Source organism: Ptychodera flava, chromosome 16, assembly GCF_041260155.1.
Source record: "Ptychodera flava strain L36383 chromosome 16, AS_Pfla_20210202, whole genome shotgun sequence".
Classification (NCBI taxonomy): Eukaryota; Metazoa; Hemichordata; class Enteropneusta; family Ptychoderidae; genus Ptychodera; species Ptychodera flava.
The window spans coordinates 36,209,492-36,281,580 of NC_091943.1; the positions used below are offsets into that span (position 1 = coordinate 36,209,492).

General features: G+C 38.0%; 1 protein-coding gene and 2 long non-coding RNA genes across 6 annotated transcripts in view; 1 reads left to right on the forward strand and 2 right to left on the reverse strand.

Annotated features, from left to right (window-relative positions):
* Positions 1–3,541, reverse strand: part of LOC139114716 (myogenesis-regulating glycosidase-like) — a 6,836-nt gene extending 3,295 nt beyond the window's left edge. Inside the window, exon 1 of the mRNA XM_070676591.1 lies at positions 1–3,541. This exon is cut by the window's left edge and continues 587 nt beyond it. Coding sequence (XP_070532692.1) covers positions 1–1,205 — 1,205 coding nt within the window. The 5' untranslated portion in view covers positions 1,206–3,541.
* Positions 3,542–8,622: 5,081 nt separating this feature from the next.
* On the reverse strand, positions 8,623–48,847 carry LOC139114717 (uncharacterized). Of its 4 annotated transcripts, none has more exons than XR_011547934.1 (3): positions 48,352–48,847; positions 23,288–23,511; positions 8,623–13,081 (listed from the first exon to the last, which is right to left on the reverse strand). It is a non-coding gene; the product is annotated as an uncharacterized lncRNA (long non-coding RNA). The 4 variants fall into 4 exon arrangements; XR_011547936.1 differs by having other exon boundaries at positions 23,037–23,511; XR_011547935.1 differs by having other exon boundaries at positions 23,030–23,511.
* Positions 48,848–70,977: 22,130 nt separating this feature from the next.
* Positions 70,978–72,089, forward strand: part of LOC139114718 (uncharacterized) — a 5,763-nt gene continuing 4,651 nt past the window's right edge. Inside the window, exon 1 of the long non-coding RNA XR_011547937.1 lies at positions 70,978–71,461. This is a non-coding gene — a long non-coding RNA (uncharacterized lncRNA). The remainder of the gene's footprint in view (positions 71,462–72,089) is intronic.

Consider the following 72,089-nt stretch of genomic DNA (forward strand, 5'->3'; position numbering starts at 1 on the left):
ACATCTAAAACTGTACACATGTTTGAATGGTACCAACTGACCACGGCTGGTGCAGTACCTTTCCCATCTTTTATCCAATATTCGTTTTCTAGGCCTTCAGGAAAGGCTTTGGAGTTCAGACTAGCAAAGGGAGTAACCCATACACTGACTGAGAATCCCATGCTATGCAGACGATCGATCATACTTCTAGCGTTAGGAAATTTCAAAGAGTCGAATTCGAAATCTCCGTAAATGCTTGACCACGAATTATCAATGTGTAGCTGACCTTTTGGAAACCAATTACTGCTGACTTCGTCTGCAAGTTGAAGCACCCGGCTTTGATTGATGTCAGTCCGGTACCTAGCTAAGGTGGACCAGATAGGATACCTGAACAGGTTTTCATCGGGGACGTCGTCAGGGCGATCGAAGTGTTTTTGTGCCATGAACTGGTGCGTCGTTTTGATGTTGTTTCCCAGGCAAACTTGGTACTTGAGTTTCAGGTAAGTGTCGTCTGGAATGTTATAGAGTTTTGAGTCATACGCGGATTTAAGACACAGCATTTGGTCATCGTTGTTAGCACTGGTGTGAAGTGGAATAAAGTCGTTGACCTTAACCCCTACCCCACGACAGTTCACCCAGTACCGTTCCATGATGGACCCAAAACGTGTGGTCACAGACGGATGCATCGGCATCTGAACTGTCTCTATGGGCCAGTGTTGGAAGAAATTTTCCGACCCACCGAACCAGTGCGCATCCGCCATATGTAAACAGTCCATCGGGATGACGTCACAGGCCAGAGAAGTCCACTCAATGTCATAGCAGTCGATGGAATCGTAGACAGAATGAGAAATTACTAGTTTGATTTTATTTTCGACTTTCATGCAGGCAGTGTCGACAACATCATCATTGTCTAGATGAACATAGTCGCACTCCGTAAATCCTTCTTCAAAGCTCATACCAATCCCGTACGTGACTCGCAGCCTCTCAGTGTGCGACCGGTTCTTAACAACGAACTGGCCACTAATGGCATCTAAAATCAAGTTACCAACGATCAGAGTGTGAATTCCAGCGGTGTTTTGGTCCTGTCTGTTCTCCTGAGGTCCAAGGCTTCCAGAGGAGCACGGTATTTGGTACCAGGTCAACAAGGAGAGGGTAAAGACAACAATAATCCCCAATATAACCTTAATATAGAGATTACTGCTGTTTGTGACTTTTGGTGCAGCCATTTTCACCCATCCGTTGAGTACGTACTCTCAAATGAAATCAGTGACGGCGTGGGTCAGGCAGGCCATCTGCTGCGGTTATATAGACTTCATTGACAACAAGACTGCCACTGTTCCAGGCGTCGTCGAGGAATGCACACTTTTTATCCTGCTTTTCAAGGCCGTTTTCTCGTTCACCTAGAATCTAGACAGTATCCGTAACTCTACCATGAGATCAGTATGCCGGTCGGTTCAGTCCCCAAGACATATCCTATGTTCATTCTTTTAGCCCGGAAGCGCCATGTTAAATGATATCACAGTCACTGACGTGCTCGCGCTCACTGTGAACTCATATGACCTCGTTCGGAATTGCACATTTTACACAGGTTTAAGTCTCGTTTCCAGGTCTCGCGTTGCTACGCGAGATCTCACAACAAAGGGGCTTCGATCTAGGTTTCAGCCGACTCAATATTATAATTATTAATAGGCTTTGATGCAACGGCACGAACTCTTTGTTTGTATCAACATGGCGAGCTGCAGTTGCAGACATTTCATTCAATTGAGCTGAACACAATAATCAACGCAGAGTGCAAGCTGATGTGTGGAGAATCACGGTCCCTTTGTGGAGGGACCGTGATAAAATGAATGATAAAGGTCGTCACGTCAGCTGTACACTGCGAATTCACCATTTTTGCTTCAATCAATAAATTAGTAGTTTTTACGTCGTGTTAAGAGATAAATACTTTCATCAGATTTTCTCCGAGGTCAAATCTGAATTTAGACTGAAAGATTGCCTTTGCTAACCCCGACTCCGAGATCATACATTTTTGAAGGCGCTCCCGAACGCTCGCAAATATCGGATCAGTAAAAAATGCATATTAAATAAACTATTAAACGCAAAAAATGCATTTCATGCAAGCCCCATAAAGACCTATCGCCGAATAAATGTGTTTGTGGAATCCGCTCCAGACTTAGGATCCTTAAATGTATTTCGTGCAATCTAAATCGTAAATAATGTATTGAAAAAAAATGTATGCAGTTTAAATGTATAAACTCAGATGTAATCGATGTCAGTGTCAGTGTCGGTGAGCCGCAAGGTTCCACACTGGGGCCATTGCTCTTTATTATTTATGTTAACGATTTGCCCCTTCACCTTGAAAATTCATCCTGTACTTCCTTTGCAGACGACACCACACTTCATGTTTCAAACAATTCCTTAAACACCATATCTACTTACCTGAACGCTGATATATCTAAAACTAGTTGACAATTGGTGTCTTACTGACAAAACTTTGTTTCAATCCCAGTAAGAGAAAATCAATGATCATCGCAACTTCTCAGAAGAGACGGCACATTGACAGTGAAAACTTCAACCTCACTCTGGCTGGTAAAACTATTGACCGCGTCTCATCAGAGAGGTTACTAGGGGTCACCATCTCTAATTACCTAGACTGGTGTGAACACATTTCAACCATTGAAAGCAAAATCAACTCAAAATTGTTTTTTTTGGCACACATCATAAAATTTCTTCCTCTCCCCTCACGCAAGTTATTCTATTACCGTCATCTCACCACACATCAATTACTGTTCTAATGTTTGGAGCTTTACTTCTAATGGCAATATCTATGCATTGAAGCGTCTACAGAGACGTGCAATGAGACTTATTCTTGACATTGTTCTGCCTCTTTCCACTTTTCAAATGTATACTCAGCTTCATTGGCTGCCTATTAACTTGAAACTCCGTTTTAACCGTATATCCCAAATTTACAGAGCAACTCACAATCTAACTCTTGACTACATAACCAGTATGTTCAATAATTATAAACCTTCCAGATCACTGCGTTCTTCCGATCAGAACCTCCTTAAAGTTCCCAAAGCACGTACAATTCTTTATCAAAATACATTGTCTGTTGCGGGTGTGGATGAATATAACAATCTCCCCAAAGCCACCAGGGACTCAGAGTCACTGATGAGTTTTAAGAAATCTTGTAATAACTTTCTGTATTCTATTTACTTGTCTGATGCCTCTTCGTAGTTTTTTTCTGCTATTTGTATTTCTGTGTTGTATTTCTGCCCCAGAGCGTTTCTGCTGTGAACTTGCAGTGCGCCCTCTATTATTGTCGTTGTTGTCAAGTTACGACTTTAAATACTTTCAATTTACTCTGTTCTGGCGATCATAAAGCTCAACTAGTGAGGCTACCTATCGTTCTTTGGTTGTATAAATGCACTGATGATTTTAATAGAGTATATATACACGTTTGTATGCATGTGTACGTTTGTACGCTGTAGGCTAGGCATTCTCGTTTTAGTATGTACTTTCTACAGTTTAACCGGATGTTACAAGGTCAAGTAAAGTTCGTGAAGTGAAGCGAAAGTTGTCCTTGTATCATTCTGAGCAAATATAAAAGGGTAGAACCTGCAACATGCAAACTCTCTATACCCCATCGTGTAGACCTTCAATGTTCAAAATGTAAAAAAATCTATTGGCCAAAGCTCATACATCTTATGACGTCATTTCCTTGTCCGCACTAATCCAAGGCACGTCTGCTCGTCTGCACATGACCGCGCAAAGTGCTGAACAACAAAATGTGCTTGGAGATATAGTTGCCAATGTAGTAGATGCAGTAAGAACCTTTCGTTTGCCTAGCTCTACACTGAACTCTCTATATAGGCACATGTAGACGTAGGTGTGCTTTCAAGCCTAACAGTAACATCTGCTTTTCCAGGAGAGACGATGGTATGGTACTAGCATTAAGAAGTCTAGCCCTGCTGCATCTTGTCTGATACCCCTGCTCTTTCGTAACCGTTTCGCCAAGGGAAGGATAGAGAGGCAACGCTGAAGAAAACGGTTTCAGAATCATTATCGCTGCGGTTCCGGATTTAAGTGACGAGTTTAGTTCTCCGAGTCGCTCCCCAGTATACTCTGTCAAATCCACAGGCGTGATGTTTTCTGGGTAGTTTCTAAAAGTGTAGTTTATGCTACGTTCCGACGTTCTCTTCCGTGGGGATTAGGCTACGGAAGAGAACGTCGGAACGTAGCATAAACTACACTTTTAGAAACTACCCAGTAAACATCACGCCTGTGGTCAAATCGGAGTAACCGTGGACAACCCGTTGTGTGACACGATAAATGAACGCAATTATGGACGTTCTTCATCAGTCAAACACACAAGAAATGTTATAATCAAAGGCATACCGCCTACACACCATTACTTTACTCTATGGGGAGAGCAGCCTCCATGTTCACTATCAGTAAACAACGATTTAAGTAAATGTACTGTTGTTGTTACAAAATGATTAACGAAGTATATGCCTCGAAATGGAAAAAAAACTTTGAACTTTCGCTCAGACCTTCAGCAGGGAAACAATAAACCACTTCCTTTCGAAAATAAAGAGTACATATCGGAGGTCACCGTGTAAAATTTGGTACGAAACTAATTACGAAACTATATTTACCGACCTTTGGAATTCAAAATTTTCGTAAAACGTTATAAAACAAACAACAATTTTGCCCCATAAGCTTTAAAATGAACCCAAAAAGTGGTTGACCAAAATAATATTTTAAAAGTTTCAAGTCCGTATATTTGTCCCGAGGCTCATTTTAGAATACTCTGCGAATTGGACTGTAGGATTAATTTTACTCGACAATATTCTGACAACAACGTTCTGTAGATTTTCATACACTGAAATCATGAATGATGTAATTTCTGAATTGTGAAGTTATAGCATCGTCGGAGTGATCCAATCGGCGCTAACCTGGCGGCCGACAAGTTCCCCTGATGCCATGTATGAGCTCGTCCACAAAGTACAAATTGCAAATGTAATTTTCTTCCTTTAAACCATGACTGGCATTGGAGAGTGATAACGCGTACTTGTATAGCACTATAGGGAAAAAGTGCGTGACCAGAGCGAGAAACTGACACATTCTCGCAATCAGTGAGAATCTGTTCTTATTCTCACCGCTGTTGGTGAAAAAATTTTAATCTCCACTGGAGATTGTGAGAAATGCACTCCTTGGCGAGAATCAAGTGTGAGAAACAAATTCTCACCGGTGAGAATGGAAATTCTCACTAAGTACAGCGAGAATTGAAATTCACTGGCGAGAATCATCAAGACTCGCCGTTCATTGGCGAGAATCATAAAGACTCTGAACGGCAAATCTTGATGATTCTCGCCAGTGAATTTCAATTCTCGCTGTATTTAATGAGAATTTCCATTCTCACCGTGAGAATTTGTTCTCACACTTGATTCTCGCCAAGGAGTGCATTTCTCACCAATCTCCAGTGGAGATTAAAATTTCTCACCGACAGCGTTGAGAATAAGAACAGATTCTCACCATTGCGAGAAAGCGTCAGTTTCTCGCTCTAGTCACGCACTTTTTCCCTATAGTGTAGATGCCAGCGATCACGTTCATTGTCATAACATTCAGTCAATGTTCTTCAAAGAGGGATCTGTAGCGTAGTGGGGACGTTGACCTTTGACTTTTGCTGATATCTGTCACTTCAACCTATGCGATATCCTGTTAATTTAGGGCTACACGCAGGCACCATTTTCCTCTAGTTTACGATTGAGGTTTTTCGATCAGGCTTTCACCCAAGAGACGATATGGGCGGGATATGAACTATATATCTATTTGTGCGAAAGCATAAACATTAACCTTCAAAATGACAATATGCAATTTGAAAATCCACAAAAGCACAATTGTTTTGAAATTTAATACATATCTGCGTCTGTTATTTTAGTACTATTTTCCATAAAGCAAAATACTTTTTCGAATTATCCTTAAAAAGTTTCTAAAGTGTGTGCGAACACCTTGCCAACAAAATGCGCCGCGTAAAATGTCATGTGCTGCAGATTAGTTGTCATGCAAATTACACATGATATGGCATTTAGCACTTACACTACAAGCTAAGTTGACGAGTTGAACACTACGCATTTCCGACATAATTTTGGAAATTGAACAAGACACTGTTTTAAACAGAACAAAAACCCTTAAAAATAATCCAAGTTACAGTTACTTTAATTTAACAACGGCACCTGATACCTCTTGTCGATTTTGTTATATACAGACGTTTCCCGGATTTCTTTGGTGACACATGACGCGCATTGCAATTTTTTTTTTCTTCATCGTAGTTGCCATGAAAGATGTAGTTTGTTTAGATTACACGTTTTGAATTTATGCATGCAAGAATAACAACAATACGACCAAGTGACTGCTAATATTACAACGAATTAAGCATTAACAGCTCAGACAGCGAGCTGCAACAACATATATCTGTGCAGCACAGACAAAATTTGTCTAAATTTCAAGCAGCAGTGTCCAATGTCACGAGCGTGACCTGTACGAACAACCCTATCACAAACCACGGTCCCTCCACAAAAGGACCGTGCACAAACAGATGCTCACACATCCACCAGATATCTGAATAGACTGACACAGAAAGAATGGAGAATGAAGAATTGTGGGCTGAGACAGTGCTTTGCATTAATCAGCAGTAACCTAGGGAGTTGAAGCAGGGTAGGATTTTGAATACTATATTGAATTTATCACAGACGCGAGTCTCGCTAACTGCATTGACACCATATTTTATCCCACAATCCTCTTATTAAAGGTAATATGCACCTCGAAAGTGAAAGACTCAAACTTTTGCTCAAACTTTCCTCAGTGAAATTTTCAACAATTGTCTTACCACAGCAAGAATAAAAATGAGGGGTCACCATGCAAACTTTGGTACTAGAGAGACAAATAACTTTCGATTTCTCGATATTTGAAATCCAAATGGCCGCCATCCCTGTGTTAACTCTATTGGGAAAAAACAATTTCCAATTTTCGAAAACCTAAGACCATGAAAACTTTTCTTTCGCCGAGAGCTTCAAAATGAGCCCCCACAAGAGGTAGGTCCTAATGTGCTGTGCTACATTTGTGCAGAGGAGTCGAGGCAAAAATTGCAGCATTTTAGCTCATTTACCTAGCCAAGTGATTTTGACCATAGGCTATGTGTACAAGTACCACAAGTTGAGAGTTTATGTCTGATGGTAAAATTCCTCGGTGCACTAGACAAAGGCAGCTAGGGATTCTGTCTCCTGCTAAAGTACTCACTGAGCCAAAGTCAATGCTTCTTGCCTAAGTTCTGAACCAAATGCATCTGTTGCAATGTCGTCTTTGTCTTCCATCACAAAAATATATGTGCAAAGTTTATGGGGTACACGCATCACAATCAGTGAAATACTGAAATATTCAAAAATACAATAAAAAATTATTGAATCTCTTTGATGGAATCTTCATGAAAAATTTTGAAGAATTACAACAAATGATTATGGAACACAAGATCCTTTTTAATACGAGCTATAATAAAAATTACAGTATCAGCTAATTTCGATATGATTTGAAGAAAGCTGAATAAGAAGATCAGTACAGACCTGAAAAGAGAATTTTAACTGGATCATGACACAATAATTTTCACTGAGATGGAAAATTTGAAAATATTCTCTAAAAATCCAAAATTGAAGATTGCTGTGAAATATTAACAATATCTAATACAAATAAAATACAAATCAGCTATCAACTAATGAAATACAACTGCTCTCTGACCAGTGGTATTTCCATTCTTGATATTTTACCATCTTTATATAACATTTTTTGGCTCATTTGCATATTTTTGAGATTTTCATTTTCATTTGAATTGTGCGAGTCTTTCAACACATCATGCACGATTTTAAACTAAATACATAAGTAGTGTACGCAACAGATGGACATAAAAACACATTGATACATTCATACGCACAAACACAAGCTTTTCATGCATGCATGCATACATATATGAATGTATGTATGTACATATGTATGTATGTACGTACGTATGTATGTACATATGTATGTATATACGTATATATGTATGTATGTATGTATGTATGTATGTATGTATGTACGTATGTATGTACGTATATACGTACGTATGTACATATGTATGTATATACGTATGTATGTATGTATGTTTGTATTCATGTATGTATGTATGTATGTATGTATGTATGTATGTATGTATGTATGTATGTATGTATGTATGTATGTATGTATGTATGTACGTACGGTCGTACATATGTATGTATGTATGTATGGATGGATGTATGGATGTGTGCATTCATTTGTGCATACATACACACATACCTTGACTGAAATCTTCATGCACATCAACATACTCAACAAATATATGTTCTTTTGTGGGTACATGCACGCGTACATTTATACACAGGTACACATCTGTATCTGAACATAGTTTTTCAACAGGTGACCTGCTGTGAGTTGTTACTGTATACAGCGTATCATTAGAGTTCTTGGTTGTCTTTATCCACATAATATGTATCCGTTATCTCATGACATAAAATTCCACAATATCATATTACAGCAGATTCTAACTTTGTTAGAATAAACAAGATAATGAACCTTTGCAGAGAGGAAATGCACAATTTTATTATTTCTAATGCAAAATACTAAAGCAGTAATTATGAATATTAATTAGGGATTCCTAACAGGCTACATATTTTACAGGTGCAACACAAGTGGTATCAGGGTTGGCAATGTCTTGACAAAAATGACAAAATTAATCAAAAAATTTGCATATTCAAATTTAGCCATCATTTGAACCAAACTGAATAAAGTGATTTAATCGAAGTTACAAACCAAAAGTTATAGCTTTTGGACGCACTGTTTCAGAGAAATTTTGAAGAATATTGAGCAAAAAATGAGAAAAATTTGTAAAAATTCGAATAATGCAAACTTGATGTATGTTTTGATTACACTAAATATGAGCAAGTAAATCCAAGCTAAACATTTCATTACAAGTGTAAGACCAGTGGTATTAGTAGTAACAATTTTTTCCACCACAACTGAGAAAATTAGCCCAAAACATTGCATATAAAAATTTTGAAATCACTAGCGCAAAACTAATTGAGGTCATCCCTTGGAATTTACAAACCAAATTAGAACACTAATGAGAAAAGTTGCCAAAAAATGTTAAAAATAAAAAAAAAAAAAATATGCAAATATACTGCTCATTTTTATGGACCTTGAAGAGAGCACTCTTCGAAAGCTAACAAATTTTTAAGTAACCTGACTAGCAAAATCTCATCAAATTATGTTTGACCCAAAATGACAAAATTAACCAAAAACCTCATCTTGGGCAAATTTAACCTCTATGCAAATGTGATTGCTGTTAGGCAAGCAGATTAACAGAAAAGGATTTTTGAGAAAAGTAGGCCAAATTGACTTTAGTATTATCAAAAATGTGAAAAGTTTTCTCAAATTGTTATAGTACTTCATATGGCACAAGAACACTAATTAATTTCCCATAGGCCACCACAGTAGCGTTGAGCTCGATTTTCCTATTTTAAAACATTCAGCGGCACGAATCCTCTTAACAGGTGTTAGGTCAATGTCAGCTTGACTACTGATTAATTTTTCATGCGGGCAAGTCCACGGAAATATTGAGATAGCGATCAAAATAGCGCCCTCAGTGGTGTTTTGACAAATTTCAGGCTTATTGTTATGATTTCTGTTAGCCCTAGAACTCCTTATATTACCACCAAATGCTTCAGTCATGATCATTATTCACAACAGTCTGCATTTTGATTCAGGCAGAAAAATATCTTTACGTAAAAGTTCATACTAAACAAGCATCCATGCAGATATCAAAATTTCAAGGTCTGCACTATTTTTCTTCCCAACTATCTTCGTGGTCTTGTGCCATATCACCACTTCACAGGATATTACGATGACCATATTGTTATTGTTATTTTCTATTTGTTTCTTGGGTCTGGTAACTTATTGTTTTACCATGAATAATACTGATTATTGGACCTGATTATTGACCTCTCCATAATAAGGCCAGAATAAGGCCTTCCCAAGAATACCAAGGAGCAAAATTTTTAAGCGATTTGACCAATGGCATCTTAAAACACTGTGTCCACTGAAGTCCTTTGAGTTCTTATGTCAAAATCTACGACAAATGTGTTTTACTATGACACACACAAAAGTCATGTAGTTCAGACATGAACCATGCTCTCATATGTGAGCTAAAAAGTGGTCAAAGGTCACCCCTGAATTTTGGATCAAATGATAAATCTGCAGTACATTTCTAGCAATAGTAACCCAATCACTAGTCGCTGCAATACCTAGAATTATGTGCATAATAAATACAGGTACACAAAGCTAAAGAAATCTCTTTGGCACAATAATATTATCCCTGGCCTTCCACTTGGTAATCCCCTACATACATATGTTTACTAGTATTTTGTCTGTTACACTGAAAATCATATTTGGTCCATCTGTTAAAGAAACATAAAAGGTTTTCACAGGCACAATGTACATAAACTTTCCCATATACCCTCTAAGATTTTTGCCAAACTGTATACACTGTTCTTCCAAACTGTGCAATACATGCATGCACATATCAGTTGTTGTTTTGCTTTTCTATGCTAGAAAGTGAGTAAAAATGAACACAAAAATTATTTAATCAAAATAAGACTAAGATGGACATCCTGTTCCAAAAAAATTGTATAAGAAACATGGTATGGTACACTTAAATCTGTAAACTCAATATTGATATATAACCGCATCACAGCAACTAATTAAATATGCAAATGAAGTAATAATTAGAATATCCTGCTAATGAACAAAGGTAGACCCACATAAAATTATGATTAATATATACCGGGTATCTGGTCAAAATGGGTGCACTCAATATTTACATAATGTCAAATTACAGCGCTTCATTAAATATGCAAATCATAAAAATGTGACTTTGAAATGGTTCACAGTGAAAAAGGAAATAACTTTTGTAAAATACGACCATCCTCTAAAATATAAAGAGCTTACCAAGCAATTTGTGTGATATCTGTGTGTACACCATACAGCGTACACCACATTAGCATACATAAATATACTCATCATGTTGACGAAACAAAAGTACACTCATTCTTGGCAAATTGCACATACAAATATAAAAGCTTTCTGAAATGTTTTCAAAGAAGAACAGCAAAGTTGACAGAAGATGACAGATGAAAACAGAGGCAACCTACCATCATATAAGATACATTATTCCAGCAGTAGAATTAAATACATATGTACATGTACTCATCTTTTGTGGGTCTATAGCATCCTCATGTCTCTTGAAGAACCTATTTTGTGTGAGTTAATGACCAAGTAATTTGCAGTAAATGGTTTTTCATCTGAATCCAATCTATTTCTAATGAGTTGTTATGTCTTACAACACTCCTTCCAAAAAAAAACGTTTCTTTTTGGTGAGTCCTTATGTGATATGAGAGACTTAAAATACATGAGCAACTTTTGTAACATACTTTGCAGACAATTAGCTTCTAATATGTATGTGTCCTGATGTGAACTTTAAGACTTCTACTCTGACTAAAACCCCTACCACATACTTTGCAGACACATGGTTTTTCATTTGTATGTGTCCTCATGTGAACTCTTGAAGTTCGACTTTGTGCAAAACCCTTTTCCACAAACTTTGCAGACATATGGCTTTTCATTTGTATGTGTCCTCATGTGAACATTCATATACCATATACTGTGCAGAAAATGTTTTTCATTTGTATGTGTCCAGATGTGAATTTTCATATTTCCACTTTGTGCAAATCCCTTACCACACACTTTGCAGACAAATGGCTTTTCATTTGTATGTGTCCTCATGTGAACTTTCATATTTCCACTCCATGCAAACCCCTTACCACACACTTTGCAGACAAATGGCTTTTCATTTGTATGTGTCCTCATGTGAATTTTCATATTTCCACTTTGTGCAAACCCCTTACCACACACTCTGCAGACAAATGGCTTTTCATTTGTATGTGTCCTCATGTGAACTTTCATATTTTCACTCCTTGCAAACCCCTTACCACACACTTCGCAGACATATGGCTTTTCATTTGTATGTGTCCTCATGTGAACTTTCATATTTCTACTCCTTGCAAACCCCTTACCACACACTTTGCAGACAAATGGCTTTTCATTTGTATGTGTCCTCATGTGAACTTTCATATTTCCACTTTGTGCAAATCCCTTACCACACACTTTGCAGAAAAATGGCTTTTCATTTGTATGTGTCCTCATGTGAACTTTCATAACTCCACTTTGTGCAAATCCCTTGCCACACACTTTGCAGACAAATGGCTTTTCATTTGTATGTGTCCTCATGTGAACTTTCATAATTCCACTCCTTGCAAACCCCTTACCACACACTTTGCAGACAAATGGCTTTTCATTTGTATGTGTCTTCATGTGAACTTTCATATTTCCACTTTGTGCAAATCCCTTACCACACACTTTGCAGACAAATGGCTTTTCATTTGCATGTGTCATCGTGTGAACTTTTATATATCCACTTTTTGTAAAACCCTTACCACATACTTTGCAGATAAATGGCTTCTTATACATTTGGATGTGTCCTGATGTGAACTTTCAGACCTCCACTCTTTGTAATTAACACTTTCCACATACTTTGCAGACAAATGGCTCTTAACTTGTATGTGTCCATACATTGATTTTGAGGGAGTTACTATTTTTGAAGCCTTTACCGCATACTTTGCATACAAACTGCTGTTCACCAATATGAATCAGTGTGTGGTGTTTCATGTCTTCATTCTGTGTAAAACTCCTACCACATTATTCACAAATTAGTGGTCCTTCTCTCTTTTCAATTAGTCCCCATTTGACTTTGATCATGTTCTTTCTGTGTAAAAGTCTTGTCACAATCTTATAAAAGAGATGTTCCTTTTTCAAGAAAAGTTGATGTCTCGCTCACGTTTTCTGTACATTGCTCCCCTTGATCTTGATGTTTGATCTAGCTGAAAAGACTTCTTAGCATCAGGCATCTTTGAATATTCTGAAATATAAGCATAAGTGGAATAAGTGTATATATCAATGAAACAGGAAAATTTTGTGAATTGTATGTCATTGCAAAATCATGAAATTTCCAGGTTTATAGTTGTTACGTATTACCAAGTATCTTTGAACATACATCACATTATTTGAGAAACATTTTATAAGTCGCATGCAGTAATATATCTTCAGTACCAATCTAAGATCGTCATATGAGGTCCGCAAAAGACACCTGTTTGTTTTAATCAAACCCTTCAACATGAACAAAACTTCAAAAATATAAAATCAGATGTCAGACAGGGAGTACAATGTAAAAGTTTGAATAGACTACTGACTAATTCTTTCACATAAACATTATACAATGCATGTTGTAGATTATGATTATGGATCAAATTTTGTGGTAAACAAGCGACCTACTAGTGGATAGAGTTCCATTGTCTTATGTAGAGAATAATTATTGTCATGTGTTGATGAAGAAGGTGGAAATCTCACTTCACACGGCCTGACCAAAATGGCAAAGTTAGCTGCAAAAATTGAAGATTTTCAACATAATTTGAACATATCATAATTATCATCTCAGGAAGATGTCCACCAAATATCAAAGCTATCAGATCAGTAGTTTTTGAGAAACAAACTTTTTTTAACCAAAAATGGCAAAAATTGCTCCAAAAATACAAAATTGCAGATTTCATCATAATTTTAATATATCGTTTGTGATAATCTCTATGAACCTTTACACCAAATAGGACAAGTGGTTTCGGTGGAAAAAAAAATTGACCAAAAATGATAGCAATTGCCTTGAAAACAATTTGCATATTTCTGCACAATTTGGACAAATCTTAAAAAAGTTATCTCTGTGGGCCTTTGACCTGTATCTCAAATATCAAAGTTGTCTGAAATTTTGAAAAAGATTTTTAATGATTTATTGACCAAAAATGACAAAAATTGGTTTCAATGATCTAAATAACCTCATCCCTAGGGACCTGTATACCAAATATTAAGGCTGTCTGACCGGCCATTAAGGACAACTGTCCACAGTCTGCCCGACAGCACCATTGTCACAAGTTTGTTCAATATTTTGAAAAGTTTCTATCCAATTTACAAATTGCCAACACTCAATGACAGCTTGGTCATTAGCAAATTACCACAACCAGAAATTCACATATAATTCACCAAAATACCACCTTCTTTTTTGCGTTTCCTAACATGACAACCCAGAAACCATTATTTTTCTGGCATTAAAGTATTGGCTGAGACTCAGTGCAGTATATGTCACTACAGTCACTTGAGCGGTGACCTCTCAACTTCTAAACACAAACTGTGATGGTGGTGAGCGACCACAGATCCTATGGCTGAACGTTTGTAATGTCGTCAGCAGTCTGTTATTTCAGTTATGTCCAGAAGACGAACGGTCATTACTGCGATACTGCGATATCACGCAGTTTTGTGTTACAAGTTGAGAGGTCACCACTCATGAAGTGACATGCTGCACTGAGCATTGTCCAGCTTAACGCCAAGAAAATAACGGTTTTCCGGTTGTCATGTCTGGAAAAGTTTTTAAAAAAGTGACACTCAGCTACTTTATTCGCAGTACCATATGCATAAGCATTGCTCTTTCCTTATCATTTTTCCTTATTATTTTGTACGGCATGATCTGCTCAAATAATATGGGTAGGATATTTCATGTTTACAATGTACAGGATTCTAAAGATATCTTGAGAATCCTGCACGTTGTGAACTTGATCAATCGCACCCATACTTACTGCACTGTGCTGACAGTATCATTCGGCTACAAGGTGTACACATACTGTACATGGGGAACACATGATAAAGTGTTTATAAAATTTGGCACCCAAAACGAGCTGTGAAATGCAACTGAGCTTGAGCTCCGTCGGAGCGACAACTCGCCCTATGAACGAACATTCTTTATGTGCCGACTAACGGTCTTATAGTGTACATAGAAAAATTGATATTGTGAAAGATACTTTTAACAGTAAGGGCGCGTGCCAATGTTTTGGATTTGACAGTATTTTAAAGGCGAAATTATAACACACCTTATCCGCAGTCTGTGATCTAATTCGCCAATTGATAGTCACGTGGGTTGCATTATTTTTGTGCTGATCCACATAAACAATGTCATCAAGCTGCAGGCATCATTTGTCGGAAGTGTTGCCTGCCAGGTATCAGTTCCGAAAAATGATGCCTGCTGACATCAAAAAAACATTGGTGCATGCACAAACTGGAATGTAAACAAAGATCAGATGTCGTCTGCGAAACGATAGTCGAGAAATTTCTCGGTTTATCCTACTTTCTGAAGAAGAACTGAATGCTCAGGTTTCCAACACGGACTGGAAACAAACGAAAACGATAATCAAAGGTGCATTGAACATTTTGCAGAAGTATTTTGCCGAACCACTCCAACACATTGCATCATAGTCATACATGCGACAAATTTTGTGTATAGTACGTTCTTATGCATGGCTACAGATGAGGTGTGTTATAAAACACACATATTGACTGGCCATGAGGGCAACAGCATACGTCTTTAACCCCTCGGGCCTGTGAGTCACCCCCAAAAACAGACTGTTTCCCGAAGTCTACGGCCTATGGCTTCGGGAAACAGTCTGATTTGGGGGTGACTCACAGTCCCTCGGGGCACAGACGTATGCTGTTGCCCTCATGGCAGTCAATATGTGGGTTTCTGGACGTTTAGCCAAAGCGTTTCGGCCTCCCAATTTCAAGGCCAAAGTTGTTTCGACACCACAGCCCAAGACATTTCGGCACTGCTGAAGGCTACCTGAGGGAACTAGTGCTGAAGCGTAATGTTGCAAATCAAAGCACTAAAATTAGTATAGTGTCGACTATTACATTCACGTACATCTTTGTGAGAACATGGGAAGAGACAGTAAGAAAAAATTTCATATCATTTTCAAATCTGTGACCCAAGTTTATCGATATCAATAGCCGCCGACACGGCAAAAGTTTAAAAGCGGAGATGAAACAGCACAGCAAAAGTCACACAAAATGTACATAAAAGTACTGGTCAGAACGCAAAGGTCACGCTTACGAATATGACGGATCAGTCAATTACTAAATAGTTTGAAAAAAATCGAAACACGGATGCCGAAACGTCTTGGGTTGCGGTGCCGAAGTGACTTGGGGCCGGAAAAAACGACTTGGGCCGAAACGACCAGTTACCAATGTGTATATATCGTTACGTGATGCATGTAGCACAGGTCCAGTAGGCATAATTTGTGATGATTTTTTCCTATTATTATCATAACAAATGATTATGAATATTAATAAATTATTAATATGAATGTTACAGCATATTAAAACTTTTTTTTTACAAACAATGTCGTCTACTTTGTGTAAATACCGTCTGAAAACCCCATTGTTGTGATAATTATGATTATTAATAAATTATGATTATGATTATTAAAATCATATTTTACACATTGTAATCTGCATATGTGAACAAGCCTCTGGAAACCCAAAATGCCAAAATATACCAGTGACACCATTGCCCAGGTTCAGTCTACGGCGAGAGTTACCATTGTCCGGGTTCAGTCTACGGCGAGAGTTACTACACAGTATACAGCACGTACTTATTCACCAGAGAGAAATCGTTCAATTTCAACAGTTTTTGGAGGGGTGGTCAACTGACAACATACGCAAAATATACACACAACCCCGAAGCTGGAGCACTTTAATTGTTCGGTACAGTGTACATTTTAAACTTCATTTACGATCGGTTTTTTGTAATCTCGACTGCTAAATACGTCATAATTAAAAAATTGGTCAAGAGGTAGGTCAGAAGAAAATTGATTAAATTTGAAGGCCCGAAATTCTGTCCCCAAGAGGTGTTCTACCTTAATGTAAATGACGCCACTGCATGCTTAAATCAATCCATCACACTCCCGTAAATGCATTTGATTCAGTTGTACAAAAAGACCATATTATGTTTTCAGTTAACTATACTCAAGACGTCCTAATGTGCTGTGCTACATTTGTGCAGAGGAGTCGAGGCAAAAATTGCAGCATTTTAGCTCATTTACCTAGCCAAGTGATTTTGACCATAGGCTATGTGTACAAGTACCACAAGTTGAGAGTTTATGTCTGATGGTAAAATTCCTCGGTGCATTAGACAAAGGCAGCTAGGGATTCTGTCTCCTGCTAAAGTACTCACTGAGCCAAAGTCAATGCTTCTTGCCTAAGTTCTGAATTTCACAAACCTGTGAGTATATGCACACCATACACCAAATGCATCTGTTGTTTGTTTGTATATTTGTATGTATGTATGTATGTATGTATGTATGTATGTATGTATGTATGTATGTATATATGAATGTATGTATGTATGCATGTATGTATGTATGTACGTATGTATGTACGTACGTACGTATGTACATATGTATGTATATACGTATGTATGTATGTATGTATGTATGTATGTATGTATGTATGTATGTATGTATGTATGTACGTACGGTCGTACGTATGTATGTATGTATGTTTGTATGTATGTATGTATGTATGTATGTATGTATGGATGTGTGCATTCATGTGTGCATACATACATACACACATACCTTGACTGAAATCTTCATGCACATCAACATACTCAACAAATATACATTCTTTTGTGGGTACATGCACGCGTACATTTACACACAGGTACACATCTGTATGTATCTGAACATAGTTTTTTTCAACAGGTGACCTGCAGTGAGTTGTTACTGTATACAGCATATCATTAGAGTTCTTGGTTGTCTTTATCCACATAATATGCATCCATTATCTCATGACATAAAATTCCACAATATCATATTACAGCAGATTCTAACTTTGTTAGAATAAACAAGATAATGAACCTTTGCAGAGAGGAAATGCACAATTTTATTATTTCTAATGCAAAATATTAAAGCAGTAATTATGAATATTAATTAGGGATTCCTAACAGGCTGCATATTTTACAGGTGCAACACAAGTGGTATCAGGGTTGGCAATGTCTTGACAAAAATGACAAAATTAACCAAAAAATTTGCATATTCAAATTTAGCCATCATTTGAACCAAACTGAATAAAGTGATTTAATCGAAGTTACAAACCAAAAGTTATAGCTTTTGGACGCACTGTTTCAGAGAAATTTTGAAGAATATTGAGCAAAAAATGAGAAAAATTCGTAAAAATTCGAATAATGCAAACTTGATGTATGTTTTGATTACACTGAATACGAGCAAGTAAATCCAAGCTAAACATTTCATTACAAAAAAAAGTGTAAGACCAGTGGTATTAGTAGTAACAATTTTCTCACCACAACTGAGAAAATTAGCCCAAAACATCGCATATAGAAATTTTGAAATCACTAGCGCAAAACTAATTGAGGTCATCCCTTGGAATTTAAAAACCAAATTAGAACACTAATGAGAAAAGTTGCGAAAAAACGTTAAAAATCTAAAAGATTTAAATATGCAAATATACTGCTAATTTTTATGGACCTTGAAGAGAGCACTCTTCGAAAGCTAACAAATTTTCAAGTAATCTGACTGGCAAAATCTCATCAAATTATGTTTGACCCAAAATGACATAACTAAAAACATCATCTTGAGCAAATTTAACCTCTATGCAAATGTGATTGCTATTAGGCAAGCAGGTTATCAGAAGAAGATTTTTGAGAAAAATAGGCCAAATTGACTTTAATATTATCAAAAATGTGAAAAGTTTTCTCAAATTTTTTAGTACTTCATATGGCACAAGACCACTGATTAATTTCCCATAGGCCACCACAGTAGCGTTGAGCTCGATTTTCCTATTTTAAAACATTCAGCGGCACGAATCCTCTTAACAGGTGTTAGGTCAATGTCAGCTTGACTTCTGATTAATTTTTCGTGTGGGCAAGTCCACGGAAATTCTGAGATAGCGATGAAAATAGCGCCCTCAGTGGTGTTTTTGACAAATTTCAGGCTTATTGTTATGATTTCTATTAGCCCTAGAACTCCTCATATTACCACTAAATACTTTAGCCATTATTCACAACAGTCTGTATTTTGATTCAGGCAGAAAAATATCTTTACAAAAAGTCTTGACGTTAAAGTTCAAACTAAACAAGCATTCATGTAGATATCAAAATTTCAAGGTCTGCACTATAACTATCTTCGTGGGTAACGAACCCGGAAGTGAATTAGTGGTCTTGTGCCAATATAGTGAACCTTAAATTGACAAAAGTGCACAATTTTAACACCAATGAATGTATTGGTGAATATGACTCAAATACTAAAATAAAAGAAAATTTAACCTTACACTTCAATTGCTCCACCTGCCTCAAGACATACATTCATCGGCCCTATGGCAGCAATTTGCGTCACCTGTGTACCAAGCCATATGACACCATATGACATAAAAACACATTCCTGGCAAACAAATTTTGTGTCCCAAACACTCATATCAGAATACTTTTACAATTGCATAGTTGCGTTCTTCCCCAAAAAGATAATGATTTCACAAATAGAATCCCTCCCCGAAATTAAACCCTGATTTCAAGGGATTAGCCCATTTTCACCAACTTTTTACGGAGATTTTGAATAATAAATTTCTCTGTAGAAAACCGCTATGGATGGATTTGCACGAATTTTTGATATAAAAGCAAGAAATTGTATGTCTAAACAATAAAAGTACTGATTTGACAAATTAAGTTGAATTAGGAGAGAAATTGACAAAAAGCTATGCCATATCCATATTCCTGACTGAGTCCAATATGGCCACCAGCAGGGATTTGGGCCCCCTAAGTATATCAAAATTAGTGTCTGAGGTGGTTTCCACATACCTTTATATTTCCAAGTAATGTTCGGAGTGATAGAAAGTGCAAATGGTTGTTATTTTTCAGCACAGGAAATCATATGTACTGAAATATGTCCCCCTTCTTATGTCAAAATCTAAGACAAATGTGTTTTACTATGACACACACAAAAGTCATGTAGTTCAGACATAAACCATGCTCTCATAAGTGAGCTAAAAAGTTGTCAAAGGTCACCCCTGAATTTTGGATCAAATGATAAATCTGCAGTACATTTCTAGCAATAGTAACCCAATCACTAGTCGCGGCAATACCTAGAATTATGTGCATAATAAATACAGGTACACAAAGCTAAAGAAATCTCTTTGGCACAATAATATTGTCCCTGGCCTTCCACTGGGTAATCCCCTACATACATATGTATACTAGTATTTTGTCTGTTACACTGAAAATCATATTTGGTCCATTTGTTAAAGAAACATAAAAGGTTTTCACAGGCACAATGTACATTAACTTTCCCATATATCCTCTCAGTTTTTTTGCCAAACTGCATACACTGTTCTTCCAAACTGTGCAATACATGCATGCACACATCAGTTGTTGTTTTGCTTTTCTATGCTAGAAAGTGAGTAAAAATGAACACAAAAATTATTTAATCAAAATAAGACTAAGGTGGACATCCTGTTCCAAAAGAAATGTATAAGAAACATGGTATGGTACACTTCAATCTGTAAACTCAATATTGGTATATAACCACATCACAGCAACTAATTGAATATGCAAATGAAGTAATAATTAGAATATCCTGCTAATGAACAAAGGTAGACCCACATAAAATTATGATTAATATATACCGGGTATCTGGTCAAAATGGGTGCACTCAATATTTACATAATGTCAAATTACAGCGCTTCATTAAATATGCAAATCATAAAAATGTGACTTTGAAATGGTTCACAGTGAAAAAGGAAATAACTTTTGTAAAATACGACCATCCTCTAAAATATAAAGAGCTTACCAAGCAATTTGTGTGATATCTGTGTGTACACCATACAGCGTACACCACATAGCCATCATATTAATTAGCATACATAAATATACTCATCATGTTGACGAAACAAAAGTACACTCATTCTTGGCAAATTGCACATACAAATATAAAAGCTTTCTGAAATGTTTTCAAAGAAGAACAGCAAAGTTGACAGAAGATGACAGATGAAAACAGAGGCAACCTACCATCATATAAGATACATTATTCCAGCAGTAGAATTAAATACATATGTACATGTACTCATCTTTTGTGGGTCTATAGCATCCTCATGTCTCTTGAAGAACCTATTCTGTGTGAGTTTATAATCTAGTAATTTGCAGTAAATTGTTTTTCATCTGAATCCAATCTATTTCTAATGAGTTGTTATGTCTTACAACACACCTTTCAAAAAAACGTTTCTTTTTGGTGAGTCCTTATGTGATATGAGAGACTTAAAATACTTGAGCAACTTTTGTAACATACTTTGCAGACAATTAGCTTCTAATATGTATGTGCCCTGATGTGACTTCTACTCTGACTAAAACCCCTACCACATACTTTGCAGACACATGGTTTTTCATTTGTATGTGTCCTCATGTGAACTCTTGAAGTTCGACTTTGTGCAAAACCCGTTTCCACAAACTTTGCAGACATATGGCTTTTCATTTGTATGTGTCCTCATGTGAACTTTCATATACCATATACTGTGCAGACAAATGGTTTTTCATTTGTATGTGTCCTCATGTGAATTTTCATATTTCCTCTTTGTGCAAATCCCTTACCACACACTTTGCAGACAAATGGCTTTTCATTTGTATGTGTCCTCATATGAACTTTCATATTTCCACTCCATGCAAACCCCTTACCACACACTTTGCAGACAAATGGTTTTTCATTTGTATGTGTCAAGATGTGAATTTTCATATTTCCACTTTGTGCAAATCCCTTACCACACACTTTGCAGACAAATGGCTTTTCATTTATATGTGTCCTCATGTGAACTTTTAGATTTCCACTGGTTGCAAAACCCTTTCCACATACTTTGCAGACAAATGACTTTTCATTTGTATGTGACCTCATGTGAACTTTCATAACTCCACTTTGTGCAAATCCCTTACCACACACTTTGCAGACAAATGGCTTTTCATTTGTATGTGTCCTCATGTGAACTTTCACATTTCTACTCCTTGCAAACCCCTTACCACACACTTTGCAGACAACTGGCTTTTCATTTGTATGTGTCCTCATGTGAACTTTCATATTTCCACTTTGTGCAAACCCCTTACCACACACTTTGCAGACAAATGGCTTTTCATTTGTATGTGTCCTCATGTGAACTTTTGGATTTCCTCTTGCTGTAAGACCCTTACCACACACTTTGGAGACAAAGGGCTTTTCATTTGTATGTGTCCTCATGTGAACTTTTAGACTTCCACTTTGTGCAAATCCCTTACCACACACTTTGCAGACAAATGGCTTTTCCTTTGTATGTGTCCTCATGTGAACTTTTATATATCCACTATTTGCAAATCCCTTACCACACACTTTGCAGACAAATGGCTTTTCCTTTGTATGTGTCCTCATGTGAACTTTTAGATTTCCTCTTGTTGTAAAACCCTTACCACACACTTTGCAGACAAATGACTTTTCATTTGTATGTGTCCTCATGTGAACTTTCATCGTTCCACTCCTTGCAAACCCCTTACCACACACTTTGCAGAAAAATGGCTTTTCCTTTGTATGTGTCCTCATGTGAACTTTTAGATTTCCTCTTGTTGTAAAACCCTTACCACACACTTTGCAGACAAATGGCTTTTCATTTGTATGTGTCCTCATGTGAACTTTCATAACTCCACTTTGTGCAAATCCCTTACCACACACTTTGCAGACAAATGGCTTTTCATTTGTATGTGTCCTCATGTGAACTTTCATCGTTCCACTCCTTGCAAACCCCTTACCACACACTTTGCAGAAAAATGGCTTTTCATTTGTATGTGTCTTCATGTGAACTTTCATATTTCCACTTTGTGCAAATCCCTTACCACACACTTTGCAGACAAATGGCTTTTCATTTGCATGTGTCATCGTGTGAACTTTTATATATCCACTTTGTGTAAAACCCTTACCACATACTTTGCAGATAAATGGCTTCTTATACATTTGGATGTGTCCTGATGTGAACTTTCAGACCTCCACTCTTTGTAATTAACACTTTCCACATACTTTGCAGACAAATGGCTCTTAACTTGTATGTGTCCATACATTGATTTTGATGGAGTTACTATTTTTGAAGCCTTTACCGCATACTTTGCATACAAACTGCTGTTCACCAATATGAATCAGTGTGTGGTGTTTCATGTCTTCATTCTGTGTAAAACTCTTACCAGATTATTCACAAATTAGTGGTCCTTCTCTCTTTTCAATTAGTCCCCATGTGACTTTGATCATGTTCTTTCTGTGTAAAAGTCTTGTCACAATCTTACAAAAGAGTTGTTCCTTTTTCAAGAAAAGTTGATGTCTCGCTCACATTTTCTGTACATTGTTCCCCTTGATCTTGATGTTTGATGTAGCTGAAACGACTTCTTGGCATCAGGCATCTTTGAATATTCTGAAATATAAGCATAAGTGGAATAAGTGTATATATCAATGCAATGGGAAATATTGTGAATTGTATGTCATTGCAAAATCATGAAATTTCCAGGTTTATAGTTGTTACATATTACCAAGTATCTTTGAACATGCATCACATTGCTTGAGAAACATTTTATAAGTCGCATGCAGTAGTATCTTTAAACATGCATCACATGGCTTCAGAAACATTTTATAAGTCGCATGCAGTAATATATCTTCAGGGACAATCTAAGATCGTCATATGAGGTCCGCAAAAGACACCGGTTTGTTTTAATCAAACCCTTCAACATGAACAAAACTTCAAAAATATAAAATCTGATGTCAGATGGGGAGTACAATGTAAAAGTTTGAATAGACTACTGACTAATTCTGTCACATAAACATTATACAATGCATGTTGTAGATTATGATTATGGATCAAATTTTGTGGTAAACAAGCGACCTACTAGTGGATAGAGTTCCATTGTCTTATGTAGAGAATAATTATTGTCATGTGTTGATGAAGAAGGTGGAAATCTCACTTCACATGGCCTGATCAAAATGGCAAAGTTAGCTGCAAAAATTGAAGATTTTCAACATAATTTGACCATATCATATTAATCATCTTTAGGATGATGTCTACCAAATATCAAAGCTATCAGATCAGTAGTTTTTGAGAAACAAACTGTTTTTAACCAAAAATGGCAAAAATTGCTCCAAAAATACAAAATTGCAGATTTCATCATAATTTTAATATATCGTTTGTGATCATCTCTATGAACCTTTACACCAAATAAAACAAGTGGTTTTGGTGGAAAAAAAATTTGACCAAAAATGATAGCAATTGCCTTGAAAATAATTTGCATATTTCTGCACAATTTGGACAAATCTTAAAAAGGTTATCTCTGTGGGCCTCTGACCTGTATCTCAAATATCAAAGTTGTCTTGAAATTTTGAAAAAGATTTTTAATGATTTATTGACCAAAAATGACAAAAATTGGTTTTAATGATCTAAATAACCTCATCCCTAGGGACCTGTATACCAAATATTAAGGCTGTCTGACCAGCCATTAAGGACAACTGTCCACAGTCTGCCCGACAGCACCATTGTCACAAGTTTGTTCAATATTTTGAAAAGTTTCTATCCAATTTACAAATTGCCAACACTCAATGACAGCTTGGTCATAAGCAAATTACCACAACCAGAAATTTACATATAATTCACCAAAATACCACCTTCTTTTTTGCGTTTCCTAACATGAAAACCCAGAAACCATTATTTTTCTGGCATTAAAGTATTGGCTGAGACTCAGTGCAGTACATTTCACTACAGTCACTTGAGCGGTGACCTCTCAACTTCTAAACACAAACTGTGATGGTGGTGAGCCACCACAGATCCTATGGCTGAACGTTTGTAATGTCGTCAGCAGTCTGTTATTTCAGTTATGTCCAGAAGACGAATGGTCATTACTGCGATACTGCGATATCACGCAGTTTTGTGTTTACAAGTTGAGAGGTCACCACTCATGAAGTGACATGCTGCACTGAGCATTGTCCAGCTTAACGCCAAGAAAATAACGGTTTTCCGGTTGTCATGTCTGGAAAAGTTTTTAAAAAAGTGACCCTCAGCTACTTTATTCGCAGTACCATATGCATAAGCATTGCTCTTTCCTTATCATTTCCCTTATTATTTTGTACGGCATGATCTGCTCAAATAATATGGGTAGGATATTTCATGTTTACAATGTACAGGATTCTAAAGATATCTTGAGAATCCTGCACGTTGTGAACTTGATCAATCGCACCCATACTTACTGCACTGTGCTGACAGCATCATTCGGCTACAAGGTGTACACATACTGTACATGGGGAACACATGATAAAGTGTTTATAAAAATTTGGCACCCAAAACGAGCTGTGAAATGCAAATGAGCTTGAGCTCCGTCGGAGCGACAACTCGCCCTATGAACGAACATTCTTTATGTGCCGACTAACGGTCTTAAAAATTGATATTGTGAAAGATACTTTCAACAGTAAGGGCGCGTGCCAATGTTTTGGATTTGGCAGTATTTTAAAGGTGAAATTATAACACACCTTATCCGCAGTCTGTGATCTAATTCGCCAATTGATAGTCACGTGGGTTGCATTATTTTTGTGCTGATCCACGTAAACAATGTCATCAAGCTGCAGGCATCAGTTCCGAAAAATGATGCCAGATGACATCAAAAAAACATAGGTGCATGCACAAAGTGGAATGTAAACAAAGATCAGATGTCGTCTGCGAAACGACAGTCGAGAAATTTCTCGGTTTATCCTACTTTCTGAAGAAGAACTGAATGCTCAGGTTTCCAACAAGGACTGGAAACAAACGAAAACGATAATCAAAGGTGCATTGAACATTTTGCAGAAGTATTTTGCCGAACCACTCCAACACATTGCATCATAGTCATACATGCGACAAATTTTGTGTATAGTACGTTCTTATGCATGGCTACAGATGAGGTGTGTTATAAAACACACAGAGGTTGGTCAACATTGGAAAGATAGTGATGTTAATGAAAAAGGAGTCCATTTAGTAACCATTCCTATCTTTTGCGATGTTGACCAACCCGTAAAATCCCTGATAAGTTCATGGATTAGCATAATTAGTTGTGTTGACTAATTAATTACAGCATGTGTGTATGAGAGATATACGTCCCTGTAATGGAGTGTAAAATAAATAAAGAGTCACAGAGGCTAGGTTAGGTTATATAAACCATTTATTTTATTTACTCCGATCAGTCAGAGCATGAAGAAAGGAGAGAAAATGATACAGCAAACAGTGTGAAAATCTCAGTAATACTTTTTGGGTCGCCTGTGCTTTCACCACTGCCACCGATGACTTTGCATAATAAAGGCGCATGAATATTAGCAAAGCCATTCTTTTGTAATATGTCGGGCGAGGTCAATGATGTCATATCAAGACGTCATTGACCTAGATTTACGGGACCAACTATACCGCGGTAACACGAGTTTTGGATGTGCGCAACCGAAGTATGAACGTAAAAACCAAGACAGAAGTGCTACAAAGTGTTTGGAACTGACAAGGAGACCCCGGGAAGGAAACATTGTAGTATAACAATCCCTACAGGCTACGGGAGAGGCGACAGCGAGAGGATACTACTACCTCCATGATATAACTAAGGGACTAGTCAGCAGATCGTCCATGTAGCCGACACGAACACGAAGTGTTTGTTACCGGCTATCAAAAACTATGAAAAATAGTAGAGAATGAGCTACAAAATCACTATCAGTTTTAAGTTGCAGGTAGAATAAGTCTGTGCCTTTGTAAAAAATACTAAAAAAATAGTAGAAAGTGAAGAACCAGCTGAAAGTTAGTTGAGGAGACCTTGACCGCATATCATTTGCATCTCATTGTCGGCTACATGGACTGTGTGCCCAGTTTCTTCGGCCTGGGGGGGGGGGGGGCGGTGGATTATTTTTTGCTGACGTCAAAAAGTGGCTGACCCCCCCCCCTTCCAAATTTTGAAAACAGGGTGACCCCCGTGGGCGCGACATAGGTAAAACAAAAGGTGAATATATATATATATATATATATATATATATATATATATATATATATATATATATATATATATATTATTTATCGAATTTTAACACTACCTACAAATAGAATGGTTCATCCCAATCATATATGTAAGAGTGTCGAGCTAGAAATCCTTTCACTCTATCTGAGGATTGCAAGATGCATGAAACTTAAGTAATAGATTTCATTACTTTGTACTTGAAGTAATCTGTTTATTTATAACGCTCTGCTTTTTGCATTGAGCACTGTAACTTCACTCGAGGACATCTGTATACTTCGATATTACGGGCTCCTAATTTTATTGGTTGAGCACTCTTGTCTACCTGGGATCTACATCAAGTATGGAGAGAATTAGCTTCGACTACTCTATGAAGAGCATACCAATGCCATCGATCAAAGCCTACATGATACAGTTTATTGCGATGGTTGACAGCTTTTTTGGAAATATTAGGTGGGCTTATATTAACAAGATCAAGAAAGACGATAGTGACGACCAGCGGAATTTTGATGGCAAATATGGATTTAGATCGAGAAAGCAACCACCGCAGGTCGAAGAGTTGAGACCATTTGAGGAGGCTGTGTTAAATTTGGTGGATAATATCAAATTCAGAGAGGTGAATGACGGCTTCCAAAGAAAACTCAAATCTGACATCCGCGAAATCAAGAAATCAGGGAAGATTTTTGTCCCTGCCGACAAGACACGTAACTTCTACAAGGTTAGTGCTGATTGTTATCAGAAGATGTTACGTGACAACATAACAAAGTCATACAAGTTAGCGAACAACAGCGTTTACAACGAAATTAATAGTGAAGCGAAGGAAATAGCAAGTGGACTCAATATTGCAGAAAGAATGGACACACTCGCTAAGCGCCAGGCCTTCATTACATTAAAAGACCACAAAGACAACTTCATGAACAATCCAACATGTAGACTTATTAACCCGACCAAAAGCGAGATGGGCAAAGTAAGTAAGCAATTACTTGACACAATCAACAATGATATTAGATTACGTACGTGTGTGAACCAATGGAGGAATTCATCAGCTGTCATTGACTGGTTCAAGGGGATACGAGGTAAATCAAAATGTAGATTCATTACATTTGACATTGTCAACTTCTATCCATCTATCTCAGAAGATCTCTTACGTAAATCACTTGATTTTGCGAGAGAATATACTTCAATTTCTGATGAAGTGGTTGATATCATAATGCACTCCAGAAAGACCCTCCTTTTTGACGACATAACACCCTGGATTAAAAGAGAGAATAAGGATTTATTCGATGTGGCGATGGGCAGCTTCGATGGTGCTGAAATATGCGAGCTGGTGGGTCTGTATGAGTTAGGTGCGGAATTGTGTCTTTTCCTGAAAGCCATTTCTAAACTACGTGTATTCCCTATGGGGGCTAAACTAGCTAAAAACGATAAACACGGCAAAAAAAACGATAATTATCACTTTCAAAATAGCGTTCTAAGTTTAGAAATTAGCTGTAGTTTAGAAAGTTTAGAAAGTCGGGCAAAAACACAATTCCGCACCTTAATGGTCTGTATATACTTAACACACTCGCCAAAAAGTATGATAAGAATCATATCGGCTTATACCGGGATGACGGGCTTGGTGTACTCAAAAATATCACGGCCAGCAAGGCGGATAAGATCAGAAAGGAAATCACAAAGATATTTCATGACATTGGGCTGAAAATCACGATCGAGACAAACCCGAAGATTACAAACTTCTTGGATGTGACATTTAATCTGAACGACGGCAAGTTCTACCCGTATCGTAAACCGAACGACCAAACAATGTATGTCCACAAGCAGTCTAATCACCCGCCAACCATTATTAATCACATACCTGACGCAATAAGCAAACGCATCTCAACAATATCTAGTGATAAGGGCATCTTTGATAAATATAAAGGGCGATACAATACAGCGCTAAAGGCAAGCGGCTACACCGAACAAATTGAATTCACCAAAACCAACCAATCAGCGAGGAGAAGCAATAACAGGAAGCGTCATATCACGTGGTTCAACCCCCTTTCAGCAAGAACGTGGAAACAAACATCGGCAGGAAATTTCTCCAACTTGTCGATAAATATTTTCCAAAGGGGTCTAAACTTCACAAGATCTTCAACAGAAACACAATTAAAGTGAGTTATAGCTGTATGAGGAATATGGCAAGTATAATCAAATCGCACAATAAGAGGGTAATCTCCGGAGAACAGCGTAAGGACCAACCAGCTGATTGCAATTGCAGGGTTAAGTCGGCATGCCCCCTGAAGGGTAACTGTCAAGTCAAAGGCGTGGTGTACAAGGCCAACGTATCAACGGAGGACAACGGAGAGAGGGTTTATATCGGCCTCACTGATAAAACCTTCAAGACGCGCTACGCTAATCACATGAAGTCGTTCCGCAACGAGAGATACAAAAACGACACCGAGTTATCAAAATATTTAAGAAATAAGGGACAAGACTTTGACATTTCATGGTCAATCATTGATAAAGCATTGAGCTACTCTAACATGAAAAAGCGATGTAATCTTTGTATATCAGAAAAGCTGCACATTATCAATGCTGACAAATCTACACTGTTAAACAAACGCTCTGAGTTGGTTTCAAAATGTCGCCACCAAAACAAATATTATTTATCGAATTTTAACACTACCTACAAATAGAATGGTTCATCCCAATCATATATGTAAGAGTGTCGAGCTAGAAATCCTTTCACTCTATCTGAGGATTGCAAGATGCATGAAACTTAAGTAATAGATTTCATTACTTTGTACTTGAAGTAATCTGTTTATTTATTTATTTATATATATATATATATATATATATATATATATATATATATATTATATTTTACATTTTACATATATTTATATCTTAAATAGTCATTCTATGTTTTAATGAAATTGTTGACATGTCAGTTGTAAGATAGGAATTTCAAAGTGTCAATCTTAAAGTTTGAACACTGTACATTTTGAATGAGCTGTATTTTGAATGAGCTGTGAATGTATTTCACACTTTCTATGCTTAACCAGATGGCCTGAACTGTTGTACAGAAATGGATGTCAATCATTAATATCAAAGAGGAAAAAGCAGTGAATCAAAAACTTTGATGGGTGTTAAGACTTGCAAACCATCCAATTAAATCTCCTGAGGAGCCATAGAGAGCTTTTTTAGCCAAATCTGATGTGTACAGTGTCTGAGAGGACCTTTTCTTGTAACATTGAAACCATAAAAGCGCAGCTAATAATGACAAAAAATTGCCTTTTTTAACTGTTATTTTTTTCATAAAAAAGCATCTTTCTACAGAAAACCTGTGAAACAAAGGAAAATAATTGCATCAATGAGAAGGAAAGATATCTTGTCATTTTTCTATTTCTAAAATAAGTCACTGTATCAAATATATATTGTGAAATATTTGTGCATCTTGCTTTCTCATACTGAATTCTCATAGAGAGAACAGAAAAGTATCAGGAATTTGTCATCCTTTTCATATGAAATGCAGATTTCATAATGGTACAATTTCACTTAGCAAACATCAAGATATCTCTGATTTATTAAAGAATGGCGCCCGAAGGGCGTGCCGAAAAATATGAAACATCCTGATATCTCTGATATATATGCCAATATATTAAAGTCATGCACCTGAAGGGCATGCTGAAAAATGTCTGATATATTAAAGTAATGAGCTTGAAGAGCACGCTAAAAAATTTTGAACATACAGATATTTTTTTCGATTTTGAGTCGCGCTACGTGCTGCACTCGTTGTTTTAGTCTCTCCAGTTCATGTCGTTTTAAAGCGATTTAAGTGTCTTTCGTCGTTTTGGTCTTCCTCAAGTTTGTTTATGAATGACTGGACTTTACTCCACAACTTTTACTGACAGCCGCGCCTTCCTGATTTTGGAACTACATTGGTTTTAGTTTGTCTTGTTGGCCGTGACATTTCCACAGTTACCATTTTTTCAAGCCATGCCTCCATCAGTGTACACAGCTGCCACCTTGATTCGTATCGGCAAGAATGTCATGAATGACCGCCTATTGTCAAGGGTAACCACCACCTTATGGAACAGACTCAAAGATGCGAATATATGTAAAACTCAGAATATCAAGAGAGGCTGCTTTGCAGGCAGACAAAAGCAACGTCGCATTCAAACACAAATAACGCCGCACCACCTGTTTAACTCTTGTGGAACAACCAATCAGATTTCCCGTGCTGCTTATGGCAATCTGATCAAGATTCCTCTCATCGAACATTCAAAGAGCAGAACTGAATCGTCTCAAATCAATAACCAGCATCACAGAAATACCCTACGTTGCTCCTTCATGAATTGCCGATCACTTTTGTAATAAGTCCACAGCCATCAACGAATTCCTGCAAGATCGCCACTTAGATGTCTTAATGCTTGCTGAGACATGGCTACGTGACGATGAAAGTGATTCATCCCTCATCACAGAAGTCCTTCCGCCAGGTTATAACATTATCAGTGTCCCGCGTAAAGGTCGTGGGGGAGGCATCGCAACAATCTACAACTCATCATTGTCAGTGTCCCAACATCCAGTCCCTACTTCAATCAAATCAGTTGAATTAATGGAAGTTCGTATAAAGACTCCATCGTCGCATATTACTCTAGCTACGGTTTATCGCCCTCCACCAAATAAATGAAATGGTTTCACCGTCGATGACTTCGTCAATGACTTCACCGATTTTTTGTCTGGTCATCTTACTGATAACTTGCCGCTTATTATCGCTGGCGATTTCAACCTTCATACTGATAATCCGATGTGCTCGAATGTCCGGAAATATTATGACATCCTGGAATCATTTTCTATGCGTCAATTGGTAACTTGTGCTACACATCGTGCTGGTCATACTATTGACCATATCATCACTCGTGCCGATGACGGTACCATCGCTGATGTTCGAGTCGAACCGATTTATGCAATCTCTGACCATTTCCCAGTGCTATTCTCCATAAACGATTTCTCTCAAGTCAGAACCACTCGTAAATCCATTACTTCAAGAAACATGAAATCATTCTCGGCTAAAGAGTTCGCTGCAGATTTATCTGCATCTATCCACCTCCAATCAGATGCCGACATAACTGCTAATTGGGGGCTGCTCAATAACACAGTCCGCGATACTTTTGATCGCCATGCACCAACGCGTGAGAGACTGGTCCCAAATAGGAGACCAGTTCCATGGATTAATCAGTCAATAATTGATGCACGGTTGAGAAGAATGAAGGCAGAAAGAGTATGGAGAAAAACGAGATTGGAAGTACATCGCCAGATTTACAGAGCGTGTCGGACTGACGTCGTTCGTCTTGTTGAAGCTGCCAAAAAGAGCCATTACGTGGGACTTGTCAACGATTGCGCAGGTAACCAAAAACAGTTATTTCAGGTCGTAAAGGGCCTCCTTGGTCATAATAATACTTCCGCTGTTCTACCTAAACATGATGACTCTTCGGAATTAGCAAATCGTTTTGCTAAATTCTTCTTAAATCGCGTTAAGTCACTAACTTTGAACGTTGGTACTGTGTCTGGAAATTCTAATTACCATCATCCACAGCCTGTGACTGTACTGAAACCAATATGTCGCCTAAGCGCCTTTAAACCTACAACTGTTGATGAAATTGACAAGTTGATTCGTTCATCACCTTCATCAACCTGCTGCCTTGACCCGATTCCAACCAAGATCTTCAAACACCCTGATATTACACAAGTATTGTCACCTCACATCACTGATATATTCAATAGTTCTCTACAGTATGGTGTTGTACCCGCTCATTTCAAGGAAGCCGTCGTTAAACCTCTCCTTAAAAAGCCATCTCTTGATCATGATGTTCTTAAAAATTTCCGTCCTGTTTCTAACTTGCCATTTTTGTCGAAGATCCTAGAACGCATTGTTGCCAAGAGGCTTACTTCCCACATTGTTAACCATTCACTGGATGAGCCATTGCAATCTGCATACAAGCCAGGACATAGCACAGAGACTGCTCTCCTAAAAGTAACAAATGATATTTTGCTTGCTCTTGATGAGAAAAAGGATGTTTTTCTTGTATTGCTGGATCTTTCTGCAGCATTTGACACTGTGAATCATACTATTCTACTTAATCGTTTAAGAGACCGTTTTGGTCTTTCGGATACTGTCCTCATGTGGTTTCAGTCATATCTTTCCAATCGCACCCAGTGTGTACTTGTGAATTCCACCAAGTCACCATTTTATCCGCTTGACACTGGGGTACCACAGGGATCGGTTCTTGGACCTATACTTTTTAATATGTACACTTCTCCATTAGGCGAATTAGTTTCTAACCATGGATGTCTGTATAGTTTTTACGCAGACGACTCTTCATTGTATCTGTCTTTTACCAAAGATAATGCTGCTGCGATGCTTTCAAATCTTGAACTTTGTATTTCTGATGTCAGGTCTTGGATGTCTGCAAATTTCTTGTGTTTAAATGATGATAAAACTGAATTTGTTATTTTTTCTGCTACTTCGGGTGATCTGTCTGCCAGAGGGATTACAGAAATTCGTGTTGGCGATGCTCTGATTCCCGTCCATTGTCAGGCTAAGAGCCTGGGAGTCCTCCTTGACTCTTGTCTGACAATGAAACCGCATATCGGACAGATCTGCCGTTCAGCCACTTTTCATTTGCGTCGTATTGCACTTGTCCGTAAATATTTATCTCAATCCGCTACAGAGCAATTGGTTCATGCATTTATTACATCTCGAATAGATTCGTGTAATTCACTTTTACTGGGGCTCCCTAAGTACCAAATCAACCGTATTCAACGGATTCAAAATATTGCCGCCAGAATTGTAACTCGTTCCAAAACCACCTCTCACATCACTCCAATTTTGTATCAGTTGCATTGGTTACCTGTTTCAGAACGCATTGTTTTTAAGATTTTAGTTCTTATTTTTAAATCCATTCATAGGCTTGGACCAATTTATCTTTCTGATATGACCACATCGTATGTTCCAAATCGCAACTTGAGGTCAGCTGATCAGTTTAAACTCTGTCCTGTTCGATCACGTACTAACAGCTATGGTGATCGTGCTTTTAGTGTTGCAGCTCCTATTCTCTTGAATAATCTCCCGTTTAGCATCCGCCAGTCACCTAACCTATCTGTTTTTAAATCAAATGTGAAAACTTTACTTTTTAAAACTTTAACTGCTTTTTAACTATTTTTAACAACTTTTTGTGGTGTAACTTTGCTTTTTAACTATTTTTTTTAATGTATTTTTTATTTTTCAGCGTCCTTGATCACAATTTTTGTGGATACTGACGCTTTATAAATAAATTATTATTATTATTATTATTATTATTATTATCTCTGATGTATGTATGCTTGATATGTTAAAGTTGGGTGTGCTGAAAAATATGACTGATTATTAAAGTTACGCGCCCGAAGGGCGCGCCGAAAAATACAACTGAATGATGAAATTTGTGGCTGACACTAGCATTTTAGGCAATGATGAGCCTGTGACAAAATTCAAAAACACACTGATCCCCCTATTGGGCATTTCAAAAATATGGTGACCCCCCCTATCACCAAAGTCAAAAACAGGGTGACCCCCCCCCCATGAATCCACCGCCCCCCCCCCCGGCTGAAGAAACTGACCAGTCCCTAAGACGTCGCCGTACTCTACATCTGATTAGTCCCCACGGACACCGTCCGGGGGACTTATAGGTTTGGTCATGTCCGTTCGTCCGTCCGTCCGTTCACGCAGATATCTCAGAGACGCCTGAAGCGATTTCGTTCAAACTTGGTACAAGGATAGTACCCTACCTCATACAGATGCACGTCGATTTGTTTCACAATGCGATCAAATTTGGCCGTGTTAGAGGACTTTTTAGTTTTCACCTCCATAGACTCCCATGTATAAGGCAGTCCATAGACTCCCATGTATAAGGCAGTCCATAGACTCCCATGTATAAGGAAGTCCATAGACTCCCATGTATATGGCAGTCCATAGCCTCCCATGTATAAGGCCAAGAAAAATAAAAATTTAGTTTCTCATCGTATTCATATTGCAAAAAGGATGCAGTGACACAGTTTTTAGTCCCCACAGATAAAGTCCAGGGGGCTCATAGATTGGGTCATGTCAGTCCGTGAGTCCATCCATGTGAGTCCATCCGTTCACGCAGGTATCTCAGACACTTTGACAAAATGTTACGTGACCTCAATGTCCTTTGACCTCAAATATACATATTTGTCCATAACTCAGGAACCACAAGTGCTACACCCTTCATATTTGGTATGATGGGACACCTTATGACGCCACATATTGTTCCTCATTAATTATGTGCATATCTTATTTTGAGCAAGCCAATATAGGTAAATGTATGATTTTTAGTATATAGGGACAGACTATAGGATAGAAATTTTTTGACAAAATGTCATGTGACCTCGATAACCTTTTACCTAAAATACACGATTATGTCAATAAATAAGTAACCACAAGTGCTATGTCCTTTACATTTATTAGGATGGGAGACCTTATGACAACACATGCTTTACCTCGTTAATTATGCCCATATATAATTGTGGGCAAGCCAATAGAGCTAGAGATCTGAATTTTGGCATATATGGATTAATTAGCAATCTAATGGTTTGTTTTTTTTCAAAATGTCACGTGACCTTGATGACCTTTGACCTTGAATATGCATATATATGCATAACTCAGTAACCACAAGTTCTTTACGCTTCAATTTTGATAGGATAATAGACCTTAAGATGTCACATCTTGTACCTCATTTATTATGCACATATGTATTTCTTGGCTGGCCAATACAGCTAGAGGTCTGATCTTTTTTCCCGATTTAGAACCATAACTTAGACATGCCTCTTGTTTCAAATTGCGAACAATGACATAGACCTATGTGTCCATAGATCTGGACATATACACTCCAGTGATACTTCTTAATGACCTCATTTCCCTGCCCCATCAAGACTAATACTCCTATTTCAAGTGGGGACTATGTCATTGTCAATGACTTTTTTTAATCAAATTGCGGGAAAAGTATCATTTTCCTTCTCTTGACACCGATGATGAAGCGAAAAAATGACTCTGTTAAAGGGACGGCACCATATAGTCGTATGTCCGTTGAATATAATTCAGTGCGGTCAAACATAGACCCTCGAGAAAAACTCGAGGGTCTGGGTCAAATAAGCATTTTAAAATCATGTGGTATATCAGCATTTAATTTTGACATAAGAGAATGTGGAACACTTTAGGCCGATGAAGGTGAAGACAGCAACTTTGAAATAGCAAGAAAATATGTATACATAAGTATACATATTTGTTTTTGAGAATGTACAATAAGTAAATTGAAATTGTCATTTTTAGAACGAGGATTTTCAAGGTAAAAATTAGGTCACCGCTCTAGTTTTAAAAATATAATTAAGGTCCCTAATTTTGTCAATGACATAACACAATGCCGAGTAAGCCTATTTTCACATAACTTTTGAAACCTTTGCCTGGGGTGTATCTGAATATCTGAATATCTAGCATAATGAAATCTGATCTGTTTTGACTGGGCAGTGTGCCAAGTTTCATGAAAATTACAATGAAAGAACAGGGTTTTCTATCATCTGACGTAATCCTATGGCAGCAGACGTAATTGTTGCTCTCTTTCCTGTATCATTTTCATCTTATTGTCTTGTAACTTGAGACCACATCCAACAGGGACGGATGAAGTCTATACAAAAGATGAAAATAGGAATATTCATAATTGGTAATATTTTAGGGGAAATCGGTATACCGAGTTGAAATCGGTGTTAATCGACATATCCGTATTTCGGCAATAAGCTAATTTCCTATTTGATTTTCACACTTGCATTTTCGGTCAATCCCTGCATATACTGATGTAGGCCTCGCATGACGATTTGCATACGGGACAATCTTGATTGCCATGCGTTTCCTTTTTGCAAACTAAATACCGTCAATGTAATGTTTTAGAATCTAAAGCATCAAGCGGTACATTTGGCGCCCATTCGGTTTTTGGAATATTAAACCTCATAATTTATATTTTAAAATAATCTGGGAAATGTGATTTTCTATCACATGTTGCATGAAGGAATACTCGATTCTAACTTTAAGTTTCGCATGCATATATCGCTATTGGACCAATGCCCATTATTTTGTTAAAGATCTAGACAGTATCCCTTGAAAATAATGATATCTGCGGAACTAAAGGCTCCCAAAAACGTGACTGCAGGCAGTTTTATTTGAAATAGATAAAGATTAACGATGTTGTCATCATTATTTTCATATAGGAAACCCTCCTTTGATACTAAACAAACGTACACATGTCAACCACATCACATTCCGATGACGACAGCCATACGCCTAAAGTAATGTATCGTCACTGAAATTTGCTATTTCCTCGTGTGCAAGTCGTAGCATCTCCGCTACCATGTCATTTGCCTCAATCGACACGATGTCGTTCCCTCAAGACTGTGCCACTTTTACGAGCAAGGGTGATTGCAAAATGGTCAATATAGGCTCAGAGTTAGAGGGAAGGGAAAAAGGGCAAGCGACGCATGGCATATTTCTCGAGCAAACAAAATTATTAGCCCTTTTATGACTAATGAAATATTATCCTGAGCTAGTTTACATCACGAATTTCACAGTCGTAAAATTTCCTTTTCCAAACTACGTTTTACATGGTCGACACTTGAAAATAGCTTGAAGTAAAACCATCCACAAAGAAACTGCAAATGACGACCGAATTCAAACGAAATAAGATGCCGCCATCAACAAGGCTCTAGTTACATAAGATTGTATGAATCCTCAACACTTTGACATTTGTCGACATTTTTTGTATTCTTATATGTTGCCACTATGTCAGCAAATCACCTAGCAATAAATTTAGCCCTCTGCACCCCTCGGCCAAATCCTCACCAAATTGAATGCGACATCTAGCAATAGATACATTTAGTATTTGCCTGAAAACAGAAATACCGAAATACCGAATACATATTATCAGATTATCAAAAGGAACCAGTATTCGCAACCGCGCCTGTGCGAGTTTCTTGTGTACAAACATGCATTTCGTGCACGATATCTAGATGCACCTCATCATCATAGCTGTAACATTAAAATTATGCGATGTAGATTATGACAGATATGTTTTAATTTTCATCAATCACCATCGTATCAAGGATACAGTGTTTACATTGGTCGTATGAGTCCCATGCGACCTTTAAGCGCAGCTCCGACGACTATATCCCTTCAAATAACATGTCTGGATCAAATGATATACGTATTCATCCATTTCTCGAAAATGTAGTTGGGTGTCAGCCCCGCCCACAAAACGCGGTTCTGTGGTCAGTGATGTGAGTCAAACACAAACACATACAGCCACATCATACAGCTACATCATACGTCTTTTGAAAGCCTAGCTCTGCTTCACAAAAATTGACGATATTGAGCTGCCAAATTGAGCAGTAACCCTCAAACTTGCATAATTCACACGGGTACCGAATTTGCATAAATCGAATATAGAGTTACAAAAATCCGTTGTTTAATACTCTAAAGATTCTTTTAAACTATCGAGTGATATATCAAATGAAATGTATTTGCATGTAGAATAGAGCTATGAACGTCAAAGTGTTCTTACTGAACAATTTCATTTAAACCGTGAATATCTTGACGTATTTTTAATATTCTTAAAAATTGTGAGAAAATATGAATAATGCCCACGTTATGGAGAATAAAAACCTGAACTTTGTTTTGCGATTGATGTTTGTTTGTTGAGGATACGCGCACTGGGACCTTTCCCTGTCTAATAAGTTCGCCCGGCAGTGGCAGTCCCCGGGTTGGTGGGTACCCATGCTTGTTACCCAAGTTTGAAAAGTACCCCTTTCCTAGAATATTTCTGAGAAAAACACCCCCCTATTTGTGGCAAATCTGGGAGAAATTAGCTGTAAAAAACATACCCTTATTTTCGAAATCTAGGAGGTTAGTATGTTGACTTCCAGGGTTGACCCTGGAGGTTGACTTTGGGATGGACCCTAAGTGATGGGCATGTATACGTCATATGTACATACAAACGTACGGTACTGTTTTTCATTTTCTTTGTGAGTGAGACTAGACCAGATTTAGTGTCCTAGGGAGATTATGAAAGGACTACCCCTAATCTCGGAGGTTATTCTGAAAAAGTACCCCTTTTTCTCGATTTCACGGACCTAGAATCTCCGAGATGACTGAAGAAAAACACCCCCTTTTCCGTGAATTTGGTAACGCGCATGGGTACCCACCAACCCGGGGGACTGCCACCACCGGGTAAGTTCGTAGGACGCACAATTATAAGTCGATCATGCAGTCCAACCTTTCACATATCAGAATGCATTGACTATTTTCTCAAACAAATCGTGAAGAGCCAACCATCATACATCAAGGATACAACAGACTTCATACGGAATATTGAGACAATAAAAGTTCCGGCCAATGCGACATTGATAACTTACACTAGACATTGTGTCAATGTACACTAATACACCATACAATGAAGCAATTGAATCAGTCGGCAGAGAAAAGATCATCAAATGATTACATAATCAACAAACAATGGAGGAACCTGAATTGGAATCTTTTTTTTCGACTCCCCCTCAGTACCCTCAAAACATTTGCAAGTCCCCCGTCTATATGATCATGGAGGTAGTAGAGACCACCTCCATGATATGATCAACATTTTACAAGTCATCCCAGTTCTGCTCGCAGATGTCTGGCCTACCTGTTATTAGCAGTTTGTAGATCCATATTCCTACGGCAACTTTTACGCATCAGGGGGCTTTTTGGACCTATCAGTACAAGGCATGTATGACGTAGGTGCTACATATAAAAGTTTTATAAAATTGACAATACTAGAAGGTTAGAATATTTCATCAATAAACGTTTTAATCTCTGAAATTTCGGGTGTAATAATGGAAAGTTTCGTAAAAAAAATAATTCCACTGAGTCATACATTTTTTTTCATTTTGATTAGAGTCTTTAATTTTCAAAAATTAAGATGCGAATGTGAAAATTTAGAAAATCAAGCATGGTGACCCATCTTTCTTTCAGCACGTACGTATTCAGCAGGGAGAAATCGTTCAATTTCAACAGTTTTTGGAGGGGTGGTCAACTGACAACAGACGCAAAATATACACACAACCCCGAAGCCGGAGCACTTTAATTGTTCGGTACAGTGTACATTTTAAACTTCATTTACGATCGGTTTTTTGTAATCTCGACTGCTAAATACGTCGTAATTAAAAAATTGGTCATTTCAAACACAAGAATTGGTGACACGAGCTCTTCTTGAAAGAGAGAATCGAGTTGATTTCGTGGCGTTACTCATTGAAAATGGACTTTCCCTTGACGAATATCTCACAGTGTATCGGCTAGAACACCTCTGTAACCTCCATAAATGTAATAATCTCCACAAATGTGATATCAACCACAATTGTAATAAAATCAATCACAAATGTAATAAACCAGCCCACCATTAGTGTAACAACCCATAACCACAAATGTAACAAACAAATTAATCATTAATGTAATAAAACGCAACCATAAATGTAAAAAACTTGAACTTGTATATGTGATCTTTCCATTATCAATGCCCTGAGTAAACAATAACTTTAATAAAACTAGTGTAATGTTGTTGCATACTTTTCTGAAACTAGGTTTTCTTTCCGAAACACAGAATAGAATACTTTGAGAATACTATCAGAAAACGGCGAGATACCGATCAAACCGTTAGATAATAGAAGCGGACCGGCAGTTCTAGACACTGATAATTACATAATAAGGAAGCGTCAAAATAACTCGTCAACCGTGATACCACACAAGGTTTATAACAGACGACTCAGAACAAATAACAGAAATATATAACCTTATAACAGAAACTTACGACACAAAACATGTTGATGAGAACATATATCTATATTTCAATCTAGTAAAAACAACACGAACACTACCTTGAACACATTACAGTAAAACAAAATTAACAAACAAACTTTCAGTGGGACACTACAGAGAGACAATCTATCGATTATTCCAGACAATTTATCCACTGAAGACGAATATGAGGCGACTGATTAAGGAAATATGGCAAATTTTCGAAAAATAGAGTGAAAAGATCGGATTGGAGTAGACACTGCACTGACACGGAGATTGCAGCTGTGTCTCGCCATGGCCGATCAGTTCTATACACAAAACAGCAAAACGTAAAATACACTTTAAATACACAAAACAATAAAGATATGAATAATCTGTGGAGTTGCTTTCCTTATTACATAGATAAATATTTGAGGGCAATTTACTAAATTGCAACGACAAAATAGACTTATTACATTTATGGTTGACAAGTATTACATTTATGGGTGATTTTTATCACAATTATGTTTGGTGTTTTATTACATTTATGGTTGATTTTTGCTACATTTATTGGCGATATTACATTTATTGGTGCATTTTATTACAATTATAGTTGATGTTACATTTATGGAGATTATTACATTTATGGAGGTTACACACCTCCACCAAGCGGTAAGTAATTTGTACTTTATGTGAATATGTCTTTACTGGACCATGGTCTTCCACATATAGCCTACCATTTAACGTAGCCATAGACACAAAAACACGAGAATTCTAGTTCAAACTGCTTCATCATATTCTGTACACAAACTACTATCTTTCCAGAAGGAACATGGACCAATCACCGCTCTGTTCATTCTGCCAAGCAACGAGACACTAGATCATCTTTGCTGCACCTGTAAATTCACTGAGACCTTCAGGAACGAGTTTCACACATTTTTCGAGGAATCTCTCAGTTTGTTCACGAGATATAACTTATATGAAATGCTCTTTGGTGTTGACGGTTACTCTGACATTCATGGAGTCTCTACTACCTCCATGCTCTGACATTCATAATCCCTTGCTCCTATTAGCCAAAAGACACATCTATGCCATGAAAATAAAACAGAGTAAACCACACTTTGCAGCATTTATGTTGCAAGTGAAATTCAACTACCATCTAGAATACGAAATAGCTCTGGAAAAAGACAAATTAGAGAGACACTGCAGCAAATGGATTCATTCCAACTTTTCCCCACACAGAAACTGGGCAGTTTGGATTATTCATACCTATCTTAATCCTACTGTTCGTAATGTTTATGTCGTAAACACATCTATCGCACACTTTTAACACCTCTCCCGGGTTCTTGAACCCGGTTGGTCAAAATTGGCTGTTCTAGCCTTTTTGATCACCCCTCTTAAAATGCTTGGATAGTTGACTTGGAAAACAATTAACATTAAAAGTTTCATTAGCAATTAAGCCAAACACCGGAGACATCATGAGACACGAACAATCGCAACAACACCAATTTAAAGAAAAGTCAAATTGGACTCCACGAACAGCAAAAAATACAAAAACCTGAAAGCTATCTGAAGCTGCTAAACTCGCACTTCTAGAGATACCCTTTCAAACAAGGAAACAAAACATGTCGCGTGCCCAAAGAATCGCGATAAACCAGCTTGCAAACAGTAGACAAATTACCATAAAAACCCTTCGACAAGGGTCGGGTTTTGTCTTTGTCAACACAAAAGATTACGTACACGAATGCGAAAGGCAATTACGCAACACTAAGTATTATACACAACTAGCCAGTGACGACACAGAACAAACAGTAAACAAAGTACACGAACTATTAAACAAAATGTACGAGAACAAACACATCGATCATGATACTTGTAAGTATCTTGATCCAGAAAACATAAAATCCGTACCCCGCAGTGGTACTTATTGCCTAAAAATTCACAAACCTCGGCAAAATTCTAAAAGACACACTATTCAAAACAAAATTTACTGAAGTAAAGAAACATAGAACAAACAAACTGAACCACCAAACGGACTCACAACGAGACCCAAACATTAATATACTTGCCTCGCTACTCGAAGAGCAAGACCACTAAAATGCATTAAAATAATTTTTCACAAACACAAACTAAGGAAAGAATCTACACTGCGACTGATGAGAAACCACACTCGGGTTTCGAAACGCAAGCGTCAAAGGGCGACTCTATCAACTCTGTAACACAATAGGTCCGGCTGCGTCTCGCCATAAGCTTTCCCCACACAAACAATACATTACCGTACACACTAATCCAAACCATAGACCCTCCGTTTTTAGGGTCTATGTCCAAACTTCCCTATAAATATCCGAGGCGAAACAAACATTTTTATTAACACAAACAATCGGATAAGAATGTAGGAACACATTTTTGAAACGAATTAAACACAAACTCGACACAAAAACATTTTGGATAGTTAGGTGGGGAGCCTCTTTCACACTTTTTACATTCATTGCTCTTGTGTGGGGGGTTGTCAACCTGATGTAATCGCAAATCCTCAGATTTCCATCTGATATAAGTATGTACTTAAACAAGAAAAGTAAACTCGTGAATTTTAATAGACGTGGTGGCTATGACCAATTTCAAGCCAGATTGGTCACAGCATGGCTACTACCTCCATGGTCACAGCCACCACGTCTAAGTCTGTGTGGGGAAAAGTTGTCATGTTCAATTTTACACACAATATTGTAGATAACTAAGCACTGTACTTCATTTTGATTTAAGTTAATGTTACTAATTTAAAGAAAATGTTACCAATAAAACAACTTAAATACAAAAAATTATCTGTCATCCGATTTTCGCATCAGACAGCAGCGAATTAAAATGTTTGATAAGTGGTCCAAGCAGACATGTGGCATTAGCATCATGGAATATTATGAAACACCGGAAATAATGGCAAATCATTTTTACTTGGCTGTAACTTTGTTGGAGTTGATAAAGTCGTCAAAAATCTATTTAAGTAGTTTGCCAAAGTCAAGAATATTCTATACCACTGAATGAAAATATTATGAAATCGTACACGGCTTCAAACTGCCGTGCACTCTTATGTACTCCTTGCCTTTTAAAGTGGCTATAGATACAAACGGTCGCTCAAGATGGTTATAAGATTTTTATGTCGTACTTGTAGCAAAACGATTTATTTTGCAATGGAAATTAATAACAGGAAACCATTGCTTGCTCTGTATCGCTAAAAGTTCAACAAAGTTACCGCTTTTGGTACAAAAGTGCTCTGAAAAAGGACAAGTCAGAGAGACATTGTTGTAAATGGATCCCGGTGGTGGCAGTCTCGGAGCAGCCGGGTACGCACGCTCGTTAGAAATTTCGCGGAAAAGGGGGTGATTTTCGTCGGACATCACGGAGACATCTAGGTCCGTGAAATCGAGAAAAAGGGGTACTTTTTCAGATCACCCTCCGAGAATAGGTCTGGTTCTTCTCCCAAGACGCTTTCTCACTCGAGAGAGTAAAATCCAGCAGCGGTCCCCCCAAGCCATGATCCAGAACCGTCCCGGGAGAACCGTACATCACATCGTGAAGGTGATTGTAAGTCAGCACACTTGCTTTGAAATTGCATGGTAAATTATGGTATTCAAATGTTTTGGCAAACATTTAGGTAAAATCTCCCAGATATCGGAAAAAAGAGGTGTTTTTCAGAGTGATTTTCTCCCAGATTTTCCAAAAAAGGGGGTGTTTTTCAGAGAAAAATTCTGGGAAAAGGGGTATATTTCAAACTCTGCTAACGAGCGTGAGTACCCACCGATCCAGAGACTGCCATCACCGGGAAATAGGATAGGATAAATGATAATTGAGATCAGTGTGCGAAATTAAGAGAAAATAGCTTCAGGTCATAAGGACCTGCACCAAGCCAAAGCTTCAGGTCCTTGTCCTCAGTAAATGCAGTTGATAACGACCATTAAAGTCAACTTCTCCACCAATACTATGCTTTTGAGTGTCATAATATTTAATTTTTCATATCCTTTTATCAATAGAGTCAGTAAGTATTCACTCAAAAGGACTATTGTTCACATAGATTGCAGAATAGTGTAAGTGAATGATCATGAATCGTTCATCTACATGATCTGGAATCTGAAAAAGATCACAGCCCTCATCTTCCTTATGTCATGCGCACACATTTATCAATGCCTTCTACTAGGGGGGGGACTAATAGGAGAATTTGACATTTTTCTAGCCATGTCAAATCCCCCACTCTCGGACTATAAAATGATGTCAAACACCCAGGGCCGGGGAATACAGGCTCATGCACTGGCAACATGTGGCTGATGAAAGCGAGAAAATTTGTCTCTCATGACTTTCTATGGGGAATGGTGTTCTCTACATTGCTGTGTACAATTGTACACCAGGGTATGTAATATTGTGATTTGAAAATGTTTGGCGAGCTGAAAATCACTTCTGAAATTAGCCAACGCGAGTGGTAGAAAAGTGAGTGAATAACTTAGTACCCTGAAAACAGTCATAAGTGTATGAATAATTGTTTTATGCAAACATTGATCACTATGTCTTTTTATTGTAATGTAAATTAGAAGGGAGAAATAACTGGTATGTATTTTGATATGACGCATGGATTACTTTCAAAATTTTTCAAAAAATAAATATGCTTAAATGTGACCTCTGCTGCATTCATGAAGAAACAGATGAAGTTATACTTTTAATTAAAAGGACAAGTATCGTAATTGTTTCTCGATTATAGAAATTGCAGACAACATGAATGGCACACGTCACCACTCGCGGAAATGAATGCATGTTTTCTGATCGAAACGTTTTGCCGGAGCGATTGCTGGGTCTCATCGCCCTTTGAAAGCTTAAAGTTATTAAAATGACTCTAAAACCAGATATGAACTGAATGGCCTCGCGTGCACATTTTGTAAAGTACTTCTTTGGGTATTGGCTTTTATGAAGAAGGAAAATGTGTCAATAGATGACAAAATTTGTTCCCGAATTTCTCAAAATCATCTGTGCCGCGCCGTGTAGCAGCAAAATGAGTTCGTGACCTTTGAAGTACGCGTTTCAAAAAATAAATACCCATGGGAACCTGCTCACCACGCCACGCAACTCATGTACAGCTGACTATGGTGCACTTGTCAGGCGATGGTCGATGAATCTGGTTATTGCCTATATTGTCAAGTTCAATGCCTAATTTACGGAAACACGAACTCTGTCTAGTGTATTCGAAGCTCTGCGTACAGGTTTTGCACACGGCCTCTACCACGTGGTGTCCTGTGGACAGTGTGGTACAAGCCGTCGGCCTACCACCGTACCGCCGGGAAACGCAGACCTATTGTACGCAGGAGCTAGCCTACTGCTGCTGATTTAACATCAATGCCAACATGGAAATCTCATGAAAAATTTGTCATTGTTGGTTCTGTAGCTAATACAATCTTGAAAAGCAACTTAAAAGACACAGACTGTCAATACGTCGCCATAATATTATGCTGATCTCAGCGGAACCATGCCGGAATATAAATTCGCTGACACACACACAAGATTGAAAAGTGTCACTCTACATCTCATTCTCAGAGAAAAATGCATTGATCAAATATTATGACGCTTACCTTCGATAATCTAGCTTTTGGTTCGCTATGTCCAGAGTAACCCACACGATTCTTAAAGTCAAACGTCGACACGACGACATCAACAGTCAAAACTCAAGATTAGCGATCAGCGCGGCCGAGTGACTGAATTCAGAAATCACTTTGTGTAAAATGCCACAAATTTTCTTTTACTCATAACTTGATAAATTCGCAAAGCACAACCACCAAAAACTAATCAGTTCTTGCAAATTTGAAGAACAAATTGTGTGCGAAATGTGATCGGAATCTGCCAAGCCGTTTTTGAGATATCGTGCTAACAGACAGACAGACACACACACACACACACACACAGAAACGCCTAAACCATAACCTCGCTGCGCGCATGCGCACGCGAGGTAAAAATTGACAGACACTCGATACTGCTGAAAACCATCGACACGATCAGTTAATGATACCGTTAAATTTTAAAAGACGTATTTGTTTGCGATATTTAGGCCTACAGCCCAGGATGACGGTAAGTTTAGCATGCCTGTGGTAAAACGGTATACATCGAAACAATTTGAAGCCCTACTCTCGGCTTCACAGAGTATCGTGACACGACGGATCGTGCAACTCGACAAAACTCTTATGTAATGATAAGGCAGCCCTGTTTTATAAAATGTACGCTTTTTATCACGTCGATATATTGTGGTAACAGTCGGCCTTGTGAACTTTGGTTAAAGACCAACGAGCAAGCAAGACATGCAAGATGTTCTAGCGGTCCACAAACAAACGCAGCGAAACGTGAACTTGACTGTCGATTGCAGGTAGCACAATTGGGCTGTCGTGTAACATCTAGTCCTTGTATCGAGCGTACTTCAAAACCATAGAAGTAAAAATACCTCCATGATATTCAAAACCAAACATGATTAGTCAACAGCACTGTTCTCGTGGTAGGTTTTTGTCTTAAACTCTTTTAAGAACCGTTTATGTTTTGAACGCTCAATGGAAACTCAAAGCAAAGAAAACGGAGTCAGTTTGATAAAATGAAGGGCTGTAGGCCTATTATGTACATTTATTTGTGTACATGTAAATTCCGAACACTTAAAGTGTGGAACTAGTGAAGTGATACTGGGTGTTGTTGTCATTTGACACAGATATGCCAACATTACCAGGGTTACACTCACTAGACGAGTATTATTATAATATTGTATCGCATTGTTGAACCAAAATCAATCCATTCCATCGCTAAAATCTGCATGCACGGATATAATTCATCCTTATATATGATCTGAATGTAATCAGCTGCCCCGTGATATGCGCGTCGATCGGAGGAATTAGACTCTTCGTAAATGCAAAAAGTTGCAAGACAAAATATTACTATGTTGCGACATTGTCAACCCCCACCCACACCCTCCGGTCTGGCGTACCATAGAGATCGAATTCCCCACTACCAGGACTCGAAGAGCGATCAATATCCCATGTTGCCCCGCACTCCCACGGTGGAAAACATTGATAGGTGAATGACATTCAAGTCTGAATCACATGATTCAGAGTCAGTCATCATCTGCATCTGTTACAGGTCTTGACGGAGAAATTTTCAGCATTTATTCAAAATTTCAGTCGGTCATAAGGACCGACATGTTGCTTAAAACTTTCGGCCCGACGAGAAATCTGTCGGTCTCGGACTGTCGGACCGACATTAATTTCGCACACTGATTGAGATCTGTGGTAATACCTTTCAGTTGCCGTCCACATTACAGTGTATAAATGATATGCGTACACTAGTTACATTACAAACTTACCATTGTTATAGTCGTATCTCGCCGGTCTGGGGAGCGCACTCACTGCTGAGAGGTACTTCGAGATCTTCGACAGAGTAGAGACTCACAGAGTTGTTGGATATCAATCGATGGTGGTTTATTACTGAAGTGTAAAGTTTACACATCAGATGCCCAGCTATCTCCGACTGAAAATAGTGGGTGATCATCCCTTTTTAAAAAGAAATCCTAACATCCTAATTAGATTAAGTTAGTTAATCCTCCAATCACTAATCAACTAACATTTCCTGATTGGCTACAATAATTAATATATTCTTCCCTTCAAGAAATACATTACTAAACCTTCTCTGATAGGACATTGATCATATAAAATCTTACATGATCTGCATATGTGACATCATCGTTATACAACATTTCCCTTATGTAATCGTCCCAGGGTCCTGTCTGGAATCTAAATATTGACTGTAAGAATTCACTTTACTGCCTTGACACTAGGATGTCACTGATAAAAGTGTCTGTTTTTATCCTTGATACTTAGGTGTCAATGACGTAAATACATTAAATATCCCTAACAACGGAGTTTGAACCAAGATGTGTGAAAATTCATAACGATCATTAACCCTTACACAGACTTGAAAAGTTCAGCCCTCTCGTTCACTGACCTCTGTACAGATTCCGAAATTACAAAAACAATATCAGTAAGCCAAAGAAAATTTAGTCTGTAACACCATCTATGATACATATGTATCACATCAAGTGATGGTTTTGCCGTTGTATAGTCCCCTGTACCGGTAAGTTTATTCATGAATGTGTGATATCAGGCATTAGACAGCTAAACAAACTATCGTTTTGTATTCCATAAGGTCGAGAATACGGAAACGGGGCACAACGCGACGGGATAGAGATAAATTAGGTCTTCTGATGCTGAACTCTAAGGTATTATCAGATAATTAATCGATGTAGCAGCAGACTCAGATTTGAGACAAATGTCTCTGTCTCTTCAGTTTCTTTTAAAATATATCATATTTTAGAGTGTTTGGACGAGAAATTTGTTTAATTTCTGTCCGTCCTTTTGAACGCAGTGAATATGAACATAATCTTACCTGACAACTCTACATGCCTTGGACGAGAATGTGACCAGAACTCTTCTGAGAAGTCCTTATCAAACCTTGGGAAACCAGACAGCGTTAGATCTCGGGGCAGTGGCAAACAGCAAGGTAAGTTCCCATGAGACTCGTTTGTTCCAAATCAAATGATGAAATAGTCTCGGCGTGAACCACCATGGAGGGCGAAAATTTTAGCCACCCTTACACGACCACATATGTGGCCCAAAATGAGACAACGTTTTATATGAGCACACTACACGACCGGTCGTACGACTCAATTTCGGTCGCGAATGTTCAGTATTAGGCGCCGTCATGACAGATTTAAACACGCATGCGTGATGAGGTAATTACCACAACGGTGAGGTACGACCTATCTTTTCTACCAACCGGGTGTTCTTTCCGACACCAGAAGTTGGGCGAATTTTAACTAATTTTTTCATTCAGGAACCTTCCACGACCAGTTGTCATGTTGTGGCCTTCAGTAGCGTTGGTTTTCCCTTTAATTTTTGCTCCACGACCGGTCGCAGGTCGTGGCTTGATTATTTTTGTTTTTCTTCCCCACGACCGGTCGCAGGTCGTGGATTTTTGCAAAGTTGATTAATTTTGCCGTTCTTTTCCACGACCGGTCGCAGGTCGTGGCCTGATTATTTTTGTCCTTCTTCCCCACGACCGGTCGCAGGTCGTGGCTTTCAGTAGAGTTTTTCTGTGATTTTTCTCCATGACCTGTGCTCGTCGTGACTCTTAGTTTTTGACCTTTTTGCTCCACGACGGGTCGCAGGTCGTGGCTCTTAGCAGAGTTGTGTTTTTCCCGCATCTTTCCCCGCGACCGGTCGCGGCTAGTAGTAGTTTTTGACATTTTTCCCGGCATTTCTTCTCCACGACTGTATACTGGTCGGAATGGATATGAAGTTAGATTATATAAAGTTCAATCTTCTTGCATGCACACGTCGCTAGTGTTGTGCACAGTTGCGAGTGGAGTGATACGTACCGGCCGCCGCGTACCAATTATTAGTCCTTTGGGCCTTTGGCCCAAAGTACTAATGTGATGACGCGGCCTCTGTTGTTGCATACAGTGGGCCGTATGCTGTGGACGCAGGTATCTCAGAAACGCTTCAGTAACTTTTTCTGAAATTTGGTCTGGTGGTCACTTTGGCATGTATCTCAAACGGTCTTTTTTCTTTTTTGATTGAATCATTTTAAAGTCACTTTTTTAGCTTTTTTGTGAAAACCACTATTTTCAATTTTTCCTCAAAACCACTGATTTGATTATTGTGATATTTGGCATGGGTGTTCGTATAGTTGAAATGCCGTCAGAAATGTTCAAAATTTGGTAATACATGCCTTGTATTATTTTTAAACAATATTTTATCCATTTTTATTTATATTTACTTGATTTTGACTCGCTTTCGTTAAAGCTACCGTCTGCGCATGCGCACAATTTAGGACAAAATCTGAGTTGAGAATCGAATCGGACGCCATCTTGTTTCTCGGTGTGGGCACATTTTTTACTTTGTGAACGTTTCGCTGTGCATTTTAATATATTCTATAGTTATGACGTTGACAGTGATGCACTTTTGCGGCTGTCGTGTATTTTTTGGTACGAAAGGCGCCTTTGATCGACTGAAGAATGATGGTACCGGCAGGCATATCAGTTCTACTGAGGAAGTAATCCACTGGCCGCATAGGTCAGGGACTCACTTAGGGGAGAACCACTTGATTTGTGGGGGGGGGTATGGAGGATTTTGAGAAAAAAAATTGTCACCAGGTGAAATAAAAGAAAAAAATAAGCCTGTAATGGCTTGAGAAAAAAAATTCTCATAACAGACAGAAATAAATAAAAAAGGAATTGTCATAATGCAGTTGAAATGAGCAAAATTTTGGAAATTCATTCTCATGTGTTCTTTGCTAGCATGCTGCCATAGGCAGCGCAAATGTTTTTACCACAAGCAATTCTCATGTGTTTTTTTTTCCCAGCACTTATGATATAAGCATTCACTACTTTACACCTCAGTGCACTCGATGTTTTCCTTCCCTTTTCTGACCCAAGAAATCATATTTCTGGATTTCTGTTGCAATATCTCAATGGTACAGGCAATATCTAGATGGGACTATTTGACTTCTGTACATTGTGAAAATTGAAAACACAAGACAGGAGTCAATAAACTAGTGTAAAAACCAATATATTATTCTCTCAACATAAATATGTTAGAAAGATTACAAGTTGTCAAAGAAAAATTGAGGAACAACAAATATAATGAAATACAATGTGTGAGCCTTGTTTCTCTGACCACAAAAGATAACATCTCCCCTGAGAACTTAAAAGGAATTGACTGTTATACTGAAAATCACTGTTGATTTGCCAAAAAAGTGTTCTATAATTTAAAGTTGTATATATACTAGACTTTCCATTTTGTTTTCATTCGTTGGAATGTAAAATGAATATATAAAACCATCCTGTGATGTGTGAAACACTGGCTTAAATTTGAAAAATTGCACTGCTACTCCATTTGATAAAAAAATTGATGCAGGTGTGACAGTTGAAATTAAAAAATGCTGTCTCTCTGGCAAAAAAAGTTCCCATACCCACTTCCTGCATACCCCCCCCCCCGAAATCAAATGGGTCTCTCCTTAATATGCGCATGCGCATATAACAAGTTAGCGTTGTTTTTGCAAGGACCAGCTCCTGGCAAGGACTTTTGAAAAATCAAACCGACGCTGTCTTGTTTCTCGGTCTTGTGCGAATTTTGACGTTTTGAAGCTTTTAGCATTTATTTGATGATGTTTTGTAAATATGAAGTTCACGGTGATTGTATTTTTGTTGCTGTCATGTATTTTTTTGGCACGAAACGCTCCTTCGTTACCGGCGAATCCATTGCTTTAGCGAGGCAATCCCACCGGCGGCCCGTTAGTAATAGCTGGGTGAGAGCGAGAGAATTCGCTCTGTCCTTCTACCTCCATGTCATAACAAACTAGCGTCGTTTTATGTTGATGTACTGTCCTTTCGACACAGCGATAACTTTAAGTTTCTGTTGCTTATTTTGGGTAATTTCGACAGTTGTGCATTGATTTTGACATCATTGTTGAAGACTGTGTGCTTTAGACTGTCGACAGTCCTCGTGCCGTCTTTTGACCGGATCCGGAGTCACTTGCGGTAGTAATCCAACGTATGCGATCGAGCGCCGAAGCATCATTGTTGAAGACAGTGTGTGCTTTAGACTGTCGACAGTCCTCGTGCCTTCTTTTGACCGGATCCGGAGTCACTTGCGGTAGTAATCCAACGTAGGCGATCGAGCGCCGAAGGCGCAAGGTCGAGTGCCGAAGGCACGAGCTTGTATAAATACCGCTACGCGAGACCATGGATGTAACTCTATTTTTTACATCCATGGCGAGACAAGCAGTACAAGCGACTGGCGAGAGTCTATGTGTGCTTATGTTGACCGATTTACGCGCACTTCAGAATCACGGCATAATCCGACATGGTAATTTGGCATGATCATCAGATCATACATGATCCGCGATTGCACTTTAGCAAGGTCACGATAATTAATGTTGTTTGTTTCACTGTGGTTTAATACCTATAGGGCCTATTTCCACTAAAAGACTATAAGAATTTCCTCCTGGCTACTTTGAAATCGTGCACTGGCATGCATGTAGTTGTCAACATACTCTATTTTTTACATCCATGCTTGAATGTAGTAGACTCTTACTATGAATATATCGACTGTCACTGCATATTGCATATGTGTGCAAGTCACTCCATATCATATCAAAAAATGTAGTATTGCGACGTTTGAGCTGCCACAAGCCAGAATTTATAGTTTATGAGAAAGTTATCTTACATGTAAAACTCAGTTCTACTGTGAACAAAATGCAAGCTATGTTGCTTAACTATGGTGAATAACATAATATTTTGTACCTATCACCGTGTCAGAAAATCAGAAGGAAACAACCACTCAGACAAACTCTGGTCAGGATGATACTGTCCAATTTTAATATGTCTCTCGGCACACACTAGATACACATGACTGTAAAACAACATTTCCATATAATTGTATATTCAGTTTTTATATTTAGTTTGCTTTTCACCATATTCTATGTCCTTCCCTGCACTACATAATTCAAAATTAAATATTGTTTTTGGCCTATACATACTTGAGGGGTAAGCTTATTTAGTCTCATACATTAAAGATGCACTGTTGACCTTCAGAGTCCAAACTTTTTTCATCAAACTTGTATTGTAGATAGGTGTACACTCCAAATACTAAGTACAAGACTTAGTGGTGAGTGTAACAAGCAAATGTTTTTTAGTCAATGGCCCAAATTTATTTTCTATTTGATGGACAATAGATACATGTGTAATCAATGTCAACAATCCAGTTTTAGTGATTTAGTTTAGATTAGCCATTGTCCATTATATTACAATAGATTGTGGCTAAATGTTCTCCCCTTCTGCATTATATAGGTTCACCGTTGCCTGTTTTAGATATTGTTGATCCTATTGAGTCCCATCTCTTATTCTTGATTCACTTTCACATTAACTTTCATTTATGTCCAAACAATTTGACTTTTTGCCAGATTTCACATTTATGGCAAATAATAAACAAGTAAGGAGGCACAAAGGACGTCGGTGCCCCCGGGCCCCATGTTATATGCATAGTACGCGGTGGCCGGTACGTATCACTCCACTCGCAACTGTGGTGTTGTGGGTGTCCCCTTAGCAATAGCGGATGTAGCGCATGCGTGAAGCCGGCAATGTTTTATGGGTCAAGGTCAGCCTACGTACGCAGTCGTTATAATCGGTCTGGTCAGAGAAAATCATTACGATTTGAAGTCGTAAAATTAACAAGAAATGACCGTTAGCATAAATGTTTTACATTTGATTTAACAAGAGAACAACTTTTAAAAAAACACTAGAGAACTTTGCGATGTGCAGATGGCCTAAAAGCATGTGTGACCATGTACAGCCTGAGTGATATCTGGAGGTTCGAACATCGCTGACAAATTCACACTTCAATATATTACTTTTCGGAGTTCGTTGCTGGATATTACGAATGAAATATTCTTTTAAACACAGTCTTACTTAGGCCTACCAACATCAGATTTCTTTCTAACATTTTTGTCCAGCCTTTTCATTAATTTTGTTTGCCCGACCTGATGTTTTCATTACGTTTTCGACTCGGACAATTTGCGTAATTATTGCATATTGTGTCGTGCATCAAGTCATATGACCGTACCGACATCGATAAAATACGATTCTCTCATACCCCTTTCCTTCTCAGATGGAAACCTAAGCATTCAGACATTTTGCCTATCCTAATCTGATGTCTTAGATGCAGGGACTCATCAGTTTCTTTGGTCAGGGACCCTATGTTTGATTTTGGTGAAGGGGTCACTGTGTTTTTGAAAAGTTCACTGGGTAGAGGAGGGAGTGTCTGTGTGTTTTTGAGACTGGCTCATGATCACGAAAATGCATCATACCAACCAAGAATTCGATCATTTAGTAGCATTTTAGGGCCCTTCGGGCGCATAACTTTACTGTACCAGAGATAAATATCAAAGACGGATGTTTGCAAATTCACTCTCTTTTGCAAAGCGTATTGATTTATGAAATCTGCCATCGTTTGATAACCTGATTACAAGGTGCGTTCAGGTTCTGGTGAAATTTGCATGATTGTATTTTTTAGGTAATTTTTTTTTCGTTTTGGTCAAAAAAATTGCCCTTCGAAAGCGCTGGTCAGATTGCTTTGAAACTTGGCATGCATGTCCCTAAGAGTAACCTGAGTCAGGTTTGTTCAAATTGGGGGGGGGGGGTATCATTCTTAAAATTTTATAACGTTCCCCATTTTTGGTTGAAAATAGTTTCATCTCTGAAATTGCTTGTCTAATTTTGTTAGACTGGTGTGCATATTCCAAGGGGTGACCTCAGTCAGCTTTTTTAAAATGATGGTGAAGTTTTTTTATTTGTATTCTTTAGGATTTTTTCCTATTATTGATAAATATTATTCTATGTCTGAAACGGATGGCATTCAGCTTGACTGTCAGTTTTAAATTAAATTTTGTTAAGAGTCATTGCAAAGGGAAATTGTCAACAGTAATTGCAGTAAGCATATCCATTGTCAAATCGTCATGTTGGTGAATTGCACTTTTGCATGTAAACATTAAAGCAACAATTCATTAAAATTATTAATTTGGTCTATTTCAAACTGCTATAACTTATACAAGAAATTATGTGATTCTGAATGATTTTAATATTTTTGCAAATTCCACCAGTTTAATGATCTAGAAGTGAACATCATCAGACATTTCTTGATGATATCAAAATATCAAATGAAAATATATCTGTGCTAAAATGTTATCATAGTCATTAAAACAAGTCACACTCTCAAGCAGTGGTGAGTAATTTAAATGAATATATATCATTGTGTCTTGTTTACAAGAGCTGTGTTTGGCAAACCCTCTGGTCTCAAGAAAAATACTCATACTCAAAATGCTATTCAGCATGCTTGACCACAACTATGACATACAAGTAACACTGGGGCCAATTGTATCTACCCTGCCAGTTTGCTACTTCTGCATCATTTTTTTTATTCTTGTGGCAAAAACATTTTGGTCATGGAAGACTGCATAAATTTGCCACATGAGAGGCTTGTAGCTTATGACAAGCTCTCATACTGTGAACACTAAAATGAATGCCGCAGAAATGTTCTGTACCTGTTGTAATATACACTTCACTTTGCTACCAGATTTTTAGAATTCAATTGATGCCTTATTTTATTTCAGGTGGTAAAAGTTTACCATCTGAAATGAAAAAGTATTTCTATCCTGGAAATGTCATGCAGGTTATTCAATAAAAACTGAACAAATATTTCTTCAATGTAAAAACTATCAGGAACATCATACAAAACATCTTGATTCGTGAAAATAAGAACCCCTGAATGCCGAGAAAGCTGTAATTGCCACGCCTGAGATTATAGACTGGCTAAAAGTTGCTCAAAGTGGCTAATCAGTTGGCTAATCATTTTGGTGACTTCGGGGGAGCCCTGAGTACGGCAGTCTGTCTGTTAGTCAGATTGTCTAGAAAATATATCTCAAGTATCTTAAATAAACCTTATATACGTTGGTTGCTTTGTAGCTCATATCTGGAATTGTAACCTAGGTGGCTGACTCCAGTGACTCGCCATTTTCAACAAAAAAACGTAGTATGCAAGTAGCCAAAGGTTGAGTCTTCAAGAAGTTATTGCTGCAGACCTTGTAAACAACCAACTTTTTCATTTGCAAGTATGAAGGGTGACATAAATATACACACACAAACAATTTTTTATCTGTATAGATAGCAAACTTGGCTGCTTAGTATAGCAAGGTCAGTCTACTAATTACCAAATCTTACATCAGATTCAGTTGATGTAAGTAACGTATGCTGTGAAAACCAGATATGAACTGAAAATGCTCACATGTTTCATTATATGTTGCTTCAGTATATATTGCGTTTGTCTGTGAATTTAAATTTTTGCCATGTTTATGAACCTGAATGGATTTTGTAAGAGTAGACTCTGCTGAAAACCAATTTTCACATGTTACCTTCGTCTTCATTTATATGTAATTATAGACAATACAGGGACCAAATATTCTCTACATTAATTCCATGCAATACAATGTAAAGAACAGAACACCCTTACTTTGGTATGGTTGATTTGATTGTATTGCTGTTTTTGATGTACCAATGTGTGTGTCTGTTGCAACAGATAATGCCGAACATGACGTACTTCGATGGACAGTGCATCAAAAAGTGTTCAAAACACTTGACATTATCGAATATTACAAGCTATAGGCCTACAAGAGCTAGTGTGTTCTACCACATGTAATCAAATACATGTATGAGCAAAGTGTCAGTGACACTATTTTTCTTTCCGGGAGCCAAGTTATAATTTGTTTTCATACACCTTCTTTCAAATTATTTTTTCTTGTTCTGTAATATCAACGCTCCCAAAATTTAAAAGGCTTAAAATAATGTTGTACTACTAAGCGTTAAGATTGTTGAAATAGCTTGAATATATATGTATAGGCCAAAATGAATTTTAAACCAAAATTTCATGAATTGGCAATAACATGTCTGCTTTATTTATTTGCATGCTATATTGACTGACAGAAGTCTGGGGATTTCTGTCTTTCATATACTGAATAAAAATCATGTCAACTAAACAGAATGTTTATAATGTAACTTTAAAAGTACACACTCACCATTTTGGCTAGGTTGGGACCACCCTGTTTTCAAGGGCTGTTGTGGGGGGGGGGGGGCTTTTTATTTTCTTCAATGGGGATCAGCCATTTTTTGATGTCCTATTAATAATCCACCAACCCCAGGCTGAAGAAACTAACCAGTCCCTATGGTAGTCCACGCTTTGAAATTCAAAGAATTTGGCACTTGCCAAACTTTTTTCAAGAAGACTTTAAACTGTTCCCTCTTCAAAGCAAGAATAAATACCAGGGACCACCGTGCAAAATTGATACAAGAGAAACAAATACCTAATATTTCCTGACACGTGAAAATCAAAATGACCTCTGTATGAGTGTGAACTCTGTGGGAAAAAGATAACATTTTCAATTTTAATGAAGTAGTGTAAACGTTATTTACTCCAGTAGCTTCAAAATGACCACATAAGTGATAGACCAAAATATATACACCTTTAAGGGTCGAAATATCTGCCATGGGGCATAATTAATATGAGGATATGATCAGACTTACAAATGTCAGAAAGTTGTGTAATTTTTGTGTCTTTTTCGTTCCCTAAGTAAAAAAAAAAATGAAGGTAGATGATCACATTAACGAGGATTCCCTTTCTCGTTAATGTTCTTCTCCAATGGATTTCATCGCATATGATACTGTTTCCCCAATTCCGAGGTATGTCTACACTCTCCCATGATCATCATTAGATCTATGCTAAGAAATATTATAGGCGATGGCATCCATTAGAACTATGACAAGAAATAAATGTTATATAATTGTGACGAACTTAATTTGCGTTTTCATGTCAGACCTATAGAGTTAGATGAGAGCTGATTAATAAAACCACATCAAATGCTCTAGCACAGTGCATGCTCACATGTATATAATTGAGAAAGCACCGCAGGATTTTACTATTATTATTTTTTTTGATCAACTTTCTCATTTTTTTCTGTAAGGCTTTTCTTTCCTTAAAGGGAGTTGTGCATACATCATTAAAGTTAAGGGACCGTTCAGTTTTTACGGCCGGGGGGCCGGCAAAATCCAGGGGGTCATCATAATTTTGGAATCCGCAATGGGGGGTCATCGCCTTTTCACTGGTAGGAAAGGGGGCGTCACCACATTTTCAAAAACATAATACCTACAATAAAGTTTACTTTATGCCATGGCCATGATCAATGTTTTTACCAGCTGGGCGCTTCGGCGGCCCACTACAAAAAATATACTTTATGTATTACCCATGACCCTCTAAATGGGCAGACGCCTTTGGCGGCCCACTCCAATTAGGTTAACTTCATGCAATGGCCATGATTGACCCTCTTTACCGGTTGGCCGCCTGCAGCGGCCCACTTTACCGCCGGTAAAGAGGGTCAATCATGGCCATGGCATAAAGTGAACTTTATTGTTGGTATTATGTTTTTGAAAATGTGGTGACCCCCCTTTCCTACCAGTGAAAAAGCGATGACCCCCCCTTGCGGATTCCAAAATTACGATGACCCCCCTGTATTTTGCCGCCCCCCCGGCCGTAAAAACTGAACGGTCCCTTATGCAATGGCTATGATCAACCCTCTTTAACGGCGGGCCGCCTGTGGCGGCCCACTACTATACATTGACTCTATGTAATACCCCATGACAATCTTAATGGCCGCACGCCTTCAGCAGCCCTGTCCAGTAAAGTTTACTTCATGCAATGGCCATGATCGACCCTCTTTAACGGCGGGCCACCTTTGGTGGCCCACAAGAATAACGTTGACTTTACGTAATGGCCCATGACCCTCTTAACCGGAGGGCTGCCTTTGGCCGACCGCTCCAATAAAGTTTACTTTATACAATATCCATGGACATAAGTTGTCTATGGAAATGAAGTTAAAAATTGCCTTACAGTCGTCCTAATTAACAGACGTTTGCATGGATGTGGCTGAGAAGTTTGTGTACTGGCATCTCTGCTACGCGAATAAAGTGTGCCGCGTACCGGAGTTCAAATCCAAACTGTGCGGGTAAATTTGACATATGGGTTTTGGTTATTTTTCAGCCGGGGGGGGGGGGGGGTCATCAAATTTTTTCATCTGACAAAGGGGGGTCATCTTTTTTCACGAAAAATGCAGGGGGGTCTATATTTTTTGAACACCGGCGACAAGATTTTGCCCCCCCCCCCCAGGCCGTAAAAACTGAACGGTCCCTAAGAGGTTATATCTTTGAGCCGCGACTCTATTTTTCTTTCCCAAAGACCTCTCGCTGGCTACTCGCCAATGGAAGACGGTGAACCATAATAAAACTAATGAATATCTGATTTCTGAAAATAATAATATTATTATAATTATTATTATTATTATTATTATTATTATTAAGATTTCTTAACAAACTCACTACACGTACGTCACAGGCCCTGTACAGAACACACAAAAGAATATGAAAAATTTACAAAATACTCAAGTGACAGGGATAAGAACACACCACAAGAGTAGTCCTGCGGTGAAGAAAATGTACCGCAAACCAAAAAAAATCACTGATAATACAAGTCAAAAAGTGAGGCTTTGAAACCGCGTTTAAATGGCACGCACAAAATGCAAGCCACGCGTACAAATCCAGTTCTTGCCACAGCCAAACAAAATCTTAGAGCAGATTTTAGTTCTTTAGATATGACACCAACATACGGATTGGACATCAGGTTCGACAATCACTAAGGGTTGTGAATTCACGAGAGTCGCGAGCTGAAACAAATCTCCAAGTCGTGTGGTCGTGTAGCACACATGGCATCGCATATCCTAATAAATTTGGGTAAGACAAAACTTCTATGTACACCGAGTGGCATACAAAAAATACAAAATTCCTTCGACATTTTGAGATATTTTCCCCTTGCTCTTCTTACAAAAATTATCATGAAATTAACCCGAGGTACCAGGATTATTAGCCATGAATCTAGTGTCCACTAGCGGAACTTGGGAGGGCTTGTGTAGGTAAACTATAGGGAGCCTTCAGTAATTATATTGGGGTGACCCGGGGAATTCCGAGCAAACCTGCACCGTAAAATGTGACCCTCACCCTTTTCCGACATTCTAAAACATCACAGAGGCAACTCATTGCATAGACGTAACGAGAAGGCGCCAACATCCAATAGAAGAAATGTAACATATCGAAGTAACAAGATGATAAAGAAGACTAGTGTCATTCATGCCGCACTTTAACAACCACGGTTGGTAATTTGAATGACAATGTATGCGGTCTTCGTGCCGAATGTAGCAAGATTACCTCAGAGTTGACAAACATTAATTCAGAACTGCGTAATATGCGAGTTTTGAATGCAGATCTGGTCAAACAGCTGTCCGACAAAGTAGCGGAAAATGAAGACCTCAAAGTTCGGTATGTTGGTCTACAGGAAGAATGTAAGTCACTTCAGGATAACTTGAAAGCCTTGCAAAACATAAATGACGCTCGCTCTGATGGTCACACTCATATCTCAAGAAAATCTAATACATATAACGACAACGCTCTAGCTCCTGGCATATCGGTTCCACTTCCTGACAGAAATACAACCCTTTTCAGAATTAGAGCGCGAAGCCACTGCAGTGAACTGCAATAAAACTGCTTACACTACAGCAAAAAACAGGATGGTTGGACAGTCTCATATACATTACGTTTACGTTTTGTACGTCTCACACAAGTTTGTAGATACATTGTAGATAAAAAGAACCGACTCATTGAGTGAAATACTAATCATGTAACTCTCCACTCCACTGTTTATCTTTGTGTGTCTAGACAGATTGGCATCAGTACGTATACATTGTATTATGGTTTGTTTAGCCAGAGTGCAGTCCTAATTAACTTCGGTCTCTACTATCAACTCGATAACTAATTTAGCTATTCCCTGTGTGTTCTATCCAGACACTCAAATGAGTCAGTTCTTTTATCTACAATGTTATCTACAAAACTTGTGTGCCACATACAAAAAAGTAAACGTAACGTATATGAGACTGTTCAACCATCCTGTTTTTTGCTGTAATTAGTTTCAGCTGTAGCCGTGGCCACTTTGGTGTTGAACAAGGCTACTTGATAAAGACCAAAAAGTCTGCTTGTACAAAGGCAAAACTAGCTCTGTCTGAGGCTCGAGTTGTAAGTGTAGGTTATCGCCCGCTTGAAACGTAAACAACGAGGCGGAGCCGAGTTGTTTTACGTTTCAAGCGGGCGATAACCTACTTATAGCCGTCGAGCTAACAGGGAACCCAGGATTAGCGTTTATCACTCCTGTCAGACAGCGCGGAATCCAAGAAACCCAGGATTAGCGTTTATCACTCGTGTCAGACAGTGCTTACGATTAAAATGTTTTGTTTTCAGGCAACCTAATTTTCCCCATCAGACCACCATGACATCGACTTATCACATCTTGCGTTTATCACTCGTGTCACACTGCTTACGATTTTAAATGTTTTGTTTTCGGGCCACGTAACTTGCCCATCAGACCACCATGACATTGACACGTTTCACATTAGGGAACAATTTACCATGCATAAACCACTCACACATCTACACATGAAAAATAACAACTTTTTTGAGGTTATCAAGTTATCTTCATTCTTTATAATCAATAAATCATAGAGCCTACGGTCGATGGATAAATTGCGAACAAAATACTAATGTGTTTCAAGCCGGTGATGACCGACTTATAGCCGTCCAGCTAACATGCAATTGAGTCTCTGACAGTCAATGAGTCAAGAAATCCTTTTGTAACCCATATATCATCAATATCATAACTCTGAAAAATCAAAGTTTAGGTCAAAATTTACATCCGATTCTGATGATAATATCCCGTCCTTGTACTGGAAGTTCTTATGACGGTAGTGTAAATCGCGAGGTTTCTTGAACTTCTTCGAGTAGTTTGCACTACGCACAGTAAGGCTGCTTGGCGTTACAGTTGCGGTTCCTGCGCTTAGGTAGTTGAGACAGTCGGGAGCATACGGTTCACCTTCGTTTGCACTACGCAGGTATTGGGTCGTGTGTATTATTTCAGGTCGTCTTTCCCATTAACACCTCTGTGGTTTTGTTTCAGTTTTGTTATCACCCGCTTCCAAGTTTTCTTTCAGTAGTTAATCACTTATCACCCGCTCGCAAAAACCCAGCCACACCTGATAAGTCGTCCTGAGCAACAATTTTAATCCTCAAACACATCAACTGCTGGGTAAACATTTTGACAGATTCAGGCTATAAATGAGAGTTTACGATTGGCACCCTGTGTTCAAGATTAAGATACAATGTAACATTACCATGCACTGGTCCATGTACAAATCTTTTTTATTTCAACTTCCCCAGACAAACTGTCTGCATGGGACATACAATGTTGTCGACTTTGCCAGCTGGCTACAGCTGAAACTAAGGGACGGACCATTAGATCTTGGGAGGGGGGGTGGTCAAAAACAGAAAAAAAAAATTTTCAGAGCAGAAAGTTAGGGAAAAAAAAATCTTCAAACTAGTTTGCAAAATAAAAAAAAATAAATAAGAAGACAAAGGCGTAAAAAAAAATCTGCAAAAGTCTTTAAAATTTTGAATTTTTTTTAGATTTTACCGACAGTAAGCAACTTTCTGTATTTTTAATACATCCTCCCGGCACATTTTTAATTTTAATTTATACATTTAGAGTGACTGTATCCTTATACTGGAAGTTGTGATTATCTTATCTTTTCAGGACTTTTGTATTCTGATCACTTGAAAATTATGAAATTATAGAGCCTGTTTTCTACTTGTTTCCTGCGTACAAACCAAGCAGGTACACTAGGTAAAACATTGAAACTATGGTTAGGTTGTCAAGACAGAAAGTTGTATTTGCCTTTTAAGATCAAGGTAAACAGATGCAGGCCACATCAGTTTCATTTTTTCCACAGCATTTTATTACAATGATGAATGCAAGAATGGGTGGAACAAGTAGAAACACGTCAATAATGATAAAACAACATCAAGTCATTATGTATTATTTTGCTTTTAAAAGGCATTTTCAATTTTTTTTTCTCAAAAAACAGCCTCAAATAACAACAGTAACACATGTTTTAACATTCAACAATACACTACGTAGAATGCCATCTATCCAACAAATCCCAACACAAAAACACATAAAAGGGTTGAACTTTGAAAGTTTCTCGATAGCAAATACTGAATAAATCTGCATGGTTAATCGTTTTGTGTAGCAAATTTCAAAGAAATTGGACAAGCCCTTTCAGAGAATACAGATTTTTTGACCATGAATGGCATAAATTGCCCAAAAAGACAAATATTGAAATTTCAACACATCTATACACATCCAATCAATTTGGACATGCTGCTACAGAGAAATAGATGTTTTGATCAAAAAAGGGCAACAATTGCTCTAAAAACACAAATATGCAAATTTCACTATATTATTTAGCTTATTTTAGCTTCTCAGCTTGTCAAAATCAATTGTAAATCATGAGATATGCATGATGTTTGGTGGGGTGAATGTAGGCATTTCACCAAGCAGTAGAAAGGGAAGCCAGGAAACCAAAATAGTCAATTTTCAAAACTATACGAAGCTACTGAGGAGCAAGAAGACCATGTTTCAGAGGAAGATGTGTAATCCGAAAAAAATGCTCCCAAAGTGCCACCAAATAACACCATTTTAATCTCTATTTTTCAAAAGCTCCAACGGCAGGAGGGGGACACCCCCTCCTGACCACCCCCACAAAAATACTCCCCAAGTGCCACAAAATAACACCATTTTAATCTCTATTTTTCAAAAGCTCCAACGGCAGGAGGGGGACACCCCCTCCTGACCACCCCCCGCAAAAATACTCCCCAAGTGCCACAAAATAACACCATTTTAATCTCTATTTTTCAAAAGCTCCAACGGCAGGAGGGGGACACCCCCCTCCTGACCTCCCCCCGCAAAAATACTCCCCAAGTGCCACCAAATAACACCATTTTAATCTCTATTTTTCAAAAGCTCCAACAGCAGGAGGGGGACACCCCCCTCCTGACCTCCCCCGGCAAAAATACTCCCCAAGTGCCACCAAATAACACCATTTTAATCTCTATTTTTCAAAAGCTCCAACAACAGCAGGGGGACACCCCTATCCTGACCTCTTCCCAGTGACCGCTTGCGTGGCGGCTTGTGGTGCTTGGCACCACATGTTTGCCCTCTTTATCTTCAGACAGCGACGAACGAAAAAAAAATTATAAATCTGAAAATTTACTCTGAAAAAAAAAATTTGCACAGCTAATCTCAAATGGAAAAAAAAAAATTCAGAAATTTACAATAGTAAAAAAAAATTTTTCACAATTTCATTGTGACCACCCCCCCCCTCCCAAGATCTAATGGTCCATCCCTAATCAGTGTGAGCAGTTTTATTGCAGTTCACTGCAGTGGCTTCGCGCTCTAATTCTGAAAAGGGTTGTAAAAGGTCAGATTTTGCGAGTGAACAAAATAATCCAGTCCTTCATGAAAAGGATACTGCCGTGTCATTAGCGCCTTCGGTTCACACCGTGCTCATCGGTGACTCTATTGTTCGTGACATTAGCGCCAGAAACCCAAATGCCAAAGTGATCTGTGAACCTGGAATCTCCATTGAACAACTGCGTGTACATCTGCGTGAAAACTACTCTGATGAGTTACATCCAAGTGAAATTATCATTGAAGTTGGCACAAATGATTGCAGTCGGAAAAGAAATCCGGACTCTATTGTAGCAGATTATAAATTACTCCTAAAAGAAGCTAAGCAGCTATCAGATGGCAGAGTGTCAGTACTCAGTATATGTCCAAGGCTTGATGACAATAGCGTTCAGTCTGTTGTCGATGAAGTTAACATTCACCTTGCCACATTATGTGAACGCGAAAGGTGTTGCTTCATTGATAATGATCAATCGTTTCGCTACCGTAACAACAGCATTGTGTCATCACTACTCCTACGAGACGGTGTCCACTTGTCTTACACGGGTTGTGATCTGCTCCTACAGAATGCCAACCTCACATCTCTGTTTAAGACACAGAGAAGATCCCAAGGTGTAAACCGACCTAATCAAGGAACCAATCGTGGGAATTTTAACCGACCGTATCGCGATGCTCATGGAGACGATTATTCGGCGTACTCAAGACCGGTCAGTCGTCCATATTACGAAGATGACTACAACTTCAACGGAAGTCAAGACCATCGCCGTCAAGTCCGCGTTAATTCTCGCCACCGTCGTGATAGAGAGGAAGGTAATAAAAGTTTTAGAAACGCTGGACGATATGCGTCCCAGCGTAACCGACAACCAACGTACAACAATCGTAATCACCAAGTGAGATGTTTCTTGTGTGGCGAGGAAGGCCATGTACAGCGTGTCTGTAGACACGGAACCCGATAAAGTGTTGGAGCTGTGGTCGCTCTGGTCATAAGCAAAAGTTTTGTTCACGTTGTATCGGAATGACTAGGAGATTGGCAAAGAAGGTTTTGCCGACCCACCACGTCGCATCAAAAATAAAACCCATAACTCCATAACTATCTGTGCATGGAATATACAGCACCTTACTAATGCGCCAGTCAATGTAAACCCCCACCCCCCCCCCCACCTCGGGCGATACGGGAAAAATGTGGGGGATTAGACCGTGAGTGCCATGAAACTGTGCCCGAGGGGGTGGGGCAATTGCCTCGTTTTGACCCCCTATCTATTCCTTTGACGGACAGGCCAAGAAGATATTCGTAAATAACTACGCATGCGCACGTATGCAGGGCCTGAAAGTTACCCTGATCCGAGGTCCCGGACCAGTGATTTTTTATCCTGAACCAGTACAAATTACCTCTAAAAGGTCCGCAGACCAGTACAAACGGGAGCCAATTTTTTGCAAGGGAATTTCCAGTGTTTTTCCCAGATTGTGTTTTAGTGTCTTTTGACGAAAAATTAGAAAGTACGTCCCCCAAAAATACCGAAGTTACTCAAACCATGGAGGTAGCAGAGACGCACTAAAGCCAGTTACACCATATGGCTCAATGGTTCCACGAAAACCAAGAGCCCATTGAGAGACTACGTCTTCTACCTACAAAATTACAATAATTATTGGGTCTTTAAGTCAATCAAACATTTAAAATTTAGTCTATATCTTTCATCACAGCGTAAACTCTAAAGGAAAATCAGTTACTCTATTACAGCTTGCGATTCATGATATGAGCCAGGCGATGTGCTTCCACTAGCCACGGCACTGCAAAAATCAAATGACGGGCCATGTACTCATTTTACATGTAAAATTTAATGTGGTAAAAACCAGACCATGGCCTCAGCTAAAAATATCAGCAACCCCAAAATTGTGTGAAAATATTATATCTCTGTCTATCAAAGTATTATTTTCAGTAAAGTTCTCTGGAAGGAGTTGATTACAACTTTCCGATCGTCCGTTGCAAGCAAGCTTCATGCTTCTGAATTTAGAAGGTCAATATGCTGAATTCCTTATATAGTCAAGACCCCGTAGCTCGATTGTAGTGGACCTTAACAAGAACCGCCTAGCTTGTCAAAACAGCGTTATGGCAATTTGCTATTGCTATCAAAGGAAAAAGAAGTTCCTCTCAGGTATTTGGTGTTTTCAACCTATTTTTTACAATTTAAATGGAAAAGAATCAACTGCTGGGCACTTATAAAAATGAAGTGAACTTTATAGCAATAGTAAAAAAAAAACATGTCAAGTGTGTGTACAAGAACTTGAGCAAACTACCAAGTAAATGTTTATGCAGTGTGTCTGTATTACAAAGATTGGCAGTTTATGCTGTATGTAAATCCAAAGCAAATCTGATAGAAATGCATATATAACATGAGTATGAGAAATGAATCATTCTTGTATTGTTATGCAAATTTTTGAGGACAATTGGATTTTACCTTGGGGACCAGTGAAAACAAAACCAAAAAAACCTCCTGGGACCAGTGGGAAAAAAACCCAGAAATTTTCAGGCCCTGGTAATGGTATGTTGTTGTTCAGAGCGGTAACATGCCGGAAGGTGGCTGTCAAGGCCATGTGGGCCAGTAAGCAGCATTTCGACAGGCTATTGATGAACGCGATGCAGCAATATTCAGAGGTGTGTATGACAGTATATTTGTGATTGATGGCTGAAATATCGATAACCAAATAAATGATTTTCATCCGCCATGTATTCTTATTTTTTGAAAATTGAACATACCATACGCAAAATTTCCCACATTTTTCCACGTGTGCGTGACACTAAAAAGACCTCCGGGTCAACTCTATTTTTGATAAAACTTAAAGGGACAAAGTCAGCCATTTTTCGTGAATTTTGTTTGATGCGAGATACTACTTATTTTGTTTGACATGTCGAAAGATACTGAGTGAATGAGTGACCATACATATATTTGACCCCGGTTTTATACAAATTAAATAAAACAATCACGAAAACGAATTAATGGTCATGACTATGAATTCATTTTTGTGATGGTTTGCATGTATCGTGTCTAAAACTGGGGTCGAATATAAGCATGGTCAGCCATTCATTCGGTATCTTTCGACATGTCTAACAATATAAGTAGTATCTCACATCAAACAAAATTCATGAAAAATGGCCGACTTTGTCCCTTTAAATTGCTCGTGTATTTGGAAAACATGTTCGGTCACGACGGGATTCCCTTTTATGTCCGCTAAATGTATTATCAAATGTATTCATGATGACCCATATAGCTAGGGAAACAGTTCTGTTTCATCAGTGTGATCATTCTGATCATTTGTTCTGTTGAGTTTTACACAATATCTTTCTGCCGTGTTTTATGATGAATAAACACGGACCATTGTGAATTTTCATTCCTCTGCTTGTTTTAAATCAGTGCATGACTGATGTAGAATGTGTCATTGTGCTTGTAACATGAGAGCGAGAAGACAAAAAGGCTGCACTTGTGAGATTGAACATCATGTATCTTGTTCATCTGCTTCAATAAGTTTATTGAGGCGACATGTCTTGTGTGATACATCTGGTGTTTTGATCTAATTAAATCATTTGTTCTAGCCTGAAATATGTTTATGCCTGAGAACATACAAGCAAACTAGACTGAAAAATATTGTAAATTCTTGCTCCAAAATAGGTGAATTACGTGACAGTGACACCTCAACACTTTTATCTGGTCACAGTATAAGTGGCTGAAAAACAAATGCGAAAAGTATGTTATTTTCCTGGATCTATTTGTGTTGATTGTGATAGACATTTGTGAACAGCATAAATGTCACAAAACCCTGTTTTAAATGATAAGATTGTTCTAAACTTGATCATGAACTTTTTATATTGATGCAGGTTGTTACGACATGAAAATTCCAAAGAGTGGTTGTGTGTAGGAATTTACAAATTCCCCACCCCCAGATGTGGGGGATTTACTTGGTTTAGGTGGGGATTTTCCAGATTGTCTTGCCCCAGGGGGTGGGGCATTTGGCAGATTTCACAGCACTAATTTCCAAATCCCCCACTAAACCCCGAGGTGGGGTGGGTGGGTGGGGTTTACATTGACTGGCGCATAACAAAATAGAGCAGTTAAGACATTTTTTGAATTTTAGTTTCCAAAGTTCATTCATTTCTGTTGACATTTTATGCATTGTTGAGAGTTTTTGTCGAAAGACCATTCTGATTCTGAATTTTTGATTGATGACTACAATCTTGAACGTAGAGATAGATTACTCAGAATAGGCGATGGTATTGTTACATATCTAAAGTCTCATATTTTGTACAAACGGCGTGTTGATCTTGAATGTGACGACCTTGAAATTATGTGGATTGAAATAACACCTAACAGAAGTCGACATTTCATGGTTGCTATTATTTATCGCCCTCCCAATACAACTCGTGACACTGATATTGCGATTGTGCAGAATATTGAACAGGGTTGTTGTGAGGGTAAAGAAATGATTCTCTGTGGTGATTTCAATATTGATCTTTTAACAGAGTTGTCTTTGAATCATTACGTTCACCAGTCTTTGTTATCTTTGAACATGGTACAATTAGTCAATAGTATTACTCGTCCTGTATCTCACTCTTGCCTTGACCACATATACGTGACAAATGATGAAAACTTTATTGATACTAGCGTTATTGAACTTGGCCTTTCCGATCATTTGCCTGTTATTACACACCGTAAATTGAATGTACAAGGTAAAAATCGAGGTGGTCGAATAAATATCAAATACAGGTCTTTTAAACGTTTTAATGAAATGAAGTTCATTGACGATTTGAAGTGCGCTCCATGGCATCTACTTAATGGTATTGAAAATGTGAATGTCTTATTTGATACTTGGATTTCGATTTTCAATAGACTTTGTGACTTGCATTGCCCAATTATTGAGCGTCGTGTTAAACGTTTCAGGCAGCCGGAATGGCTGACTGCTGACATATTAAATGCTATGAAAGAGCGGGATGTAGCTCTGAAAAATGCCAGATCTTGTTCATCTATTACTCTATGGAATCATTTTAAACTTCTTCGTAACAGAGTTGTTCATCTTATTACAATGGCAAAAAAGCAGTATTTTAGAAATTCCATAGCAGGCAGTAGCAATAATGCCACGGCTATCTGGCGTGTTTACAACAATTTGATCAATGTAAATAACTTTAAGGATCCTACATTTATATCGAATGGGGTTTGCTTTGAAAACCACTCTGAGATTGCTGACGCTTTCAATAAGCATTTTGTAGGTATCAGTCACTGTACCGATGATTCCAATGAACCTGTTAATCTGGAGTCATTACGTAAGTTTATAAATACGGTATTATGTGATGTTCCGTCTTTCAGTTTTCCTTTACTGAAGAATGATTTTGTTTGTAAATCTTTACAAGAAGCCAAATCCACGGGTATTGATAATGTTAACTGTTAGCTCTTAAGAATCGCTGCACCTGTAATTTCAGCTACTCTTACTTACCTTTACAATAAGAGCTTGGATCATGCTATTATCCCTAAAGTCTTTAAATGTGCTAGAGTTGTTCCAATTTACAAAGGGTCTGGTAACATCAGTGATATGTCTAACTATCGTCCTATTTCAATCTTACCAGCTCTTTCGAAAATCATTGAAAGACATGTGTACAACACTTTATTTAATATTTATCTATGTTTAATCTTCTTTTCGATACTCAGTCTGGTTTTAGATCACGAACCTTCATCGTTAAAACAACATACTGTTATGTAGGTCATTTCCCCCCACACTCATCATGACCTGAGTTCAATTAGTCTAGAACATTCTCAAGGTCACTGCCCTTAATGACCTCACAACCTTGAATTCAATTAGTCATGTTTGGAATGTTCTAGAAATTTAATTAGTTGTGTAAGAGAGATAATTTTAGAACAGTAATTAGCATGTCAATAAAAGTTCTTTATGTATAAGCACATGGGTATAAAAGGGACGTGCACAGCTTCCAGTCAGACTTTTGGGATCGTATCTCTTGTGTGTTACTACAAGTGTTTCAAAACTCCAGCCGTAGTAATTTGCAAGACTTCTCAAGACCTTCACTGCCAACGCTGGATTTACTCTGTGGACTTTGTGCAACTTCAAGCCTGCAAGCCAAAGGACTGTTCATTCATCCGACTGACTGTTACAACTCTGAGACTGGAGCTTTGCCGTCCCAGCTGAGATAAGTAGTCTGTACACTTTTAAAGCTTGTACTCTATCCCTGACTTAGCAATTAGATTTATTTTCGTAATAAATTTTGTTTAAACGTTAACTGCTGAGTTCACTCTTTTGTTCGTTTTCTCTGCACGTAACAATACCAAACATGGATTTTTTTTCTATTTCCTCAAGATTTTCGCTGTGATGCTCTTACCGTTTTTATTATTTCGAGAAAATTTCCAAAGTTTAAAATAGGTGAGTGTGTTATGATTTCAGCTTCTTACCTTGACACAGTCAATTAAAAAATGACACTAAAATAATCAAAAACATTATAAATAGCAAATAAATGTGATTCTAAATGCTGTAAAATTTGCACGTGAATTTCCTTTTCAGTTATAACATGCTCGCTACATCCAACTTTCAGTAAGGGTCATGAGTGTTTAGAGTAACTTGCAAAACGTTTGTACGGTGGCCCCTACACGCCACGGAACTCTATTACTTTTGAATATAAACTCTAATTTTTCTTGACAATATCTTTAATATTTGTAAGAGATTTTATTTCTCCACCGCAAACTTTTAATTTTGTACGAGCAACATTATCTTAACATTATCTTAACTTTAACTTCTCGAAAGTAATTTTAGTTTTAACAATAAAGAAAATATGTTTCTCAAAAGTATTTTTTATTTTGTAAAACAAACGTAAAATTTTTTCAAGATAACAGACTCCCCTACACGTCATGGAAATTTATTACTTTTGAACATAAACTCATATTTCTTGACAATATATTTAATATTTGTAAGAAATTTTATTTCTCCACAGCAAACTTTTATTTCTGAACGGGGAAACTTTATTTTTGGGGTAAACTGTTTTTAAAAACTTTTA